Source organism: Ipomoea nil, unplaced genomic scaffold (assembly GCF_001879475.1).
Source record: "Ipomoea nil cultivar Tokyo-kokei standard unplaced genomic scaffold, Asagao_1.1 scaffold2144, whole genome shotgun sequence".
NCBI classification, from domain to species: domain Eukaryota; kingdom Viridiplantae; phylum Streptophyta; class Magnoliopsida; order Solanales; family Convolvulaceae; genus Ipomoea; species Ipomoea nil.
Window position 1 is genome coordinate 4,662,934 of NW_017618572.1, and position 72,089 is coordinate 4,735,022.

General features: G+C 40.6%; 2 protein-coding genes and 1 long non-coding RNA gene across 6 annotated transcripts; 1 reads left to right on the forward strand and 2 right to left on the reverse strand.

The window, feature by feature from the left end:
• Positions 1-15,442: 15,442 nt before the first annotated feature.
• Positions 15,443-34,603, reverse strand: LOC109148843. The gene is made up of 3 exons (XR_002048894.1): positions 34,453-34,603; positions 22,206-22,208; positions 15,443-15,454 (listed from the first exon to the last, which is right to left on the reverse strand). It is a non-coding gene; the product is annotated as an uncharacterized LOC109148843 (long non-coding RNA).
• LOC109148841 (probable serine/threonine-protein kinase At1g09600) lies at positions 30,088-35,580 on the forward strand. 4 transcript variants are annotated; one of them, XM_019296588.1, is made up of 9 exons: positions 30,273-30,310; positions 31,167-31,704; positions 31,831-32,115; positions 32,573-32,890; positions 33,001-33,228; positions 33,557-33,657; positions 33,839-33,938; positions 34,022-34,279; positions 35,006-35,580. In XM_019296588.1, exons 2-9 carry the CDS (start codon positions 31,288-31,290, stop codon positions 35,141-35,143), a joined length of 1,845 nt encoding a protein of 614 aa, XP_019152133.1. In that variant the 5' UTR covers positions 30,273-30,310; positions 31,167-31,287; the 3' UTR covers positions 35,144-35,580. The 4 variants fall into 4 exon arrangements, with proteins under 4 accessions (XP_019152136.1, XP_019152133.1, XP_019152132.1 ...); XM_019296591.1 differs by lacking the exon at positions 31,167-31,704 and having other exon boundaries at positions 30,088-30,310; positions 35,006-35,579; XM_019296587.1 differs by lacking the exon at positions 30,273-30,310 and having other exon boundaries at positions 30,567-31,704.
• A 494-nt stretch (positions 35,581-36,074) lies between these two features.
• LOC109148842 lies at positions 36,075-41,600 on the reverse strand. Its single transcript, XM_019296592.1, has 3 exons — positions 41,133-41,600; positions 38,712-38,845; positions 36,075-37,032 (listed from the first exon to the last, which is right to left on the reverse strand). Exons 1-3 carry the CDS (start codon positions 41,407-41,409, stop codon positions 36,355-36,357), a joined length of 1,089 nt encoding a protein of 362 aa, XP_019152137.1. The 5' UTR covers positions 41,410-41,600; the 3' UTR covers positions 36,075-36,354.
• Positions 41,601-72,089: the final 30,489 nt, after the last annotated feature.

The window sequence follows — 72,089 nt, forward strand, 5'->3', positions numbered from 1 at the left end:
TCTTGTTTATTTAAATTCTCTTTTATTTTATCTTTATTCTCGATATATTCCAAACCCCCCTACCTTTAATTTGAGCACAAAAGTTAAACTAGTTACTCCTCGTGGGATCGATCCTTACTCCCGCTACTACGTTTGTAAGGTTTTAATTTGGGAGCCTACGACAGCTCACCAAATTTTGGCGCCGTTGCCGGGGAGATTTTCTAGCTTATTTTGTGTTTGTTTATTTATTTAATTATTTATTTTGTTATTTGTTTATTTGTTTTTAATTTGTCCCAAAAAAATCATCAAAAATATAATTTTCTTTTCTTTCGTTACTTTTACATAATTGCTACACTATCTTTAACGGGTTATGCCTATAACTCGATCTGCTAACAAAGAAGTCTTGCCATACAATCCAGAAATTGAAAGAACTGTACGCAGGTGGAGGAAACAAGCTTTGAGGAAATTAGAGTTTAGTGATCTGGTTACCGATTCTGCCAACTCTGATTTAGAAGGGGAACCCATGGCTCAAAATCGGACCTTAAAAGAGCTTGGAGCTCCAAATTTAGATCAACAACCATTATGCATCACTTTCCCTGCTCTGGATGCTAATGTCCAATTTGAATTAAAATCTGGATTAATTCATCTTCTGCCTTCTTTTCATGGACTTGCAGGTGAAGACCCTCACAAACACTTGAAGGAATTCCATGTGGTGTGTTCAAGTATGAAACCCACAGGGGTTACTGAAGAACAAATCAAGTTGAGAGCCTTCCCATTTTCTTTGAAAGATTCAGCGAAGGATTGGCTATACTATCTACCTTCTGGGAGCATCACCACATGGAACAACTTGAAGACAATGTTTCTTGAAAAATATTTCCCAGCTTCAAGGGCGGCCAACATTAGAAAGGAAATTTGTGGTATAAGGCAAAACAATGGAGAGTCATTGTATGAATATTGGGAACGTTTCAAGAAACTATGTGCAAGCTGCCCACACCATCAAATTAGTGATCAATTACTCATTCAGTACTTTTATGAAGGACTTTTTCCAATGGATAGAAGCATGATTGATGCCGCAAGCGGCGGTGCTTTAGTCGACAAGACACCGGACGCTACGAGAACTCTAATTGCAAACATGGCTGCAAATTCTCAACAGTTTGGCAATAGACTTGTCCAACCGTCTAAGCAAGTGAATGAGGTAAATATTTCTGCTCTTGAGCAACAAATTACTGGTTTAACTACTCTTGTTCGTCAATTAGCTGTAGGCAATATGCAAACTGTAAAAGCATGTGGAATTTGTTCGGTAGTTGGGCACCCAACTGATGCCTGCCCAACTCTTCAAGAAGTTGAACAAGTCAACATGGCTGGAGGTTTTCCTGGACAACCTCAAGGTAAGTATGATCCATTTTCTAATAAATATAATCCTGGATGGAGGGATCACCCGAACCTTAGCTATGGGAACTCACAAGGGAACCAGTTTGTTCAGAATCGTTCCAACTTTCAACAGTATAGACAACAATTTCCTTCCAGCCAACAACCAGCCCAAAGCTCTAGCTCAGGTATGAATCTAGAAGATATTGTTAAAACTCTTGCTACTAACACTTTGCAGTTTCAACAAAAAACACAACTATTCCAACAAGAGACAAGAGCTAGTATTCAAGAAACAAAGGTTAGTATTCAAAACTTAGAAAGGCAAGTGGGCCAACTAGCAACTACGGTAAGTCGGTTGGAAGCACAGAGCTCTGGCAAATTACCCTCTCAAACGATCGTTAATCCTAAAGAGAATGTAAGTGCAATTACTGTGGGAAGTATGTCGCTGGAAAAGAATGTTGATTTAGACAAGGAAATAAGTGCAGGTAACATTGCCAATAAAGAGAAGTCCCAAGGTAACCTTTCTTCTTTTTCTGATTATGAACCAGTACCCCCTTTTCCTCAAGCTCTTTTGGAACCAATAAGAGGAAACTCAAATAATGATTTATATGAGACATTTCGTGAATGTGAGGCTAATAAACCATTTTTAGATTCTATGAAAAAGGTACCTCGCTATGCAAATTTTCTAAAAGAGGTATGCACATTGAAAAAGAAACAAAATAAAGGAGTTGATGAAGTGAAAGTGCACGAGAATGCCCCTATGGCTAGTCAAGGCAATCTTCCTGAAAAGTGTAAAGATCCAGGTATGTTTACGATTCCGTGCATGATAAGTGGTGTGAAACTTGAAAATGCTATGTTAGATTTAGGAGCTTCTATTAATGTGGTGCCATATTCTGTTTATAAATCGTTAAATCTTGGACCCCTGAGTAAATCTACTATAGTAATTCAATTGGCTGATGGATCTACTACATATCCTAGGGGTGTGATTGAGGATTTGCTTGTTGAAGTTAATAACTTGGTTTTTCCTGCTGATTTTTATGTACTGGATATGGAAAATGATAATAAAATTTCTCATATTTTGTTAGGAAGACCATTCTTAAAAACTGCAAAAACTAAAATCGATATTCATAATGGTATGCTTACAATGGAGTCTAATGGTAAACTTGTGACTTTTAATATATATGATACCATGAAATCTCCTAGTAATGATAATTTTGTAATTTTTGTTGATTCTTTAAAACTTGTTAAATTTAATGAAATTGCTTCTAATGAAAATACGGAAGAAAAAAAATAATAAATCATCTTTGAGTCCTAATCTGCATGAAGGGACTATTTCTTTGAATAATCGTAATCGTCGAAGGTACTCAAAAAGACGATGGAAATTTAAAGAAATATCAGAAGTCGAGCTAACGACGATAAACAAAGGCGCTGCTTGGGAGGCAACCTAAGGTGTGTTTGTTCCATTTTTATTTTATTTTATTTTATTTCCTTTTTCTGTGCATTTTTTATTCAACATTGGGGACAATGTTGGTAATAAGTGTGGGGGAGCGATTTAGTTTTATTATTAGTTTGCTTATGTAAAAAAAAAAATTATTATTATTTGTTTTCTTATTTCAAAATTTTCAAAAATATTTTACTAGTATTTTATGCAAAATAAGTATTATTTTGAAAAATTGCTATATTTTCCTTTCCTGAAAAGCATAACATGATTGAATAAATAGTTTGGCAAATTGTGATTAGTTTGTTAGCATTTCCTGTTTGATATGTAGTAGTTATATTAAGTAAGCAATAAACCTGTGAGTGTTTTTGAGCCATTGACTGACACTTCGGTCTTATTTTTCTTTCTATTGTGCGATTTCTTCCATAATCTTGTTTCTCTAGAACTTGCCTTGATTCTCTTTTAAAGCTAATTAGACCATGCATGATTCAAGTGTGATTAAAGCCATTATTTGACTTTGAGCTTCACTAGCCAAATAACCGGTTTGTCCTATGATTTATTTTCCTTTGTTAACCACTTTGAGCTTTATGGCCATTCCTTTATTTTGAACCACATTACAAGCCTTTTATATCTAAAATAATGCCTTCACCCAGCTGAATAACTAGTGGAGCAAATTTTGGATTATTTTTAATCTACGTGAGGTTGGGAAGGATTAGTGTGGGGGAGATCACTTACTTTTGTTAGTATGATTGAGAGTGAGGTGAGTTGTATCTTCGTTGCCAATATGTCGTTGGTCTTCTATGAAAAAAAAAAAAAACATGAAAAATTGAAAAATTGAAAAAAATGAAAATAGAAAAATGGAGAATATATGTTTGAAAAAGAAAAATATTGCTGGAAATTTATGAGAAAATGAGAAAGAATCAGCAATTGATTTTGAGTTGAAGTTACTTCTAAATAAACGAAGTAAAGGAGAAATTCTGGTAATACTGAGGAAGCATTCTATACTTTTGAGAATGATAGTCATATTGGAGCCTCAATAGGAAATGCTTTAAGTGAAAAATTGAGGGTGTTGAGCAAGTATCTTGGATTATTTGCTTATATTTGTTCCTCTAGTTTGAAGCTTTTGTTTAAGCTAATTTCCTAAAAATTCCCTACCTTAACCGTAGCCCCATTACAACCTGTGAAAAGTCCTTATGATTTGTGTCATGCATGGCTCTTGTAGTGGTGATTGAGAAGATATGCAAGCCTATGGTAGATCAATTTTATAGGAATGAACTTGAGTGAAATTTATACCCATCAAACACTTGAGTGATGAGTGATATTCCTGTGAGGGCTTACTTATTTAGTTTTCTCCATTTTCAAACAGGGTGCTAACTTATTAATTGCAGGGTGCTTCAGATTGTTGTTCATGATATGTTATGAGTTTTGGGAATTTCATTTCTATTTACTTCGCAAATAATATTTTTGCTTGGGGACAAGCAAACGTTTTAGTGTGGGGGAATTTGATGGGCACATTTTACGCTCATATTTTAGGTACATCTTTATAATAATTTTGCATTAATTATTTAATATTATCTAATAATTAGTTATTTTTATATATAATATATAATATATATAATAAATAATATATAGAATACTAATATATATATTTATTACGTACTAATATATATATATATATATATATATATATATATATATATATATATATATTTTACTTTAGTATGATTAGCTAATCCATTTCCTATCCTAATCCTATAACACTAACGCCCAACCCACCTAAATTGTTAGAAAAGACATAATAAATTAAACATTTAAAATTGCTTTTGTTTCTTTTCTTAGGTACAAAACGTGCAGCAAAGCTTCATCAAAAGGCTACGCAATTGTCGACGGAGAACGAAGATCGTGGAAGAATTCATAGCTTGACGAAATAATAGGAATTGCATGGTCGAAATTAGTCTGAAAATAATTTAGGAAGTGTATAAATAGTAGAACATTTTATTCATTCTTCGTTCATTCTTCTCCTCTCGAATATTCTTTAAGGTTGTTATCAATGCCCATTCGCGGCTAATTTCTTGTTTGGTTTAGTGAATTGAAGCCCCGGAGTTCATTACGCTGTAAGGTTATTTATTTATTTTTATTATATATTTTTTTATGCATTTGAGTATTAAATATTCTTCTAAGTTATTTGAAATAATTGTGTCAATTAATTGCTAGGGAGGCCTACTAGTTATTTATTTGATATAATTATTTGCTATATTAGATAATGTTGTGCTACAAATTATTCTAATATTCAGTAGCAACTGGGTTAATTATTGACGGCTTAGTGATAATTGGACTCGGGAAGAATATTTTTCTAAATTAAATGCAACCGCTTGTGCTTGTGTTATTTAGTTTGTCGGTTTTCCTAGTTCCTATTGCTGCTATTAAATTAAATCTATAGCGCTTGTCTTAGGTTATTTAGTAGTTAGGGGTAATTAAACCGCTTGTGCTTTATTTACCTACAACTAAGGGAAAACAGAAATGAAATAATTTCACGACAAATATTCAATTGCATATTAATTACTTTATTAATCAATGATCAGTGTTGAATTCCGGTGGTGGATCTTTACTAACCAAGGTTCCTTATTATAAGTATTTTCGATATATCATTTTCATTGCTTTATTCGTTCAATTAAATTTCTTGTTTATTTAAATTCTCTTTTATTTTATCTTTATTCTCGATATATTCCAAACCCCCTACCTTTAATTTGAGCACAAAAGTTAAACTAGTTACTCCTCGTGGGATCGATCCTTACTCCCGCTACTACGTTTGTAAGGTTTTAATTTGGGAGCCTACGACAGCTCACCAGTACACGAGGTACCGTACACACACATGGCAACACATGCCCTGGATAACACATGTTATCCCAGTAATAAACACGTGAACCTTACACAAAGGCCACAGCTCCATAATCACGTCACGGCCACCACGAGGACCGCTGCAATACCTTGGTGACTAGTGTCCCATACCACTAATCGTGCAATCCAGGTAAAGCCACACACGCATCACACCTCAACAATAATCAATCAACGGATCACAACAAAGGTATGAAACATACTCAATCAAGGAATGGGTCACAGCCCAACAACAACAACGATGAATAACACAAGTTATCATCAACCAATCGGAAGGTACAAACAACACACACGCTAGCATTTAAACACGAAACTAGAATGCTTATCAAACGGGTAAACCAAAGGTAGTTCCGAGGAACACACAAGACTCACCACGGTTCAACGAAACACAATGTTGAACACATAGCACAATTCAAGACACCAAAGTCCTACATGGATACCTACCATATAGTTCTAGATATACGAAACATCAAGAAGACACTCAAATAGTTCCACAAGAACATCGGGAAGTCAAAAGACCAAATACCGAGTCAAAAGAATCACGGGGAACAAATCCCCACCATCACCATATCATGTACCCGCGGGTAGGCCACGGGTAGGCCCGCCCAAGAAGTGTACCCCGCGGGTGGGCGGCCGCCCGCGGGTACAACCTGTACCACATCAACACACTTCGCGAATTTTATCTCCAAACTCAAATTAAAGTCCAAAACATGTCAAATCTCACCCAATAAAACAAAATGACTTGAATCATAGGAAATGCCAAGCAATGACACAAATGAACCCTAAACACAAGCTCTAGATATGCATTTTCACAAGACAAATGCATAAACACTCACATTTCATAGCAAAACACATGTAGAATCCAAGAAATCACATATAGGTAAGCAAAATAGATATTGTAGAGCATGGGTTACCTCTTGTAGACTAAAGACTTCACTTTACACCTTAACAAGCTCTTTTCAAGGCTCACCTTCCAAACCCACTTCAAAAACAAACCAAGAGATCATAAAGATCCTACCTTTAAGAAAAAGACACCTAAGATGAAACCAAAAACACAAGATGAACTTAGATCTTACCCTCTTAGATGCCCAAATATAAGAAAGGTTGAATCTTGGAAGCAACTCTTGAAGTCTTGGCAAGGCCTCAACTTGGCTTGGAAGAAACGTTACTCACCTTTTTAGAGAGAAGGTAGAGCTAAATTTTTAGAAAGTGTAAGGGATAGAATGAAGATGTCTACTAGGTTAGGTTACAACACTAACACTAGGTGAAAGGTCAAGAATGCCCTTACTAACATTAGGAAATGTAAGGAACAAGGGAACTCCCTTCAAAGCTCAAGGTACAACTTTGACTTTGGGGTTGACTAGTCAAATACTAGTCCCCAAGTATTGAATTTCAGGATTTTAGGAATTAATTCACCAATTGAAATAGGATTAATTACTCAATTAATCCACTAATTGAATTTGGATTTTGGGGTGTCACACGGGGTGTCACATTCTCCCCCCCTTCAAAGAAGCTTCGTCCCCGAAGCTTGGGTACGACGAATTAGAACAAACGGTAAAAAGGAACATCAATGTGACAGGAGTGTCAAGAACAAATTCTTTTGGTCAAAACCCCCAAAAGATTCCTCAAAATTTCAAGGCAAGAAAGAATTCAAAACAAGGATTGACAAGAATTAAACAAACGGATATATTGAGCATAATGAGCTCTAGTCCCAACACAAACACCAACTTCTAGTCAACAACTAAGAACTAGACAACCAACTCAAAACACCAACTACAAAACTAACTATCCAACCAAAACAACAAGCATAAAAGCAAACAACAACTAAACGGTAACAGCGACTAAGAAGATAACAATAACTAAAGAAGAGCAAACAAGACGACCACAACTCCACTCTAGAAGGACTCGCTCTCCGACTCCTCGATGCTCTCCTCGGATCCTTCATCATCCTCTCCTCTGCGGCTTGAACTTGCCTCGATCTGATCTAGCCTTTGGTGCACGGCGACAAACTGCGTCTTCAAAAAGTGAAGCAACTAAACCAACTACTCAAACTACAAACTAACAACCACGACAAACAAGAGAGAACGACTAAACGCACAACTGAGCAAACAACTACCAACGAACCTACTAACAAAACAAGCAAAGGATGCAACAAGGTTCCACAACGAAAATGGTCGGCTTGCGAAACGGATGACAAAGCTTAAGAGATGGGTTGCAAACGAGGTTTTAAGCAACAAGGGTATTCGCCGCCAACTAAAGTTAGAGAAACCAAGGGTTTAAAGTAAGGTAGTAAGATGGATAGGCTTGGTCACAACGAAATTCAACACCAAAACCGTCGGTTAATAAAACGAGAGACAAGACTTAGAGATAGGTTGACGGTTCACAAAGGTAAGACAAGAAAGAAAGATAAGGTGATAAACAGAAGATTTACCGGGAAGGAAAGCTAACTTCATACCGAGCCAAACTCCTGCTCAAAACTAGCCAACGATCCACTCAAAACAGACGGCTCAGCTAAGGAACAAGCCACAAACATAAACTGACACCACAAGAACTCTAAACTAGATCACTCGGGATCACGGAACCAGGGTTGCATCTTCAACTGATCTCTGCTGACTTCTTCAACCAAAGAAAACAAGGTACCCCCACTACTTAACTTGAGCTCGGCATTTGCGTGAACTTGATCCGTCACTTCTGACAAAAGCTTCAACTGCTAGATCCAAAACACGAGTTGGATGTCCTTCTCTCCGGCTCTTGGGCTAACTTGATGAAGGCTACCGACTTGACATTTGCATTAGCACACCACTTCCAACTCTCTACAAAGCAACGCTTGAAACTTCAAAACTCCGGTTCGGATGCAAGGTTCAAAACAGGAACGGTAACAAAGAAGAAAAGTAACCTAGGGGAAAGAAGACTCACAAGAAGAGATGTGGTTCAACGGTAAGGATTAGAGTGAAGGGTTTTAAGGTTCAGAAACTCAAGGACCACGTTACATAGGAGTAGGATCAAAGTCATCAAAGTTGCAACTTAGGAAATAAGGTTGCCACCTTGCACAAAATCGTTAGAAGCGGGGTATACAAGAATGAGGTTCGATCCAAAGGGACGATCAAGGTAAGAGTTTAGGTTCAATAATTCGAGGACCATGTTGATTAAAAAGAAGAGGATTGTAAACAAGGTTACAACTTAGGGAGTAAGGAATCAAAACGGGGCTTAAAGGAGTTGAAAAGAATTTCCCTACGGAGGGTATCCGGTTTGAGCTCAAGGATAGCAATAATTAGGAAGGGAATCAAGATTTTCAAAGTCACAACTTAGGAAAGATGAGGTCGTAACCTTGAACAGAGTCAAATCAAGAGAGGAACAAGAACGAGGTTTGAAAGAATTGAAAGGATTTCCTAATGAAGGTTACTAGATTTAGGCTCAAGAATAATGTAGGTTAAGAAGGAAATCAAGATTTTCAAGATTACAACTTAGGAAAACGAGGTTGCCATCTTGTATAGAATCAAATTAAGAAGGAAACGAGAACGACGCTCGAAGAGATAGGGAAGATTTCTCGAAAAGAGACAATTGGTTTGACAAGAAGATGATAGAAAGATGGCTTAAAAAGGGTTAAGGATTCTCGACTTCAGCCTACTTCTTCGACTTGACGCTTCGATCGCTGCACTATTGACGAACTGAAGGCTCTCTACTTCGACTCGGACGTGGTTTAACTCTTAGACCTTGCCGGATTCCTTCATAAGTTGATGTCACCGCCGCCATGGTTTGGAAAAAACATAAGAACAAGGTTCGGAAGAAAGGATCACTTGGCAAAAAGGGTGATTGGGTTTGCCTAAAGGAAGGAAGAGGTCTACGAGGGTCAAGGCAACACTCAAACAAGCTAATGCCTGAAGCTAACACGCAGAAAAGGCACAAAGACGAAGGAAGGTGCAACTAAAAGGGTACAAGAGCTCACTTCAACGGTTCCCACTTGCATCTGCCTCACGACTGTTGGTCTTGCTTTGCCGAGGTCCCGACTTCGTACACAGTCCTGGTTGTTACTTCCACTTAGCCCATCGTTGCTTCCACTTCGATGCAAACTTCCCGACCGGGGTCTCACACTACCAGCTGGTTTTGAGTCCGCTGAAGTCTTCCTCTTAAACTTGCACTCGAAGGACCGGTGACCTTTCTTGCCACAAGCAAAGCACTCTATCGGCTTACCATGACAGTCGACGTCGGGGTGGTCACTTCCACACTTCTTGCAAACAGAGCGCCTTCTCTTAGCCTTGATCTTCCGGATTGGCTGGGGAGCCTTACCTCTCTTAGAGTCATCTCTTAGCAGGCTTCTCGTTGATCCAACACTAGTAGCCGTCAAACTCTTAACCACAGGTGAAACGAACTAATTGAATTTGGATTTTGGGGTGTCACACGGGGTGTCACACACACAATTCGTCAAGTTCAATGTTTTAGACGATGCATTAAGCTAACAAGGTTTAAGCATAACGGAAAATAACTTAAGGGATTTTAAACTTTTCTTTGCACGAATGGTTTCTTATGAAGGTTAGTTTTGCATGTAGTGAGATAATATGAATGAATGCAAAGCAATAAGTAAAGTATGTGTGTGAGAGAGAGAGAGAGAGAGAGAGAGAGAGAGAGAGAGAGAGAGGTTCGACTGTTAACTAAGCCTACTCCACTCTTCTTCACAACTCGTGAAGGTTTTCACTGTCCCCTTTAGTACAAATCCACTCCAAGATTGTTCCTTGAACACAAAGCTGGACACAATCCCGAGTTTTTAGGTTTTTTTACTACACTTAGTCTACTCTGCTTCTATCTACTCTTCACGTAGAGAAAAAGGTTGGTGATGAATTTCTCCAACTGTAAAGCTTGCCGAGAGTTGGATGATGATACTTCTTCTCAAGCTTTTCTGGATAGAGACTATAACTTTTTCTTTCGAACTGGATTTCTTATCACTTAGAACTTGATACTTTCAGACTTATATTGCTTGTAATCTCTCTGCTTTTCATCTCTGGAAGTGCTTCAATTTATAGGGATGAACTTTGTTTCTATTGCAGAAGAAAACAAAATTCGATTCACCCTATTGTTTAGTGGATAGTAATTGTGGGATAAAGAGTGCATGTGACTTGTCAGTCCAAAATAGTCGTTGGTCCATAGTGTGCTGATCTGTTTTGTCACTTATCACTGCATCATAGGACAAGGCATTAATTGATATGTTGACCTCGGGATTTGTTCTTAGGACATCGTTATCCTAGACAAACCATATCTTATACGAGATAAAGAACTATTCATCACAAAGGATGATAAGACTTAGTTCTTTATGCCGTGATGATTCGTGTGCACTCTTTGACTAGTTGACTTTACTAGTCACCCATTTATCGAATGAATCTTTCTTAATCATTCGACCTTGATTCAAAACGTGGACCCTTCCATGATTCGGTCTACTTGCAACCTTTGGATCGTCAATATCTTCTTGTCTTCAAGTCTTCAGATCTTCTTTTCTTCGAATCTTCAATTCATCAAATCCTTGATTCGTCTAGAATGTATGACTTTTTCATTCTTTTTCTTACCACGAGTCGATGGGTGTGACTCGTTTACAGAGGCCAAAAGGTGAACATACTTAAGACAAGTTCGGGGTCTAAAATTCTAATTTGGTATCATCAAAATCTAAATACAAATGTTCCTAACACCAAACATTTTTAAGCATAACCAACTAGCTTAACAGCTCTTCAGTTTTCAGCTTCTAGCGTATATCTTTTAAGCTTTCAGCTACCTTTTCAGCTACCTTTTCAGCTACATAGTCTAAAACTAAACCTTTTTGAGAAAAAAAATTATTTTTATTTTCACACTTAGTGAAAACGATGTAATTTTGATAGACTTATAGGACATCAAAATATTGTTGTGAACGAGATTAGCATACATGAATTCATTTATTGTGTTTACATTTACTACAACAAAGTATGCTTGCAAGTTTCAAAAAACACATGTTTTGAATTGCAAATGACTTTTACAATCTCCAAGGCTAACATTAATTGATTGGAGATTAATTTAAAATTCAAAATCAAAATTAGATAAACATCTACACCTACTTCAACACAATAAATAAGTCATCATACCACAACCATTACTACAATTATGTTTTCGTCGTGATTGGAATTGGGAGGATGGTTATGGCTGGAATAGGGAGAAGATTAACCATTCCTTTCCAAATAATCTTATATCTCTTATGGAGCTTTATGCCGTGCAATCTGGGGAATATGAATATTTTTGGGATCTAGAAAACTCAGGTAAGTTTTTGTTTCCTCGACCTTTACTTTCTTGCTACTTCTGACGATTGGGTGCAGGACGCAGGCTGGCTCAATATTTGGAAATTAAAAGCAAGTGTCGCATAAGAACCTTAGAAAGTGAGTGACACACACACACACATACACATATAGAGTCGCGTTCTGGTGTGAATGGCGTGCCCAGGAGCGAAATGCGAACCAACCAGCGCGCGCCACGTGTCCAGATCTAGGTACACATATAGTTATAACTAGATGCACCTAGGTGAAAGTAGGTGCACGTGTAGGTGAAAGTAGGTGCACTTATAGGTGATCAATGAATGTTAACAAGGCAAAATCACATACACTGGTAGATGAAAGTAGGTGCACTTGTAGGTGAAAGTAGATGCACCCGATCACTTTTTACTTGCATAGGTGCACCAACTACTTGTACATATAACACATCTACATGCACCAAATTACACGTGGCGCGCGTTGGTTGGTTCACATTTCGCACCTGGGTGGCCATTTGCACGAGATCGTGTGTGGGGGAGGGGGAGGGGGAGTGGTTCTGGTGCGAAGGATTTGTCAGGCGAAAGATGGGGTTAGATCTAAACCGTTGATCAAATCTAGATTAGTGGCTCAAATCAATGAAAATTAAAAATTTAAAAAAAAGGCGTTATCTCTTCTAGTTCCAGGGTCATCGGGAGCTTGATCGTTATCGCTTCTCTTCTGTGTTACTTTGGCAATGTCCATTAACTGATTGCTAAAACATGATTGGAAAAGGATAGTGGTTGTGTTTTGTGACTGCAAAAAAAAAATGGTGCACTTTAAGAAGGAAAACAACACACCTTAAGTAGGAAAACAAAACACCTTAAGAAGGAAAACAAAACACCTTAAGAAGGAAAACAACGCAACTAAAGGTTTAGGCCGACGCACCTTAAGTTTCAACAACTAACGCACCTTAAACACACAGCACACACACCTTAACAAAGAAAACCACACACCAAAACCTTTAGACCGATGCACCTTAAGTTTAAACAACTGACGCACCTTAATCACACAACACAGAAACCATGCACCTTAAGCACAAAAACCACGCACCTTAAGAAGAAAAACCACACACCTTAATTTTGACCTAACGAAAAAAAACAAAATTACCACTGCATTTCTTTAATCCTTGTTAATCTTGGACGTTGATATTGGCAAGATCAATAACTCTCATCTCACTCCACGTTCGCACATGAACACACCATCCACATTTGATTATGTAATTTTGCATTTCCTCTTTTTAAACAGATTAACTGGATTAATCAACTGACGAAATGGACTGACTGATTCAGCGGTGAAGTCAGTCAGTAAAACAAATCATAGCAAAGATTAAAGAGAAGATAACAGCACAAAACCAAAGACACAGAATGTTTACCCAGTTCGATACAGTGTGTATCTACGTCTAGGGGACGATCACATAAGCGTCCAATCCACTAAATCATAATCCAATGTACAAAGGTAGATATACAGTAATCTTACCCAAGTGCCCCACACAAGGTACATACCCAGTCTATATAGGTTTAGTGGATTGTTGAAGGTGGAGAGCCATGCATACAGAAGTCCAATGAAATCACTTCACTTGGAGAGCCCACTCTGATGCAGTCCACTTCAATGACGCTCTTTACAGTTGTTCCCACTACAGTGTGATCACAGTGTCCTTTCGTTTAAGCAGCAGTGATTCTTCTCAAGTTCATCATCTTAATCACCATGAACATGTTGTATTGAGAAGATGCATGATAATCAAAGAACTAATCTCATAAAGCATACGTGGAGTGTTTCTTCTTACTGAAGGCGTAACCCTAATTCTCTTAGAATGATGGTACTTATAGATCCGTCGGTAGAACACTCCTTCCATAGTTGTCTTTGATTGTAGATGGTAGGACAATATTTGAAGAATGTAATCTTAAAGATTCGGTCCATACCTTTCCAAAGCAGATACGCTGATCTTCCTTCCAAATCTGTCTTCTGAAAACCGCGTACAGTTTTTAAGTAAATATTTTCTTAAATCAGATCTTCAGTGTCAGTCCTTCTGTTGTTGCTTCTGATTGATCAGTCGTCTGTAGAGCTGGACGGACACAAGCTAAACCTATCTTAGTATGCCATAATAATATTGCCAATTATAAGATGGGGTTTTTTGAACAATTAAAAACACTAACAGATTCATATTATATATACATACATTACACACTCACTGACATTTAAGTACAAAACTCACGAACATTAACATTACACACTCACTGACATTAAGTACAAATCTCAGGCACAATAAGCATGCGACTCACGCACATTAATCTACCGCACGGGAAACCACAAATGCACCTGATCCTTTCCATATATATATATATATATATATATATATATATATATATATATATATATATATATATATATATGTGTGTGTGTGTGTGTGTGTGTGTGTGTGTGTGTGTGTGTGTGTGTAACACCCTGAAATTTTTAAACTTTTGAAACTTATATAACAAAGGTAAGTTCTCATTAAATCCCAAAGCATAATATAAATAGTACAGGGTGCTATGCCACACATGAGTTAGAGAACTCAGGTGCACACGCTAAGTAACTAATATCCTCAACAAAGTAAAAGCATGAGCATGGCACGCAGGCCGAAAGGGGAAACTGTCTACTTCTACGTTCCACAATTCTAGCGCGCTCCAGTGTCTACTCTTCTATGCCTGAAAGCCAAATATATCTGTTCAGCGAGAGATGCTGGTAACCCACTCCAACGCGTTGAAATACAATACATATAGATATATACATAGATATACGAAAAACCATTTCGAAGCATGAAGATATATCCTAAGAGACTCTAGCTTTCAAAACGGGGATTAGACTCGACAGATAGGGATAAGCACAACCAACAGTCATAATCAAGCATGCACAATTCACAGGCAGTTAGAGATAAGTACATCCAATAGTCATAAACAAGCATATACAGTTACTAGCATATATCCTAGGGTCACGCTTCCATAACAACCCAATCATCCATATCTCATCACATAGCACACTTTGTTGGCGCCACTGGACCAATCGCATGCCCATACATGAGGGTCAGCGCATATAGCTCTGACACGACCCCATAGCACCCTGCCCCGTATCGCAACACGGAGGGGTCGATCGCAACCGACCGATGAACCGCAGCTCATCATAGTGTTTGATCGCAACCAAACAGTGGACCGCAGCCCAAGAGTATGTCATCTGACCGCAGCCAGGAAATATGAACCGCAACTCATGTAGAAACGTTTGATCGCAACCAAACGGTGGACCGCAGCCCAAGAGTGTAAATCTGACCGCAGCCAGCTTCTGAACCGCAGCTCAGGAATAACCAATCCGATCGCAACCGGATTGGTGTATCATGCACACATAACACATAGCAAGCACATGCAACCCACATTAATCACACTGGGAATGGGGAGAAAACGTATAACAAAACTTATGCGTGATCCTTCACATACTAAGAATAATCCTAAGGGGTACATACTTCTTTTACCTAGGTCAACGGGATACCCATTCAACTAGCATGCAATATATAAGACTAATACCACCTACGAACGGTACCCGAAATACCAAACTAGACATAGGCACGATAGACGGAGTCCGTTGGGACACCACGGGGGTCGGGGGAACATCAAACGGGGAAGCCAAAATCTCAAGGTGGGGTAAAATCCAGCGGGTAGCCGGTGGGTGAGGGGTCACCCGCCGGCTGCCCGCCGGCGGCAGCGTTCCGGGCAGCGGGTGCCCGGCGGGCAGCTGCCCGCTGCCGGCGTTACCATCATAGGCCGCGGGTAGGTGGCGGGTCCCCTACCCCCCACTGACTCTTTTATCACAGAAAAACGCCCCGGGAACCATTGTGGAACCCGAGACCATGCTTAGACACTTTCAAACGCAATTGACAACAACACGTAGATAGTTAACGGATTCAAAAGCAAGAACATACGGCACATAACCTATCATGCTTTTCTAAACATAATCAACACCCAAACATGCGAATTCCCACCCAATATACCAAGAATAATACCATACGAATTCCACGATATAACCTAGGGTTCTAATTATTTTTAAATCAACAAGAACACAATTCATCTTCTAATATCAAGATTCGGTAGGAATATCATATAAACATCAAGAACATCATATAATCATCAAGAACATCATATTGATAAGCCTAACATATGTGCATATTATATATATTATTCCATTGTGATTTTAAGTTCATTATTATTAAATTGGATTAATTTTGAGTTAAATCTTATTAATTGTGCACTCTTTGACATATAGGGACTTAATTGAGGAGAATCATGAGTTTTGGGGTTAAATTGTGAGAAAGCTTATTTGGTGATATGAAGACATGTTCAATTGGAAGAAGATTACAAAGTTCAGGGGTGAATGTGTGAATCTTAAAAAGCTTTTGGTTAGTTCTGGAGGGCTCAAAACTTAGTAAAGGAAATTGGGAATTAAATTATGGGTAGTTTTGTTTCTTCACGGCAGTAGAGTAAAGAAGGGAAAAATAACCCTTCTTAAATTGTTTCATCTTTGGGGTACGGAAAAAAACAGAAAGATAAGGAGGAAAAAAGACGGAAGAAGAGAGCAAGGTCTGGGCGACGGAGCGACATACGTAGGCAACGGAGCTTCAGCTATCATCTTCTTAGGCTTGAATTATTTTCCTTCATTCCTATTTTATTTCTTGTTTGAATTTCCAGAATGTTATTCCTTGAACTTCCTTTACATTTAATTATGATGATTAGCTAGAACTTTAATTAGGGATTTGGATTAGCCTAAATTAGATTAATGGACTATTTTTCATGTGTTAATTCTTCCAATTTCAATTTAATAATTGAATTTGATTATATTTATTTTATGTATTTTAATTGTGATTTGTGTGATTGGCCACTGCATAATTCTAATATTAGGGTTCATAAGAAGAACTGACAGGTGAATTCTGAACCTAGAACTCATAAGATAAACACAATTGACCTAAACTAGACATAGCTTTAGGTATTTGTGGTGATATTTGATTGTTGCTTAATGGGTTTAATTAATGTTGGTGAGATATCGACGGATGATCACAATTAATTGGATACAACCTAGTAGCTCCACGGAGTATTAGGATATCTTTGAAACAATCATCACTATAGTCATAAGAATTAATACTTAGGAGAGTTAGTTAATTATCTAATAGGTGAACCCCAAATCCCTAGTCTTCTCTCAACTGGAATTTTCCTTAGCTTTAAATTCATAAATATTCTTTTTAGTCACATTAATTCTACTTATTTGAGATTTTCCTTATCAACAAATTGATTATTTAAGATAACAGTTAATAGTGTTCTTCGTGGGATCGACCCTGGAATACTCCAGGAATTTATACTGTGATTGACTCTGTGCGCTTGCAGATTATACCAATCAAGTTTTTCATTTTCTCATACTTGCTTTTATATTTAACATTGAGGACAATGTTGAGTTTGAGTGTGGGGAAGGGACAGTAAGATTCGGGGATGTTTTATGCAAAATAGGCAATATCAAAAAAAATTCTGCATTTTTCTTGCAATTTTCTGCAACATTTTCCGCATTTTTCTATTTTTCTGCATTAATTTTCTGCATTTTTTCTGGAATTTTCTGCATGCATTTTTCTATTTTTCTGCACTAATTTTCTGCATTTTTATGGAATTTTCTGCATCTTTTCCTTCATTTTTCTGCAATTTCTTAGCAAATTAAGTTTAAAAACTACCATCTAATGACTATGTTGGTTGGGAGATAATTTCTAGTGTTTTGGGAGTGCATAATATCAATGAATGTGTTTGGCTATATGTATGCTTGCATAGAGTTAGTAGTCAAATTCTGTCACACCGTGAGCTTTTGAGCCTAAAGGTTGCCCACTGCAACTTATTTTCATTTTGAGTGTTTATTTGCCCTCTTTGATTGTGTTACTTCTAGAACTTGCTTCATACCATTTCAGAGCTACATGTTATATGTTGACACGAGAATGATTTAGGCATTAGGATTTAACCTTATAGCCTTAAAAATGACCACATCCTTATACATTTTAATTTTCCCCTAGTGAACCATTTTTGAGCTTTAAAATATATAAGACATTTTTCTTCATTAGCCAATTCCAAAGAACCTTAGCTCATAAAAAGAAGCCTTTTAACCCGTCCTTGAGTCAGTAGAAGTCATTATTTCATTTATCTGTGCAAGATGACCAAAAGTGATGAAGTATGGGTGAGATTGGAGTTGAAAGGTGATTGTACAATTGGTTTTCTTTGAGTGAAGAATTGTTTGTGATCAAAGGATGTGAAAATGAAAAAAAGAACAAAATGATATGTTCTAAATTATAGGTTGAAAATCTTGATAGTCCAAATTTTGGTGCTCATTTTATTCTTAAAATGATTTTGTGAGCAATGAAGGCATGATAGAAATTTGGTGATTATGGGAAGAGTACCATTGAGGGTTGTGTGAAAATGAGGAGCAATCTATTCGGTTTTACCAGAGAAAAACAAGAGGAAAAAAGAGAAAAAAAAAAGAGAAAAAAAATGAAAAAAAAAAAAGGAAAAAAAGATGAAAAAGAGATGGAGGTTTTGAAAGTTGTTTATTAGTGAAAAGGATGAGGGGGAATGAAACAGTGATAGCTTGTTTTAATAGAGTTCATTGTATGGGTAGAATATGAGTTCGTGCTCTTGATATGGTGAAATTATGATTCTACTGATCCCTTGGACTTTATTTGTATTTCCTTATATCCTTTCTTTCTTAAACCACATACCCTTGGCCCCATTACAACCCAGAAATAAAGACCTTTTGACTCGTGTTTTTCATATAATTTGGGTAGTGGAGTTTTGGTGGACAAGCAAGCCTATGGCAAGTGCACTCTCAATAGGGGATGGTGTGTACCTTTATTATACATGTTTATATGAGAGATTTAGTGAACAACCGTGAGGACTACTATTCTCTATTGTCTTGTGTGCATATGACTTTGAACTCTCATGAAGTATTATGTGTTTACCAATTCCCTTGGAATTGAATGCCTAGTTGACATGGTTATGGTTGGTAGTTTTATTTCATTGCATAAGTTTGCTTGGGGACAAGCAAAACCTTGAGTGTGGGGAAGTTTGATAAGCTTAATTTCTAGACATTATTTAGAGTAATTTTAGTTAGTGAGTTGCATAAATAAATTAAATTTTAGGGTCGATTTTATTATAAATATTATATTATTTATATGTTACTAGTTTATATTGGTTTTAATAAATATTAGGCTAATGTTGCATTTTTATTAATATAAATAGGAGTTTTATTTTAGCTATAGTATTAAATTTATTTAGTAGTTTTATATCTTAAATTTTAATTAAGTTTAATTAAGTTATGTTATTAGGTTATAATTGTCTTTACTTTATCTTTATTTTATGTTATATTATTTTATTATTTTCCTTTGAGGTTTTGCGTAGCAGGAAGAGAAAAAAGAAAGGGATTAAGGCTTAGGTTATATATTGGGTGCGTACGGCAGTAGAGGAAAATGGAACAGGGGGAAAGAGGCGAGAGGAATTGCAGTGGCTAGGCATGCAGCGGCGGCAACGAAGCAATTGAGACTACAATCTTCTTAGGCTTGGATTGCTTCTCTTGTCTCAACTTTTATTCTCGTTTCTATCTCTAGAATAATATTTCTTGAATTGTTTATGCATTTAATTATGATTATCGGATAGAATTTTAATTAGGGATTTGGATTAGCTTTGATTAGATTAATTGACTATTTTCCATGTGTTAATTCTTCCAATTTCAATTTAATAATTGAACTTGATTATATTTATTTTATGTATTTTAATTGTTGATTGTGTGACTGGCCACTGCATAATTCTAACATTAGGGTTCATAAGAAGAACTGACAGGTGAATTATGAACCTAGAACTCGTAAGATAAACACAATTGACCTAAACTAGACATAGCTTTAGGTATTTGTGGTGATATTTGATTGTTGCTTAATGGGTTTAATTAATGTTGGTGAGATATCGACGGATGATCACAGTTAATTGGATACAACCTAGTAGCTCGACGGAGTATTAGGATATATTTGAAGCAATCATCACTATATTCGTAAGAATTAATACTTAGGAGAGTTAGTTAATTATCTAATAGGTGAACCCCAAATCCCTAGTCTTCTCTCAACTGGAATTTTCCTTAGCTTTAAATTCATAAATATTCTTTTTAGTCACATTAATTCTACTTATTTGAGATTTTCCTAATCAACAAATTGATTATTTAAGATAACAGTTAATAGTGTTCTTCGTGGGATCGACCCTGGAATACTCCAGGAATTTATACTCTGATTGACTCTGTGCGCTTGCAGATTATAGCAATCACATATAATCATCAAGAACATCAAGAACACCATATAATCATCAAGAACCTCTTATCATCAAGATCACCCATGGAATCATAACACCAATTATCAAGATCGTTATAACGAATCATCAACACACAAGAATATGGGGGAAATCCTAAGAGGGGAATCATAGCTATGAAAATAGGTTTTGTTGAGACATGTGTTACCTTTTAGCCTTAATTAATTCCTTGGCTATGAAGGGTCTTTCTTGAAGCTTTCTTCTTTCTTGATTTCTCCTAGGGGAATTCTTGGAACTTCTTGTGTGGTGAGGGATTATTGTGGTGGGGGTTCTAGATGCCTCTTAAGTCCCCTATTTATATACCTAGGAGTCCTAATTAGGAACTAATATTATAGGCTTGCTAATTCTATTCCTTTTAGGGCTAGGGGTTGGGTTTTAGGGGTGAGGGCCCACGGACTATGGTGGGCCTTTTCTAAATTAATTATTGTAATTTAGTTCTTTCTTCGGATATTTGATTAAATGATTAATTGGTTTTAGGGGTCGTAACACGGGGTGTTACAGTGTGTGTGTGTGTGTGTGTGTGTGGAAGGGTTCAGGTGCGGTTGATGCTTCCCATGCGGTTGTGCGGTTGGACGCACCTTAAATAAACAAATCACCACGCACCTTAAGTCCACAAACAAAGCACCTTAAGAACACAAATCACGCACCTTAAGAACACAAATCACTCATCTTAAGTACAAAAACCACACACATTAAGCACAGAACAAAGCACATTGAGCATAAAATTCACACACTTAAGATTTTAAAATGTCTCACAATAAGCGCAAACTCACGCACATTAAGTACAAAATCTACGCACATTAAGCACAAACCTCACGCACATTAAGCATTAAACTGACGCACTTTAAGTATTAACTCACAAACCTTAATCACTAACCCCACGCACCTTACGCACAAGACTCACGCACATTAATCACAAAACCACTCACCTTAATTTTGACCTAGATGCAAAAATTATAAAATTGCCACCGCGTGTTTGTTTTTAATTTTGGTAATCTTGGACGTTGATTTAAACGAGATGAATGACTTAGATTAAACCGCACCTGATGCGTTCACCCGCACCAGAACCGATTTATATATATAATTTAACTGGGTAGAACTTTGTGTGTTTAAAAAAATAAAGACAAATACAGTTTCTACACTAACTTGATATAAATTATAGATTCAATGAAAAAACAAAATAAAGGGAGAAATATACTTGAATTTTTATAGATTTGTGTTTTTTTTTTTTTTTTTTTTTTGGTGTCGTTTAGTCATCCACAGTCATTACTCCTATGTTAAAGACCAAAGAGTCGAGATTTGGTGATAAAAAAACATATATATGCTATGTCATTCAAGTATTTTGTTTTTTTCACAACATAGTGCTCACAGTGATAAAGAAGTCGTCGGGGGTACCATATGTAAACATTTGAGGCATATAACGTATATGACTACTGATTAATATGTTAATCAGCTTTCAAAGATTGTTAGATCTGTGCTACATCATTCAAGTATTTTTCACGATATATTGTCAAATTTATAAATTAACAAGATAACCTGAAAATATTTCACTTGTGCAGAACTCAAAGATTGTCTAGTTTTTTGCAAACTGACCGTTGTGATATCCAACTACTCTTAATAACGGCTCCAGTTTTACATGTCTAGAGGCAATAAATTAATATAAAAGAACATTAATAAAAATACTAAGTTAAGTTATATTTTGCTGTCAAATTTGATATTAACCTAATATATATACATCAAAGGGCATACTCATCACAGTGACCAGGGCAATCTGATCTCTGGACAGTGTCCCCCTTGAAGAAGTCCAATACAACTAGCTTCATTCCCATGAACACACTCAAGCCCTTCCATGGCTTTTGCAACGCGGATACCTGCAATTGAGAGCCAACTGATGTCTTAAAGCATAAAGTAACACCACACCAAGTCTACATTATCAACAATATGAAAACCAAAGAAGATGGTCAGGAATCATGATAAGATGACTACATTATCAACCATATGAAAACCAAAGAAGATGGCCAGGAATCATGATAAGATGACTACATTATCAACCATTTGAAAGCCAAAGAGGATGACCAGCAATCATGATAAGATGGCTACATTATTAACCATCAACATTAAATATTACATTTTAATTTAAAAGTATTACATTTTTTAATAACAAATAATTTATTCCAAATTAACATTATATTTTTGAAGTATTACATTCTCATTTTGAACCATCCTATATATCTCACACTTATTATCATGAAAAATACTATTTCTAGCTACTTCCAAATTCCACTCCCAACTTTTACCCTTTCTTACAAAATTTTGATGTTGACATTTATTTTGGGACCTATAAGATGAAGATAATTTATCATTTTTTTTTCACATCATGGGGTAAAAGTGAAGGAGCAAAAATATGTAGTATATGTAGTAAAACTAACGTGATTGTGATGCATTCATTCACTATTACAAATAACACGTTTAATGTTGTTTTTTTGAGACTTTTGACGTCGATTTTCCGCCGACGTTGCAGACGTTGTAAAGAAAAGATACGACATCGGTTAAAAAACCGACGTAGTATATATTTTTAAAATTTTTAAAATTAACATACGACGTCGATTTTTAGCTAAAAATCGATGTCATAAGTATATATTAAATATAATATAGAGATGCCACGTAAGTTATTTAAAATAACCGACGTGGTATTGTATTAAAAAAAATTAAAAAAAAAAAACAAATGACATCGGTTAGTGTACTGTACGTAGATCAAAGTTCACCAGCAATATGCCAACACTGGACGAGATTTGAAAAATTATTTCAAAATAGAATCCCTGTTCAACAGCAATACACGAATAATATTTCAAAAATCAAAATACAAACCTGTGGACAAGATTAGAAAAATAAACGATATAATCCCTGTTCACCAACATATGTAATCAGTATTCCTCATGTGCACAAGTAGAAAACATCTTGTAAAATGGTGTATATAGAACCTATATCAACTGATCTTTACATTCACATGACACCATACAAATAAAAATAAAAATAAAAACTTTTTTCTAATATGAAAAATCAAACACAAACATGATGTAGACGAGATCCCTATGGTGTGCGATTTGTGGCGAGCGGTGGCTGTGGCGCGAGGAGCTGAAACTGGAGTGAAACTCGTGGAGCTGTGTGGCGAGTGGTGGCTATGTATGACAATACTAGAGCGAAACTCGTGCAGCTGTGCGACGAGGAAGCGGAATAAGAAGGCGACGAAGAATACTACGATAGCGACGGCGAGATAGGAGAGAAGAAAAGTAGACCGGCGAGATACGTCCCTCAAGCCCTGTTCGTCACCTCGTGACGCGTTCTCAAGCTTCCAGGCATGTAAGAAATTTGGTATCAGAGCCCGTTGTCATGGGCGAACCAACATTGGCAGGTGCCGTCCAAAACCTTCACATTGTTGTCGAAGCTATGAAAGCAGACCAAGACGAGCTCCGTCAGATGTTCTGGCAGCTCTTGGCTAGGAAAGAGACGACAGACGGACGAGAGGACCCATTCAGTTGAATCCACCATTGCGAGCATCTCTTTAGGGCGCAAAACACTCCTGCTTGCGACTACGTTAGCTTGGTGGCTTTCCACTTGACTGGGGTGGCGCAAATGTGGCATTTCTAGTTAGAGATAGAGGAACCCGAACTTACCTGACCTCAATTCAAGCAACGCTGCTACCTGCGTTTCGGCCCTAGCCTCCAGAGTAATGCGCTTGGGTGTCTCACAAAGCTTAATCAGGGGGGTCGATCCGTTGAAGAATACAATGATGATTTCCAATCAATGCTGCATCACCCTACAACAGTCTTCCATGACCAAATCGTCGACCTCTACACCGCGGGTTTAGACGATTGGCTCCGAATCAACGTCGAAAACCAGCGACCGTCGATTTTGGATGTTGCCATGAACCTCGCCAGATCGTTCTCTCGCTGGAAACTCTACATTCCAGAACATCGGTCACCGCATGCTGACTCGTCGTTTTCTCCCTTCGCATGTGGATCTTCACGGGCAGGGACACAGTCGCGCCCTGTTGCTCGACCTGGGCAAACGAATCCTATGCAACCTGGGTATACGGCTCTGGCGACTTCGACGGCGAGCTCCACTAAAAGTTTCTCTGTCGCGAACCTAGGACAGCTACGTCTCTGTTACTGTACGACAGCGGATCGCGTGGAGCAGCTGGAGCGGCGCCCTCTTCTTTTTCTCCCTGAACGGCGTCTCTCACGTTCAGAATATAAGCATCAATGCTCCAATGGTCTTTGTTTTCACTTTGACGAATGCTAGACTCTGGCTCATAATTGTAAATATCTCTTTTTATTGGTTATTGATGAACACGCATGCGATAATGACCACGAACAGTCCGAGCACGCGCAAATCGATTTCGAGAGAACCGGGTATTTCGCTTCATGTGATAACAGGCACTAGTAACAACAACACCATGCGAGTCAAGTTGTAGATTAACACCTCACCAATTACGGCCTTGATTGACTCTGGAAGTACGCACAATTTTGTGGATTCGAGCATGGCTAAACGCTTGGCTTTACTGATACGAGGGTGCCTGTATTTGCAAGTCGTTGTGGCAAATAGAGAGTGCATCACCGGACTAGGTGTTTGTGAAGACATACTAATTTGGAAGGATGACCATTTTTTCCTGTTAATTTATATGTCATTCCTTTAGTTGGTTTTGAAATTGTACTTGGTGTAAACTGGTGTACGTGCTAGTAATGCATTGAAGCACATTTTGACCGACTACTCTAACATTTTTCATGAACCTACGGTATTGCCACCTCAACGCTAGTGCGACCATCGCATTACTTTAATCACTAAGGTAGACCCGATGGCCGTTCAGTACAAAGACTACCTAAGTTATTTGTTAGGAAGGGAAGACGATTTCACTTCGGCCACAAGGCCAATTAAGAAGTTGTTAACCGCTGAACAAAAGCTGCTAGTCATGATTGTATCAGACAGCCTGTTGCCCACTAACAACAAGAGCAAAGATGTGGGAAGCCTTTAATGCACCTTTGCCTATTTCCTTAAGCACAAGGTCAAATTCAACTTACCCACCCTCATGTTAAAACACATGGAGTTTTGCAAGTCTAGCAATCGACTCAGCCTACCCTACGGAATGATCCTAAGTTGGATTATGGAAAGAGAAGGGATAGATGTGAGCCGAATCGAAGCTAGGCCCATAAGTGGGATGGTTTTCAACGCCCAGAACCTCCGCCGCAATGACATCTACCATATCGGAGAGGGAAAATACATCACCCTCGAGGAGGTATGCTTGAAACCCCCGACTGAACAAAGATTGCTAGTGGAGCAATTGGGCATTTCAAACAAAAAGATGAAGCAAGTCGCGCAAGAAGAAAAGGAACAAGAGGAACAAGAAGAAGATGAGCCAAACCACCCGGAACCGCAAGGGGAAGGGGAACCGCGGAGGACCAAGACGAGAGATCCACCAATTAACGTATCCTCGCGCAACTCGTGAGGTAAAACAGGGTCATGGAAGAAGGATTCTCGTCCTTGATTTTCACGACAAGCTCCTTGGACCGGAGAGTGTCGGTGATCGAGGCTATGCTTGGCGCACGCGGAGCTTCAAGCTCGGGAGCAGGAAACCAAGGTACACCTAAACCTCAAACCTTACTTGCCTTCTAACTTGATCAATCCTTACCTTATGCCCATTAGAAAACGAGCGTGTTCAGCAATTTCCTGATTTAATGGTGAAACTACATTATACCCGGGAACTAGGGGAGTAACCTGTGTCTAAGCTTCAGGGACGAAGCTTCTTGTAAGAGGGGAAGAGTGTAACACCCAGTGTTACGGCCTTTAAATCCGGATTAATTATGGAATTAATCCCATTAATAAATATTTTTTTAAAAAGGATTTAATTGGGCTAGAATTCCCTTAATTAATTAATGTGGTCCACAATGGACCATGGACCCTTATCCCTAACGAAGCCTTCAATCCTGTTAGGAATAGAGAAAGTGGGCCTTTATATTCAGATTCTAGTTAGGATTCCTGAATCTATATATAGGGGATTAGGAAGCACTTAGAAACCCTACCACGGTTAGCTCTATTACTCGAAATATTCACCCAGGAAACCTAGCAAAGGAATTCCCCACCACCGAGCCTAGGGAGATCAATTGGAAGAGAATCTTAGAGAAGAACCTTAGTAGCCAAGGGAAATTGATTAAGGCTAAGAGGTAACCATGTCTTACAAAACCTATTTTCCTTGCTATTGTGTATTGATTGGCTCCGTTGGTTGATTGAATGTGTGATTTTGTTTATATATCTTGTTAGAGCTTGTCTTTAGATTTATATGGTGAATTCTTGATATTCTTGATGGCCCTGCGTGGTTATTAGTATGATCTTGTATTTAATTATGTCTAGAGCTTGTCCCTAGGGTTTATATTGTGAATCTTGTTGTTGTAACGTTCTTGGTGTTCTTGGGTGGGTTTATGCATGCTCGAGTGTTGATTCTAGTTTATGACTTGTCTTTAGGGTTTTGCATATAGATTTCTTGATGTTCTTGAGGTTCCGGATGCTCCTGAATTGTTATGTGGTCGATGTCGAGTCTGGGCATGTTTAGGTATTGTGTTAGGACATAATTGTGGTGCTTCTTGGTTTAATTCGTGTTGATCGAATCTGTGTTGTTGTTGATATATATTGGGATGTGTTTGGACATGGTTTCGGGTTTAATTGTGGAATTCCCGGGTCGGGAAAAGTGCCGGAATCCCTTCGTACCAGTGGGGGGTCGGTGGGGAGACGAGTCCCCATTGACCGCCCGCCGGTTCCTTGTCGCCGTATTAGCGGACGGACGACCGCCCGCTGGTACACGGCCGCCCACCCGCTGGTACGGGGCGGCGTGGCGGGTCGTTTTCCCCCGTTTGTTATTTCCCCGTGCCCCGTTGTACCCCGTTCGATGTTTATGGGTCTCGTGCGATGTTTTTAGTACCGTTTTAGGCATTTGTGTGTAGTGTGTATTGTTGTTATTGAGCTTTGATTGTTGTTATTGATTTCTGTTGACTTATTGAATGGTGATGGGTGTTATTATCATTGCGCAATGATGGTTGTGATTGATGAGAAAGAAGATGTGATTGGTGGAAATGAATTATTGACGGTTAGCACAACGAGTGCTCGGTCATTGTGCTATAGGAATTGACCACCCTTGATTTGCTTGCTAAAGGCATGGATCAAGTTATAAGCACCGCTGTGCCATGTCAAGCGCTATATGCATTGACCCCTTGATTATAGTGCTATAGGCACGGGTCATGCGAATGGCACTGCGGAGCTACCATATAGGTGGATTTGTTGGTGGTGTTAGTGGGGGGCATGTGTGCTCCAGAGGAATAAGGGAGACGATATAAGGGTGCCTTAAGGTACATGTTGGAACTGATATAAGGGTGGAGAGGTGTAAAGGTTGGAACTTGGTATAAGGTTGGATGATGGATGTGTTCTCTGTTGACTATTTGTTGTTATTAATTGTCGTTGAACTCCATCGTTGTCATTATTTGTTATTGTTGAGCTTTGTTGATTTACCGTGTAAGCGTAGGATGCATGCTAGTATCTTTGTGGTATTTGTAATGTCGTCTTGTTGTGTCCTGAGTATTGATCTTGATTTTAAAGCTAGCGTTGCCTAAGATTATATATGTATTCCGGTTTCAAAATGATTTTGTATATTTATACGTATTGTACTCAACGCGTGGGAGTGTGTTACTCAGCATTATTCGCTGACGGTAGTTATACCATATGTTTTACAGGTGCTGATCATTAGCTATGGAGCGCGCTAGTTGGACCCGTGGACTTAGCTTATAGTCCTACCGTTAATAGATGGGATGCGTGCTGTGGATTGTATTTGAATATTGATTTATGGATTACACATGTTTGGGTAGTCTTAGCCTGTGCATTAGGTTCTCAAACCTAGGTGTGGCATAACACCCCGACTCTTGCGGATAGTTTATGCTCTATTTGGATGATTATTGTCAGATTGCCTTTATTATATAAGTTTTAAATGTTTTAAAAATTAGGGGTGTTACAGGATTAGTAAGCTCTTGGGTTACGACTTTGAAGTCGAGTTTCGTGCGGGCAGACTTACTACAATGGCAGATGCGTTATCCCGAAGGAACGAGGAAACTTCTTCTCTCATGGTGCTTTCAGCCCCAGTGTCTCCCATTTTGCATTCTATTCATCATGAACTTGCTGCTTTGGATACAGTTCAAACTCTAATTGGAAAAATCAAGATCGGAACTGAGGGACCTAACTGGTCATTGGATGGTGAGCTTATCCGTTACAAAGGTAAGCTCTTTCTTCTTTCGAACTCTCCACTAATTCCGATTATTATTGCATGTTTTCACGACATTTCGCACGAAGGGGCCATAAAGACTATTTTCGCATCTCCCGGGAATTCTTTTGGACTGGGATGAGGGGTGTTGTTCACGATTTCATACGGAAATGCAACCTGTCAACGTTGCAAATGGGAGAAACTCCACCCAGCGGGCCTCCTCCAACCATTGGTCCATTGCCCATTCTGTCGCTTATCTGGAGTGACATTTCGCTAGACCTCATTGAAGGCTTATCGAAAGTTCACATCAAATCAGTCATTCTGTCCGTCATCGACCGCCTGTCCAAGTACGTGCATTTCATTCCCCTCGTTCACCCCTATACAAAGGCCACAGTTGCAAGTATCTTTTTTTGCACATGTTGTCCAGCTTCACGGCATTCCGAAGTCCATCGTCAGTGCTCAAGATGTGGCATTTACTAGTGCCTTTTGGAAGGAGCTATTTCGGTTCAACGGGACTACTCTATCCTTTTCATCCTATTATCACTCGTAGAAGGATGGCCAGACTGAGGTTACTAACCGCACCATTGCCATACCTATGTTGCCTAGTAGGTTACTGCCCGAGAAAGTGGATTAACTACCTTCCTTGGGCCAAATACTGCTACAACACATCATTTTCACTCGGCTTTACAGATTACACCGTTCCGTGTTATTTACGGCTGCGACCCTCCACGTCTCTTGTCCTACGAACCGGGGGTGTCCAACCTTAACGCAGTGGATGTGGTGCTTCGGGACCGCGATGCATTTTTAGTCTTGGTTCGGGACCACCTTAACACTGCTCAGGTACATATGGAAAAGTTATACAATCGCACGAACCGCGATGTTGAATATGATGTGGGACAATGGGTTTGACTCTGTCTACACCTCTACCGACAGCTCTCGGTCAATCGCCGGGTGTTCTACAAGCTCTAGCCGAAGTTTTTTGGTCCTTTCTGCGTACTTAAGCGCGTGGCTAACGTCGCCTACCAGCTCTCCCTTCCTTCTTCCAGACAGATTCATGATGTCTTCCATGTGTCCTTGCTAAAGCCCCTGAACTGCCCCCACAACACGATGGTAGAGTCTTGCTCCAACCTCACCTTGTGTCCAAATCTCGGTTGAATCGAAGATTCAAGGAAGTTTTAGTCCATTGAGTTGGCGCAGCTCCTGAATATGCTTCCGGGGAGCCCTTGAACCATTTTCGGTTGCTTTTACCGAATTTCTAGTCAAATGATAAAACACAAGTGAGAAGTGTGTTTTACACATTTTTGTCAAAAAAAAAAAAAAGGGAAAGCACATTTTGGGAAATGCATACCCTTCCTACACATTTTTGTCATTTGCCCTAAATAAGGGTGACTCAATCCTCGAGAAATCTAACTTACTTGTTCAGGGATGAGGGGGCTGACTCCCTGACCCCACAACCAAGAACTTAAAAGGGTCCCACCAAGATCATGTCTCTTACTGCATGGCACGTTCCTGCAAGCTAGTTAAGCGCTTCATTCAGATTTCAATGGTGACACCACTACTGTGCTCAGTTTTCGCTTCTGCATGAGCAAGTATGTACCTACAGTATCAATACGCAGGGAAAGAAATATCCCATGGAGCAAAGGTAAGAAAACGTTAGATTCTTTTTCTTTTCCAACAAAATATGTTTCGCAAAATCTTAGAATGAAATCTGAAAATCTGCCAAAAGCCAAAAGGCCTTGACAACATACGGCTTGGCAGTTGGCACAATTTCAGGGACCGAAATTCTCTCTATTTTCTCTCTCTTACCTCGTTGGATTAATGATGATCAGTAATCTTGAATAAATGTAGCCCTCTAGCTCCATTTACAATTTTTTTTTTTTTTTTTTTTTTTTTTGGGTTTATCTGAAATTGTATATTGTTTATAGAAACTATTTTTTATTAAACAGTTTAATTTTCAAGAAAAATAAAATCATATTTTGTCCCCAGATTCGGAACCCTCACCTCCTTGACCAGAATCCTGCATCAATCCAGAAAACAAGTATAGGAATTATATGCCCATTTACACATATACGATATACAATTTTCTGTGATTCAATTCTGATGCTGAGTTTCTGGTCTGGGTTTTTCGAGTTTTAATCTTTTGGGGGTCTACATACATTCTTTAGGATTCTTGATGATTTCTCTGTTCCCAAATCTTGTTGAGTAGGTCATTTAACATGCATAGATTATAGACACACATATTCATGCACTTTTGCCCATTTCATTCATTTAGTGAACATTATTGGTGTTGGTTTTGATTGGTAGAATCTGGGTTCTTGAGGTTCTGAGGGTAACCATCTATTGGAATTAATTTGCTTGTGCCCTTTAGGATTTTGGGTTCTTCAGAAAGAATTGATATTTGGGACTTTGGGTGGTATTTGAGACAAGTTCTGGCCTTATTTTACTGTTCAAGTGGATACTGAGTTTTGGCTGATTTGTGTTTTTTAATGGTGGGTTAGAATTGGGACAATAATTGCCAAAATTTGAGTATAAAGATACATTGGAAATCGAATGGCTGGTGAAAGTTGATTATGCGAATTTGGAGCTCATCTGTTTGGCAGAACAAGTTGTTCCCAAGAGATGGGCGGCTTTTGTTCTAAGGAATCAGAAGTAAGTGATTATGGCACTGATGATGAGGCAAGTAAAGAAAAGGAGTCGAGTAAGTCTTCAGTACCGATTAAACTAGATTTAACTAATCCTGTCACAGAAGGATCTGAGCATTCTAAGCATAAGCCGGGACTTGAAAGAAACGGGTCATCTGTTACTGCTTCAAAAGTTGAGGATGATGGGAAAACAAGAACCTTTGAGAGGCCTAGAGGTGGACACCGGAGGGGATCAACTGTGGATCTTGGAATGAGTAGGGTCGTGAGTATGCCTGACAGCGTAAGGGGAGAACAATCGGCTGCCGGATGGCCAACCTGGCTAAGTGCAGTTGCTGCCGAGGCCATTCATGGGTGGCTTCCTCGAAGTGCAGATTCGTTTGAAAAATTAAACAAAGTTAGTTCTAAAGCTTCTTCAAACAAAATTTTTTAGTCACTTGAATACGTCTAGGAGAAATTGTAATCAAAATGAGTATGAAAATTTGAAAACCCATCTTTTTAACAGTATATACTGATATTGCAGATTGGTCAAGGGACATATAGTAGTGTTTACAAGGCCCGAGACCTTACAAATAATAAAATTGTTGCCATGAAGAAGGTAAGGTTTGTGAATATGGATGCAGAAAGTGTTCGCTTCATGTCAAGGGAAATATGTATCTTGCGAAGATTGGACCACCCAAATGTTATGAAACTTGAGGCTGTTGTCACGTCAACAATGTCAGGGAGCTTATATCTTGTGTTTGAATACATGGAGCACGACCTTTCTGGGCTTGCGATAGCTCATGGGTCCAAGTTTACTGAATCACAGGTATGGCTTTCACCTTTTCAGCTTCTGCTAATCTATTAGGTACCGTCATAGATCATGATAGCCACTTCGTCATATCTTCCAAATATCTTCTGTGGCACAATATGGTAGCCAAGTAATATAGTGAAGGTAGAATAAGAAAAGGATACAGATAACAATGTGAATAGTTGATGAATTTCTATTCTCATGGGAGGAACCGAAGAAGTGGGGAAGATTAGGTCAGACGTGTTAAGAGTCCCACATTGAAAATATAAGAGAAAATACGGGTTTATAAGGCTAGGAGTTAGACTAGCTAATTGATTGGATTCAGTCTTTTAGTTTGGTTTGGTCCATGTGCATTATAGCACAGCCCAATCTTTAGATTATAACATGGTATTAGAGCCTGTTCGGTCCACAGATGGATTAGACTAGCTAATTGATTGGGTCCACTTTGTCTTGTATATATTCTTATATATGGCAGATTAAGTGCTATATGCAACAACTGCTTTCTGGATTGGATCACTGTCACAGTCGTGGTGTACTTCACCGAGACATCAAGGGTTCAAATCTTCTCCTCAATGATAATGGTATTATGAAGATTGGAGACCTTGGTCTGGCTACAATTTTCTATCCCGACCAAAAGCAGCCATTAACAAGTCGAGTTGTAACTCTGTGGTATAGAGCTCCCGAGCTTTTGCTCGGTGAAACTAACTATGGAGTGGCCATTGATATGTGGAGTGCTGGTTGCATCCTTGCAGAATTATTTGCCGGGAAGCCTATAATGCCGGGAAGAACAGAGGTACACTCCTTGGAAATCCCTTTTCTTCTTGTACTCTCCAGTCATTTCTTTGTTATTTCCTATACGATACACTTTTCATGTTTGACAGAGACAATTAAAAAATTATCCAGGTAGAGCAAGTGCATAAAATCTTCAAGCTTTGTGGGTCGCCTTCTGAGGAATATTGGCAGAAAACGAGGTTGCCTCTCGCCACTAGTTTTAAACCACAGCAGCCATACACACGCTGCGTCACCGACACCTTCAAGGACTTTCCTCCTTCAGCTTTAACTCTTCTTGACACCCTACTTTCAATAGAACCCGAGGAGCGTGGGACTGCTGCTTCTGCACTAAGTAGTGCGGTACGCAATAACTTTTTCATTGATTTTTGCTTTCTGAAATTCTTATATCCTAACTCCTAATTCCTAAACAACTGTGTATCTTTTTGTATGGAGATTCATGAATTTCACTAGTTAGAATAGGCCCCTTAAATGGCCATTGATTATTATTTTTATTATTACTCCGTATTATTTTTCTAATTCTGAATCTACAAGAATAAGATGAAAATTGTATAATTTTAACTGAAATGACTATTCATGCTATCAGTTGGGTTAATAATTTGATAGTTTTTAATGGTCGCTAAGCACTCTTGCCTCAGAAACTGGTTCATAATGAATCTTTCGTCTCCAGTTCTTCACAACAAAACCGCCACCCTGTGATCCATCATGTTTACCCAAATACCCTCCAAGTAAGGAACTTGACGCAAGGATTCGAGATGAGAAGGAAAGAAGGTATTTTGTTCGTTTGCTAGGAAATAATATTTAATTGATTATTTCCAGATTCAACCTTTATATGTAGTGTTAGCCTAAATACTTGCAGTAAATTCATAAAAACCATTGAAGTTATAATACATGACAATTTTTATGGAATAATACATGAACTTCACGTACATGTTATTCATGCTATTTCCAGGAAAAAAGCTGAGAGTGTGAAAGGGCGTCGAGGTGAAAATAGGAAGAAGAATTCAAGAGAATCTAACGGACCACCTGCAGAATTCAATGCTCAGAGACAGGTCTATTTTCTTGGATTCTTATTGAAAATTTTGGTTGCCATTTAAAATTTTCTTAGTGTTACTGTTTAACATGAATGGCATAGAATTTGCAGGGGCAGTCAAATAACACCCCAAGTAGAGCAGGCTTCCATAATGAGCCACCACCGGAAAATTATAAGAATGGGATCACTCATTCCAATTCGGTGATTCATCCGAATGCATGTAGTCGCAAAGAAAAGGATGTAGGAGGTCAAACAGTCCACAGACTGACCCATCATGGTGGAGAGATGCTAAGTCATGGTTTTCAAAAGACTCGACATGTTAAAGAGTTGTCGAGTACTTTGAGAGACCAGGATACCGGAGTAAGTCCTTAAAATAGTTTTTCCCTTAAACAAGCTTGAACTTTTGCTTCGGTATCCAAATTCACAATTGATATACCATGAGTCCCCTAAACAAGTAAGTCTTATACGAGGGGTAACTCCAGCTTGGCTGGCTAAGGATGCAAACTTGTAACCACAGTAAGTAAGTCCTATACGAGGGGTAACTCTAGCCAAGCTGGCTAAGGATACAAACCTGTAACCACAATGTCACGAGTTCAAATTCTAGTCTTCTTGGTTTGAGTGGTTAGCTATGGGCAACCTAGGCTGGTTTACCTCCTTGTGGTCCTTTGCCAGCTAGGGTCACAAGGCGGGGGTGTAGACCTCTCATTCATAAATTAAGTCCTGTACGAGGGGGTAACTGCAGCCAAGCTGGCTAAGGATACAAACCTGTAACTACAATGTCACGAGTTCGAATTCTAGTCTTCTTAGTTTGAGTTGGTTAGCTATGGGCAACTTAGGCTGGTTTACCTCCTTGTGGTCCTTTGCCAGCTAGGGTCACAAGGCAGGGGTGTAGACCCCTCGTTCATAAATTAAGTCCTATACGAGTCCCTTACATATTGCATGAGGTCTTCTGCACATGATTTCACTATCCTAATTAACCAATGGAAAATGTCATCTATTGTTGCAATAAAATTACCTTCTGGCAAGTGTAGTTTCCCTCCACTTTCAAGCTTCTTGACTTGAGTTATACTTTACCTGTATTTTCAGGTTTATGTTCCGAAGAGAAATAGGATTCATTGCTCTGGGCCATTGATGCCTCCCGGGGGAAACATGGAAGACATGCTGAGGGAACATGAGAGACAAATTCTAGAGGCAGTTCGCAAAGCCAAGACCAAAAATAAGTGATAAGATTAAGTCGATCAGTTTCAGTAGAAATGATGACGAGGGAGAGAGCGCTTGGAATCACGAGCACAATAGTGGTCTGGTTCAGGAGCCAACATAATTTGGATTTGGTACAAAGGTGAGAAACTTAAGATAATTTATACAGAAAGAAGAAGAGAATTCTGCCTATAAGTTGGTTGAACAGTATGGAGATGTTTGCTTTGCTCAACCATATGGTTTATACACAATACATGTATACAATGTAAATCCTTCTCTTATTTTAATAGTCAACATGGTCTGCAAATTTGAAGTTCACTAGGTGGCCTCTGTAACCTGTCCAAAAGTTCAATTTTGTTAGTTAGAGAGATTAGTCCTACCCTACTCTCCTTTTCTTTCAATGAGAAGTGCAGTATATATGTGCCTTTTCACTAGAAAAGTGAAAGTGATTTTCCTGTTTCATTTAAAAATATTGTCCAATATACAACTCAAATTTTTAAGAAACATTTAAAATGGTTCATAGACAGTATTTGAGAAAAGAGATCAAGGTTCGAAACTCAACAGTGGCAGTGTGAAAATTATGCCCAAAGTGGACAAATTCCTTGTGTGCACTGACAGTTGGCTATATCTACTGAGCCACTGAGTTACCGTAATTTACATCCTCTCACATGCTCTGTCGGCCTGGGGTGAGTCGGGGAAGAAGAAACTTTTTTTTTTTTGTCGACCATGAGGTGTCCTGAGCAGGAGACACATTTTAAGTCCGTACCATACTCAGACTAATCCCCATTCAGACCGGACCGATCAAATTAGGAGGCAAAGTGTTGGTCAGATTGATTTTTCCATACGAGGGGAGGTTCAAACTCCCGACCTCTTTTAAGGGACAAGAGTGCACAACCACTTACGCCAACCAAGCTAGTTAGAAGAAACATTTAAAATGAAAATTATTCACCCTGGATGGTAATAGTAGCAATTAGTAACCTTTCATTGAAGCAAATCTTGTTCTATTTACTTCTACATTACATACAGACAGATCTGGTTCAAACCAGCACTAGTGATGCCAAGTACTTAACAAACAAAAACATTAAAGACAATCATACTCTGGAAACCAAAAACATGGAGCCACTATTACTATAAGGCTATTATTATTTAGAAATATATGTGAACCTTATGTACATTGGACTGCAAACAAACTTCTTCATGATTAAACACTAACAGCTCTAAACCATGGGCGCGGGGAATCAAATGTCTTGCTTGGGCTTGCGACTTACTTCTGAGTAACGGCCGCCCATTAGCTGCAAAATCTCTTTCCACAAGTTCTCCGGTGGAGCTATCTGTGATGCCCCAAGAATCAAATTTGCACTACACGCCGCGACATACCAATAATCAGATTCAATCTCTTCCATCAATTGGTCTAGCTGCCACCCTGCATACCCAAAAAAGAATTTAAAATCTTGAGGTTTCAGTACCCCTTTCTTTACTAACGCTGATGCCTCTTCCAAAGTGTTACGAGCACCAAAGGACACGCCTGGAATCACCTCTTCGAACCTGTGAGTGTCAAACTTTCCTTCTGCTCTTAACAAGAACATACTTGCCTCAAGGGGTCCACCAAAATGCAAGGGACACTCGGCGAAGGTTGTCGCCAAGTCAAGATTGCTGGGTTTCATGTGTTTCATCTTTTTCCCCAGTGGGCGGTTTATGACAACTCCAAAAGGCCCCTCTTGAGGATGACTGGTTCCAGATTTGAGGAGAAGAACCACAGTTCTCTCAAAGGTGCGAACTCCATCGAGCTTTTCAGTGGCAACAAGGAGACAACCATTCTCAGGGGCTGCGATTGGGTGAGCCCACTTTGGAGGAAGAGGTTTAAAGCCAAAGGCTGTGCCATCATGCTTGTGAGGGTCAGAGACGGCGATTGCAGCCTGGAATTAGAAATTTTTGGAAGAATTAAGTGAAATGAGCTGTAATTTGAGCATCATAAACTTAACTTACAAATTTCATATTCTTCCACTGTAAAATTTGAGATATGTTCACTTTTGGTCCCCAATTATATCAGTTTTTTGTTTGTTTGTTTTGTTTTTGTTTTTGTTTTTGAGAAGTAAAATAACAAGATAAAGTTATTAGTTTACAGAACAGTTTTTAGAGTTATTAGACTTGACCCCAAAATCTAAATGGAACAATGGAATCTGATACTGCCACAAAATCAGAGGTATGCAATCAGTAAATTTTAAATACTAATTTTGAGATTGACATTATGGTAGGGGGATCAGAAGTGAATTTTTCTTGTAAAAATCAGATGAACACTTAAAACAGAAAAACACATTGCACAGAATTATTCAATTGACATTCTTAGATTCTTGATAGTAACGAGGGGAGTTATCACACTATATGTGAGCATCATACTTCATCATACTTCTCAGTAAATACTCCATAAAGTTACAAACTGGCCTATCTGTCAATAATCAAGTCTATCACAAGCCAATGCTCAACTAAAACTTAATCCTAATATAGTTGGATTTGGCTATACAAATTCTATTTCTCCATTCAACTCTACTAATACTCAAGCCACTTTCCTTGAAAATTCTAAACAAGTGCATCTTAGCAACAACCAGTTCAAAGAATAAAAGAAATATATATATAGATACTGGTTCAAATGCGGACAGTGCTTCCCGTGCGGCCAGTGCAGATTCATCATTAGGTATGCAAAAATGCACTACACAGTGTTCGAACATGCACCACAATGAAATGCACCAATGCACCACACTGCACCTAATGGTGCATTTCCGAACACTTAGTAGTGCATTTTATGCGTACCTAATGGTGAATAACCGCATAGCCGCACGGGAAGCACTGTCCAAAGGAACCTGGCCCTATATATATATATATATATATATATATATATATATATATATATATATATATATATATATATATATATATATGTATATATATGTATCTATATGTATGTATATGTATATATATGTACATATGTATGTATATGTATATATATATATACATATGTATGTATATGTATATATATATATATACATATGTATGTATATGTATATATATATATATATATATATATATATATATATATATATATATAACACTATATATTTCATTAACTGTTGAGGATAATCATTCCCTAATGTCAAAAATAGAGATTGTTTATCACAACTTATTGCTTTCTGAAAAAAGAGGCTTTTTAAAAGAAGCTTCAAGTTGGAGCTTCTTGAAAAAGAGGCCTTTATTTACTTATTTATTTTATTTTGTAATTTACCCCTAAAAGCCCTTTCTATTTTTGTTTGCCCTAACTTCTGCTTTTAGTAGCAGATAAGCTCCAAAATAAGTAGCGCCAAATATGCAATAAGTCAAAAAGGCCAAGAGATGATGTTCATGAATTATCATCGCACACTAACACATTGACAAGGAGATAAACCTTGAGTATGATATATAATTTTAGCATGTGAATGGAGCAGGGATACTTATTAAATCTAATAAAAAGTGACACCTAAAACTCTCTTTTATTGAAGGCTTAGTTTGGTGAAGTGACAATTCATAAACATTCAAGTAAACATCATAAGAAAGGAGATAATACCTGCTCCCGAATATAAAGAGAAGCTCTGAACTCTCTCCAGTCCAAAGGTTTATGATGGGATTCCTGGCCACCATTATTTTCAATGTTTCCTTCAGAAATAGGATTACTTTCTTCAAACGAGTTATCACCTTTCCCTTCATTTTAAGAGCATTGTACTTCGTGAGAGGCTAGTTTAAACGATGGAAATCTGTAACACATTACTTTTTAGAGAGCACAAACACTGAGGAATACGAGAATAGAATTTGACGGGTATATAGCACAACATAGAGCGGAGTAGTGGATTCTTAAAACTATAAAATACATTTTTTATAACTGTAGTAAGTATTAGGAACAATATTGATGCTCTGGACTCTAAACTTGAGTAGCTTCAAATAGAGTCCCATATAGTCTGTATCAACAATGCACCTAAAGAGTGAGTCTCCAGTGAGACCGCGCAAATTATGTTGTGGAAACGTGTTCACTATGCGCATGGTGAACACAGGGGTAAATCCATAATTTCTATGCTGTAGATTCATAATTTTGTTTTTCATTTGTTGTTAACGACGTTTCTCTCTTCGCAATCGCATTATTTCGTCTTCGCAGTTCAGATATTATGAATCTACAGTACAGAAATTATGAATCTACAGTATAAAAATTATGAATTTACAGTATAGAAATTATGAATCTACAGTATAGATGTTATGAATCTACAATATAGAAATTATGAATCTACAGCTTAGAAATTATGGATCTATCCCATGTTCACCATGCGCATGGTGAACACAGTTCCATAGCATAACTATTGGTGCGACCATACTTTTAAATCAAAATGTAATATTTAGGGTTGAATAGTTACTTATGAGAAAAAAATGCCTTTTGTGCTTAATTAGATTCTCAACTTTGATGGTTTTACCCAATTGGGTAGAACGCCGTCAAAATGGGCCCAACCCACTTTCCACCCTATCCCAAATTTATTTAAATATATTTTATGTATTTGAAGTTTGATTTAATGTTTAAAATTAATGTTTACTACAAGAATCAAACTCCAAACCTTTTAATTACTTTAACAATATAGAAACCAACTATACTAATGACATTTTGTGAATATATTTGTATTATTATGTATATATAACTTAGACATATTATGTTTATTACAAGTATTAATTAATATGATTAATTGTAACTTTATATAAATATTAATATATTTATATAGTAAATATAAAGTTTATTTATTACGTTAACTATATAAATTTATAAAAAAACATTTAAACTTTATAACTTAATAATATTATAATTATAAAATAAAAATATTACATATAAATTATATTAGTGTTAAATGTAAATTAAATAAATTATAATTACATTATAAATTAAAATCTAATTATATAAACATAAATTAAAATTTAATTATCTAAACATATATTATATATAAGCACACATCACATTTGTTCAATAAGTTCATTATGTTTAGTTGGTAAAGACTCAAAATTTTCACTAATAGGTTTAGGGTTCGAGTCTTAGTATATATGATTAATTAAAAATTTTAAAAGTAATATATAAATAATTATTTATTTAATTAATACAAAACGAGCTAGCGGGCTGGCCCGTTTAGCCCGCCAACTCGTGCTTGACCGGGTTGGGCCAAAAATCCCAACCCGGATTTGACAATTATTATAATAATAATATTATTATTATAAAGTTATAAAATTTTTATAAATTACTTTTTAGGTGCAGCATATTCTCCTATGAGACTGTCTCACGGATCATTGGTCAGACGGGTCGGATTTTTAATAAGTATTATAATTTTTATCATAATCTTCACTCTTCTAACTCTTAATATTATATTTTGATTTAAAAGTATCACATTTTTCGTCATAAGTACTACACTTTCTCTTATAAGTAACAATTAAACAATTTATCCATAATTAATAGTACATTTTTTGAATTAATACCTAATTTAGTCAAAGACTATAGTAGTTTTTCTCGATTTAATCATAAATTACTTTTTGTAAGTAATCAAGCTTCCTCCACTTATTAGGTGCTAAAGTTTTGACAACAGTGTAAGTAGCAGTTCATGACCAGAAGACAATGAGAAATTTTTGCTCATCCAAGACAAAATACAAGCTCATTATCACATTCAATAACACTATTTATAACTTTGCAAGGTTATATGTTCCTGGAGTTACACAATGGACTGTTTCGCAAATGCAAAATGAGATGATTTTCCCCAAGAATACATGATAACTTATCCATAAAAAAAAAAAAAAAAAAAAAAAAAGTTAAATCATTCAATTGAAGTTCCTAAAACATAGAATAAGTTTCAAACTAAATTATACGGAGAACTAATTTCCCAGGCAAAAAAGAAGTTCACAATTTCACAAGAACTCTCCAAAGAATTTATAAAAAAAATCCAAAAGATAGGCAAGAAGAATCAAGCATTACCTTGTGAAGAGGAGTTTGAGTTAGAATTCCCTGAATTTTTCTTCCCCGCAGCTCTGACCACAAACGATTTCGAGAACCCAGACGAAGAAAAGGCACCACCTTTCGGCAAATTGATATCAAAACCTCCCAAATGGTCGACCCGGAATGATGAACAAGGAGCCAAGGTTGTGCTCTTGATGTTACCAGAAAGAATGGGCTTCTCAAGAATCGAGCTTCTCAACAGCATAAATCTTATGTTTCCGGTACAATTGGAGTGCAGAGCTCCAAGAAGATCCATTGTTGAAGCAAGTCAAAACTTCGTGGAAAAATCCGGAGGCAAATGTGATAACAGATCGGGGGAAACAGATTTGGGGAAACAGATTGGGGAGTGGAGAAAAGGAATATGCCAAACACCCAAAGTATTTTAACGGATTTGGATGGGAGAGTGAAGCTCACTTTGGACTTTGGACTTTGGAGAGACGATCGATGGATGAAAGTGGGCCCCTTGAACTGATATTTTGTTACTCCTTGCTACATATATAGTGGGGTAGAATTCGAAATGAACAAATATCAATTTTGGTCCGAGTATAAGTAAAATAATGATTTTGGTTCACATCATGTTTAACTCCTATAAATTTTCATTCACAGTTATTATTTTAGTACCAATTTTTATCCACTACTATTATTTTAGTATAAAAATTCATCACGTCGGTCACCCTTTCATTTAAAACATGTCGAAATCTAAAAATTTTAAAGAGGCGTTTGGTTCAGTTCATTTTAGATTACCTAGGTCATTTGAGTCTGGTAATGTTATATTACCTTGTTTGGTTCAAGTTATGAGATTACCAAGTAATGTTATATTACTTGAAAGCTGATGTGGCGGTAATGTGATTACCCTCATTTTTTTTAGATAATCTTAGATTACCTTGAATTATTTCAACTTTGCCCTTGTTAACTAATTCTTATATAATAATAATAATAATAATAATAATAATAATAATAATAATAATAATAATAATAATAATAACAATAATAACAATAATAACAATAATAACAATAATAATAACAATAACAACAATAATAACAATAATAATAACAATAACAATAACAATAATTGGGGATGTCTCATCGCCCGTTTGGCACCCCACAAGTGAACACCACAGCGATCCTCCGGACCACATCGACGACGAGGGGGATATTGTTATGGATCTGGAAGCCGATCTGGGACAGGATGGCGCGTGCGAGGGTGGGGAGACGCATGAGTGTTCCTTCGTTTTGTTTTGTTTTTGTTGTGTTGGCTTCTCTTGCGTTTGGTTTCCGCTGTTTTCTTCTGTTCTGTTTTTATGAATTGTGTCTTCTAGAACTGCCAAGGGGCGGGAGGCAAGCAGTTCCTCCGTACCCTCAAAACCTTCATCAAGATTCACAAGCCTTGCATTTTGACCCTTTTTGAACCAAAAGTGTCAGGTGTGAAGGCCGACCCCGTTTGCAAACAGTTGGGGTAGTCGGACTGGGTTCGAGTGGAGGCTGTAGGCTTTAGCGGGGGAATCTGGGTCTTTTGGAAGGACCCGGTGCAACTTGCGATTCTCTTTACTCACCCCCAGTTCATTTTAATGCAGGTAAGGGACCGTGATCATCCACCATGGACCCTTGCATCAGTGTACGGGAGCCCGGTCCACAACCTGCGCCGCAGGCTTTGGCGGGATCTGAAACAGTTAGTCCGAAACATTTCGGGGCCCTGGCTTGTGGCCGGAGATTTTAATTCTGTGCTCCATGGCGATGAAACTCGTAACTATACCTCCTCCTGCTCTTTTCGTAATTCTGATTCTGATTTTGTTAATTGGGTGCAGGAAGAGGGACTCATCGATTTGGGTTTTTCGGGGCCCAGCTTGACTTGGGTTAAGGATGGGGCAAGTGTGACCGCCAAGGGTGCCCGATTGGATCGGGCTCTCGGCAACACGAAGTGGTGCACCAGATTTCAAGAAGCTCGTGTTGCCCACCTGGCCCGCGTAGGGTCAGATCATGCGCCTCTGTTGGTCCAGACTGAGGGCAACTGGCATACGCAACAGGCAACCCCTTTTATTTTCCAGGCGGCTTGGCTAACTCACGAAAGCTTTCGGGAGGTGGTGCAGCGTGCTTGGAACCCGGCTTCGGGAATCACAGAGAATACTCAAATTTTGGCTGCCAAGCTTGGGGACTGGAACAAATCGGATTTTGGTAACATTTTCAAACGCAAGAAGGTCTTGTTGTCCAGAATAAATGGCATTCAACGAGCCCTATCTTCAAAGCATCACAAGGGGCTTGTTAAGCTCGAAACAAAGCTAAGAGAGGACTTGGAGTCCGTTATGCATCAGGAGGAAATATTCTGGTACCAGCGGCCTAGGGAGGATTGGATACGATCCGGGGACAGGAACACCGCTTTTTATCATGCGGCTGCGGCGGTGTGCAAGTCCCGAAGCGCCATCACAACTCTTCGAGATGACAATGGGGTCTGGTTGACTAACGAGAATGGTCTTCGTAACCATATACATTCTTTTTATGTTCAACTTTTCAGGAAGGAAGTCAGCGCGCCCAACACCGACACCCTTGGCACATCCTTCCCCGCTCTCCGGGATATTGATTGGCTTTGTTTCAACAGACCGATCTCAGAAGAAGAAGTCCACATGGCTCTAAAAGACATGAAGCCATTCAAAGCACCAGGGCCTAATGGGTTCCAAGCTGGTTTCTATCAGAACACGTGGGATGTTACTGGAACCAGTTTATATACCATGATAAAGGAAGCGGTTATATCGGGGAACCTTCCGGAAGGCATCAACGAAACACTTATCGCCCTCATTCCGAAAGTTAGGGCTCCTGAGACTATTAAACAATTCCGGCCGATTAGCCTGTGCAACGTTAGCTACAAGCTGATCACCAAGACCATTACCAACAGGCTGAAGTTGATCTTCCCTAAGATCGTGGGACCCTATCAGAGTTCTTTCGTCCCGGGACGACAAATTACTGACAACGTGTTAATTTTTCAGGAAGTCATCCACTCCATGCGACAGAAGAGAGGATCACGGGGCTACATGGCTATCAAACTTGACCTGGAAAAAGCCTATGATCGGCTCTCCTGGGATTTCATCCAGGAAACCCTTGACTTTGTTGGCTTCGGTACGCAGTGGAAGTCTCTTATCATGACTTGCATCCGCACGCCCACGCTTTCTATAATTTGGAACGGAGAAAGGCTTGAGCCGTTTTGCCCAGAGAGGGGTATTAGGCAAGGCGATGCCATGTCCCCGGCCATTTTTGTTCTCTGTATGGAGAGACTTAGCCAGCTCATCGAATCTGCAGTGGGAAACAACAGGTGGAAAGGCATTAAATTAGCGCCAACTGGCCCAGTACTAACTCATCTCTGTTTTGCAGATGACATGGTGCTTTTCACGGAAGCTTCCATGGACCAGGTAGCGGTGATCCAGGAGTGCCTGGACAGATTTTGCAAAGCATCCGGTCAAAAGATTAGCCTTAGCAAGTCGCAGGTCCTGTTCTCCAAAAACACGGAGCAGAGCCTGGCAGAGGGCATAGCGGGTCGTCTCAACATTGGTCTTACTAACGACCTCGGAAAGTACCTGGGGGTACCGGCTATCCATGGGCGAATAACTCATAATACTTATGCGGACCTACTTTCCAGGATATCAGGGCGGCTAGAAGGGTGGAAGTCGAAAACACTTTCCATGGCGGGGAGGGTCGTCTTAGCCAGATCAGTTTTGAACGCCATGCCAGCGTATACTATGCAAACGGTCGCCTTACCAAAGAGTGTTTGCGCGGAGATCGAGAAGCGAACGTGAAGATTTATATGGGGGGTAGCGGTACGACAAATAAGATGAGCTTAGCACGCTGGGACCTCGTGACCTCGCCGAAGGATCAGCGGGGACTGGGAGTCAAGCGCATGCATGAAATGAACCAAGCTTACTTTGCCAAACTGGGGTGGCGGATGAGGAAAGAACCGGCTAGGCTTTGGGCTCGAACTTTGACTACAAAGTACTTCAAAGGGGGAGCGATCCAAACTGGAACATCAAGTAGACGAGCGATATCGAACGCATGGCGAGGGATTCTAGACGCTCAGACTTATGTAGACAGAGGGATTAAGCGGAATGTTCACGATGGGAATTCTACCAGGTTTTGGATGGACAAATGGATGGCCCCGGAGCCGCTATATGAATGCATGCGAGCACCTCTCGGTCTCCCTGACCTTTACGCAAACGTGAGGGACTATTGGGATACAAGTCGCAGATGGAAGTGGGAAGCTTTAGACAATGTTTTACCAATGGAAATGAAGGAGAGACTAGCAAGCTTTGTCCTAGCTGAGGACGGGATAGAGGATGGCACAGGCTGGGCTTTGGAAGCCAACGGAAGCTTTTCTATAAAGTCGGTGTACGCCATGATCCTGAAACACAACCAAAGCAGCCTACCTTTTGACTGGGATACTATCTGGAAGCTCCGCGTTTCGACGAGAATCGGCTTGTTTGTCTGGCTGGTTAAACATGGAAAAATACTTACAAATGCCAAGAGAACCAGGAGGAAACTAACAACTAATGCTATGTGTTTTTGCTGTGCAGGTAATGTGGAAAATCTGGAGCATTTGTTTCGACGGTGCCCGGCGGCAAGGGATGTGTGGGAAAACTCCATGCACGGGAGTATAAAAGCTGGGCTCAGAAACCTGACGTGGGAGGACTGGTTTGACGAAAACCTTAGGGGCGATGCCAAACATGGCTATGATGATGATTGGCCGGAACGTTTCGCAGTGAGGCTATGGTGGCTCTGGCGATGCCGAAATGACGAGGTGTTCAACGCAAAAGGACTGTCACCGGGGCAGAAGCGGGATTGGTTGACGCGCTATGATGAGGAGGTTAAGCTTGCGTTCGCCAAGCAGTGGTCACCGGCTAAAGTGGGAACAACGACAGAGGCAGTTCGGGTAGGATGGCTGCGCCCGGCTTGTGGATGGCTCAAGTTAAATGTGGATGGGAGTAGCAAAGGAGGCTCCTTAGCAGGTTGTGGAGGCGTCCTAAGAGATTCGCGAGGGGTGTGGTAGGGGGGTTTTACACATAAGATCGGCCGTTGCTCAGCAGAAGAGGCGGAGGCTTGGGGGCTTTTGTAAGGCTTACATATGGCGAAGGAACACGGCGCCAGGCATGTAGAAGTGGAATGTGAATCCAAAAGGATTATTGAGCATATGGGTAGAGCGATGGATGGTCATAGCCCATGCCACAACATCCTTCGCCGTTGCGCGCAGGAAGCAACACGTATTCTGGAGGTCAGATTTGCTCACGTTCACAGAGAGCAAAACAAGGTGGCAGATGCTTTGGCTAACTTGGCGACCTCTCACGAACTGGGGCTAAAAATCATCACGGTGCCACCAGTGGAAATTGAAGACTTAGTGAGACAGGATCAACTTGGAGGAACCTTCTTGCGACAGGCATGCCAGAATGCCATGCGATGAATTTAGTTTTCTGAGTGTTCTTTGGGTATCCCCCTCCTTCTGATAAAAAAATAACAACAACAACAACAACAACAACAACAACAACAACAATAACAACAACAACAACAACAACAAAAAAATAATAATAATAATAATAATAATGACTCTCCATTGTTTTGCCGTATACCACATATTTCCTTTCTAATGTTGGCCGCCCTTGAAGCTGGGAAATATTTTTCAAGGAACATTGTCTTCAAGTTGTTCCATGTGGTGATGCTCCCAGAAGGTAGATAGTATAGCCAATCCTTCGCTGAATCTTTCAAAGAAAAGGGAAAGGCTCTTAACTTGATTTGTTCTTCAGTAACCACAGTGGGTTTCATACTTGAACACACCACATGGAATTCCTTTAAGTGCTTGTGAGGATCTTCACCTGCAAGTCCATGAAAAGAAGGCAAAAGATGAATTAATCCAGATTTCAGTTCGAATTGTACATTGGCATCTAGAGCGGGAAAAGTGATGCATAAAGGTTGCTGATCCAAATTTGGAGCTCCAAGCTCTTTTAAAGTCGGATTTTGAGCCATGGGTTCCCCTTCTGAATCAGAATTGTTGGAGGGTTGAGGGTCGGTAGCCAGATCACTAAACTCCAATTTCCTCAAAGCTTGTTTCTTCCACCTGCGTACAGTTCTTTCAATTTCTGGATCGTACGGCAAGATTTTTTGATTAGCAGATCGAGTTATAGGCATAAACAAAAAGAAAATATATTGCAGCAATTATGTAAAGGTAACGAAAGAAAATGTTTTTTTTTTTAAATTTTTATGGGACAAATTAACGAGAAAAACAGATGAACAAATAAATAATTAAATAAACACAAAATAAGCTAGAAAAGCTCCCCGGCAATGGCGCCAAAATTTGGTGAGCTGTCGTAGGCTTCCAAATTAAAACCTTACAAACGTAGTAGCGGGAGTAAGGATCGATCCCACGAGGAGTAACTAGTTTAACTTTTGTGCTCAAATTAAAGGTAGGGGGGTTTGGAATATATCGAGAATAAAGATAAAATAAAAGAGAATTTAAATAAACAAGAAATTTAATTGAACGAATAAAGCAATGAAAATAATATATTGAAAACACTTATAATAGGAGACCTTGGTTAGTAAAGATCCACCACCGGCATTCAACACTGATCATTGATTAATAAAGTAATTAATATGCAATTGAATATTTGTCGTGAAATTATTTCATTTCTGTTTTCCCTTAGTTGTAGGTAAATAAAGCACAAGCGGTTTAATTACCCCTAACTACTAAATAATCTAAGACAAGCGCTATAGATTTAATTTAGTAGCAGCAATAGGAACTAGGAAAACCGACAAACTAAATAACACAAGCACAAGCGGTTGCATTTAATTTAGGAAAATATTCTACCCGAGACCAATTATCACTAAGCCGTCAATAATTAACCTCAGTTGCTACTGAATATTAGAATAATTTATAGCACAACATTATCTAATATAGCAAATAATTATATCAAATAAATAACTAGTAGGCCTCCCTAGCAATTAAATGATACAACTATTCAAATAATTTAGAAGAATATTTAATACTCAAAATGCATAAAAACATATATATAATAAAGTTAAATAAATAACCTTACAGCGTTATGAACTCCGGGGCTTCAATTCACTAAACCAACTAGAAATTAGCCACAAATGGACATTGATAAAAACTTCAATGAATACTATAGAGGAGGGAAGAATGAACGATTTACAATAGAAAAACTTCTACTATTTATACTATTCTTAAAATAAACTCAAATGAATCTCTACCACTCATTTTCCATTCTTTTAGTCGCATGATAAATTCCTCCTCAATTCTTGTACATAGTGCCGTCGAAATAGGACGTTGCTATGACTGCATGCACCTGTATGTAGGAATTAGAAAACACAATATAATGTTTTATTTATAGATTTATATTATATTTATATATTTATAGTACGTAATATATAGCAGTAAGTATTCTATATATTCTTTATATATTATATATTATTATTATTATTATTATTAGTAGTAGTAGTAGTAGTAGTAGTAGCAGCAGTAGCAGTAGCAGTAGTAGCAGTAGTAGCAGTAGTAGCAGTAGTAGTATTATATATTATTATTATTATTATTATTATTAGCAGTAGTAGCAGTAGTAGCAGCAGTAGTAGCAGTAGTAGCAGTAGCAGCAGTAGTAGGAGTAGTAGCAGTAGTAGCAGTAGCAGTAGCAGTAGCAGTAGCAGTAGCAGTAGCAATAGTAATAGTAGTAGTAGTAGTAGTAGTAGTAGTAGTATATACATATATATTATAATATATTATATATTTATTTAGTATTATATTTAGCTCATAAATTGTTAAACTCTAAAAATAACTAATTGTTAAATAATATGAAATAATTAATACGAAAATATTATAAAATGTACCTAAAATATATATTATAATATATTATATATTTATTTAGTATTATATTTAGCTCATAAATTGTTAAACTCTAAAAATAACTAATTGTTAAATAATATGAAATAATTAATACGAAAATATTATAAAATGTACCTAAAATATGAGTGTAAAATGCTCATATCAATATATATATATATATATATATATATATATATATATATATATATATATATATATAGGGTCCAGATCAGGTGAGGACCTAATCTTAGGTGAGGACGTGAGGACTAATCTAGACCATTAAATCAGAATGATGTATGACTGAGATTAAAAGGAACAAATCACACGGATTAAGAAAACAAATCCCTTTAAAATATTAAAATATATAAATTTAGGATAAATCAGTCTTATTAAAAGATGTGCATTCCTATACAAAATGTTGTGCATTCCTATACTGAGTGTCGTGCATCGATAACTTTATTGTTGTGCATTCAAACCCCGCCAAAAAATCATACAGTGGACACCCCAATGTCCAACGATGCACTGAACTATGCGCTATAATGCAAAACTCTCTAGCCTATAGTGCACAACTTACAACACTAGGTTGCACAATCAGCACACACGAATGCACAATCGTACTACCCATGCATTTATACATATACACGACAATCCAAATATAGACAATATTATACTCAAAAGAACGAACGAAAAAAATAAAAATATACTGATTAGTTTGCATGGGCGAACACTCAATCAATGATGAAAAAATCGCGGCTCCAAATTGCAACGATAATGATCCAAGAAAATAGGAAACCAATTTGGCCAAGAATTACACATGCGTTCACACTTAAAAAAAAATAGAAAAAGACACTACTACCCCACTTTAACAAAAAAGATCAATCCATGTCATCTCAAAAACTCAAATCTGGGCCATCCAAATAAAAAAACAAACGCACAAGATTAGTCCTCACGTCCTCACCTAAGATTAGGTCCTCACCTGATCCGGATCCTATATATATATATATATATATATATATATATATATATATATATATATATATATATATATATATATATATATATATATATATATATATATATATATATTATTGAGGGCATTATTGTAAATTGGTCCATATAATCTAAAATATAACCCTAAACAAAACAAGGTAATATTATATTACACCATCCAAATCAAACACACAAGGTAATCTTACATTTCCAAAATCTCAAATTAACTTCCAGGAGGTAATCCTATTACCTGGGGTAATCCAAGATTCCGTGAACCAAACGCCCCCAGGGCATTTTTGTTCTTTTCAACTTAAGATTTCAATTTGAGCATAAATAAAAGGATTTAAATCCTAAGATCTATCCCAATTCACAGTTCTCATCATCATGGCAAATTATATCATGCACCACGGTGCATGATCAATCATGCACCACGCTTCTTTTTTTTTAAATGAAAATAAACAGTGTTTGTTTTCCACCGTTTCGCACCCTTTTGCAAAAAGTAACCCTGTTCTTCAGTGTCATTTTGTATACACTGCAGTGTCAGTTCAACACAACTACAGTTTAATTTCGATATACCTATAGTTTCATTCGATGTTTATAGATTCAAATATGTGAAAATGTTATTTAATTTTATTTTATATACACTATAGTTTCATTAAAACACAATTACATGATCATTTTGATATAATTACAGCTTCATTGTACAATATACACTCAAATATGTGAAATACTATTCAGTTTCATTTTATATACACTGCAGTTTCATTTCACTATAACTACAATATCATTTTGATATAACTGCAGTGTCGGTTTAGATATACTGTAGTGTCAGTTGGTGTTTTATACACCAAACAAGCGGACTCCGTTAACTATAACGGCGGGCCGTTTCTTTACTTAAAGAAACGGCTCCGTTTTTTACCGCGGTGCACATGCACCGCAGTCTATGATATAACGACTGCATCATCATTCTACCTTAATTTGAAGAGGATAAATGCGAATTTAGATAGATCTTAGGGCTTAAATCCTTTTATTCATGCTCAAATTCAGATCTTAATTTGAAAATGATGAAAATACCCTTAATAATTTCATATTTCGGCACATTTTGATGTAGTTAATTCCTTCAATATCCTTTTTTTTTTTTTTTTTTTTTTTCGTATAGAGCGTGTAGGAAAATGTATAGGAAGTGTATGAAATTACAAATTAAGCATAGATAGGGAAGATGGCCAGAAAAATCTCCTCCCATCAGCCTTCTTATTCATTCTTATTATTGAACTAGTATTTTCTATGCGCGATGCGCAAAAAGTAGTTGCTCAATATTAGTACTTTATATTTAAAATTATTGTAAATAATAATAATAATAATTGTTGGTTTTAGGGTTTTTGGGCCCAGGGAGGTCCAACACAACCTTAGTTGGTGGATACACCTTTCAACAAAGCTGCTAAAAATAGAATGAAAAGGAGTAGTTGTCGGAACGTGTTTCTTTATTTGCTTGGCCTGGACTCGCCCCGGTTACAAGGATGGAAGGGCCTTTATATAGCAGGCTTCTTCCTCCTCCAGGTTAATGTACATTGAAGACTGCTTTTAAGTCTAATTATTCCTTGGGGCCGTTGGATGCCCGTTACTGGGTCGGCCACCGGCTCCTCGGGCTTCTCTAACGGTTCGCCTGCCGAGCCCCTTGAATGCCATCATGAATGTTGCCCAACGGCTCTTAAGCCAAATATCTTTCTTAGCCGGGGCGTGGGCCGACTCCTGGACTCGGCCCAGGCCTACATCGGGCCTTACCATTGACCCATACCCTCACTTTCTAGGCTGCTATCTACCCATTCTGGGCCTTCTTTCGTCCTGAGCCTCTTTTCTTGGGCCAACCTTCTTGGGCCGGGGTCTTCACCCCATCAACTAGTCCCTCACTTTCTCATACCCGGTGCTCTAACTCGGGTGTGGGAAAGTAGTAACTTCCATCCCTCTTATTCAGCAAATCTTCTCTCTTTAATTGCGCGAATAATGTCCTGATTTTCTGCTATCTTACCTGATTCACCGGAAGCGTTTAGATTCTTCCTTCCCCTGGGGAATCCTATAAGTACCCACTTAGCTTCTTTATTCTCTCATCCTCCCCTTGACTAATCATGGGTCGCTCATGTAAGACCCTGAAATTTTTAAACTTTTGAAGCTTATATAATAGAGGTAAGTCCTCATTAAATCCCAAAACATAATATAAATAGTACATGGTGCTATGCCACACCTGAGCTAGAGAACTCAGGTGCACAGGCTAACTAACTAATATCCTCAACAATGTGAATGCATAAACATGGCACGCAGGCCGAAAGGGAGACTATCTACTTCTACGCTCCAAGATTCTAGCGCGCTCCAGTGTCTACTCCTCTGTGCCTGAAAGCCAAATATATCTGTTCAGCGAGAGATGCTGGTAACCCACTCCAACGCGTTGAAATATAATACATATAGATATATACATAGATATATGAAAAACCATTTCGAAGCATGAAGATATATCCTGAGAGACTCTAGCTTTCAAAACAGGGAATAGACTCGACAGATAGGGATAAACACAACCAACAGTCATAATCAAGCATGCACAATTCACAAGCGTAGGGAACAGATTCGACAGATAGAGATAAGCACGGCCAATAGTCATAATCAAGCTTATACAGTTTACTAGCATGTATCCTATGGTCACGCATTCATAACAATCATAACCTCAAACCATCCATATCTCATCACATAGCACACTTTGTTGGCGCCATAGGACCAATCGCATGCCCATACATGAGGGTCAGCGCATATAACTCTGACACGGCCCCGCAGCACCCTGCCCCGTATCGCAACACGGAGGGGTCGATCGCAACCGACCGATGAACCGCAGCTCATCATAATGTTTGATCGCAACCAAACAGTGGACCGCAGCCCAAGAGTAGTCATCTGACCGCAGCCAGGAATATGAACCGCAGCTCATGTAAAACGTTTGATCGCAACCAAACGGTGGACCGCAGCCCGAGAGTGTAAATCTGACCGCAGCCAGCTTCTGAACCGCAGCTCAGGAATAACCAATTTGATCGCAACCAAATTGGAGTATCATGCACACATAACACATAGCAAACACATGCAACCCACATTGTAACACCCCGTGTTACGGCCTGCAATCCCGGATTAATTATTTAATTAATCCCGTTAATAATAATTAAATATGATTTAATTCGGTTAGGTTTCCCTTTAATTAATTAATAAGGGTCCACCATGAACCGTGGACCCTTACCTAAACTAGAGTCTTAAGCCTATTAGGAATAAAGAAAGTAAACCTTTTACTATTCAGATTATGATTAGGATTCTCTTTAAATTAATATGGTCCACTATGGACCATGGACCCTTATCCCTAAAACAAGCCCTCAGTCCTATAAGGAATAGAATTAGTAAACCCATACCATTCAGGCCCTAATTAGGAGTCTTAAATATATAAATAGGGATATAGGAGACACCTAGATCTTTCACCACAATAATCTCTCACCACACAAGAAGTTCCAAGAATCCCCTTAGGAGGAATCAAGAAAGAAGAAAGCTTAAAGAAAGACCCTTCATAGCCAAGGAATTAATTAAGGCTAAGAGGTAACCCATGTCTCAACAAAACCTATTTTCATAGCTATGATTCCCCTCTTAGGATTTCCCCCATATTCTTGTGTGTTGATGATTCGTTATAATGATCTTGATAATTGGTGTTATGATTCCATGGGTGATCTTGATGATAAGAAGTTCTTGATGATTATATGGTGCTCTTGGTGTTCTTGATGATTATATGATGTTCTTGATGTTTATATGATATTCCTACCGAATCTTGATATTAGAAGATGAATTGTGTTCTTGTTGATTTAAAAATAATTAGAACCCTAGGTTATATCGTGTAATTCGTATGGTATTATTCTTGGTAGATTGGGTGGGAATTTGTATGCTTGGGTGTTGATTATGTTTAGAAAAGCATGATAGGTTATGTGCCGTATGTTTCTTGATTTTGATCCGTTAATTGTCTACGTGTGTTATCAATTGCGTTTGAAAGTGTCTAAGCATGGTTCCGGGTTCCACGGTGGTTCCCGGGGCGTTTATTTGTGAAGAAGAGTCAGTGGGGGTAGGGGACCCGCCACCTACCCGCGGCTAAAAGTGGCATCGTCGGCAGCGGGCAGCTGCCCGCCGGGCACCCGCTGCCCGGAATAGTTGCCGCCGGCGGGTGAGCCCTCACCCACCGGCTACCCGCTGGTTTGCACCCCAATTCGGGATTTTGGCTTCCCCGTTTGATGTTCCCCCGACCCCCGTGGTGTCCCAACGGACCCCGTTTGTCGTGCCTGAGTCTAGTTTGGAATTTCGGGTACTATTTGTAGGTTAAACGAGTCTTAGGAATTGCATGCTAGTTGAATTGGTAACCCGTGGACCTAGGTGGAAGTTATATGAGCCCTTAGGAACTATTCTTAGTGTGTGAATGATCACATGTAAGCTTAATTATATGTTCCCCCTTCCCTATGTGAATAATGTGTCATTATGTGCTATTGTGTGTTACGTGATGCATGACCCCAACTTGGTTAAGACCAATTGGGCTATACAGGCAGTTGAATGGGCTGAGAACCATCCCAACTGTTAACCAGGCCGGTTAAGATCGGTCAGGGATATTGATGTGATATAGGACTGAGGTCCACTATACGGCCAGTTGAATGGGTTGAGAACCATCCCAACTGTTAACCAGGCTGGTAGAGACCGGTCAGGTATATAAAGATTATGTATAGGACTGAAGGTCCACATGGGCCTCGGTGATATGACCCACCGACCGGGATGCGCCAGGCGGTATGGGGCCAATAAGCCGAGGAAGGTTGTAGTCCACCGACCTGAGTAATCAGGCGGTGTGTAGGGCTACGACTGGCTGCGACCCACCGAGTGGTGGGACATCGGTATGTAGGACCGTAGTCTCCGAGGATCTTTGCCCACCGACTGAGTTTAGCTCAGCGGTGTATCGGGCTTGATCCGCTACGGCCCGCCGATTGTGCGCACCAACGGTGTGTAGGGTCGTAAGTCCCCCCTTGTAAAGGGGATCACGGTCCACCGGCTAGGCGCGTCAGCGGTGTGTCGGATCGTGGTCCGACGTTGAGTTCGTCAGCGGTTCTCCAAGGGTTGGTTGCGATCAACTCCCCTCGTACTGCGGTACTGAGGTAGGGTGCTGCGGGGCCGTGTTAATGCCATAGGCATTAACCCTCATGTTCGGGGCATGCGATTGGTCCCGTGGCGCCATCAACGATTATGTGATATGAATGATGATTGAATGATGATGTGTTTGAATTGAAAAGTGAACTGAGACCTTAGATGCGTATTCCTTATGATGTTATTTCTACTTAACTGTTATCATTGATTATTGTGCCTGCCCCTATTTGCTGAGTCTATTCCCGGTTTTAAAGCTAGAGTCTCTTAAGTATATATCTTCCTACCTCAAAATGGTTTTCATATATCTATATATATCTATCTATATTGTATTTCAACGCGTTGGAGTGGGTTACCAGCATCTCTCGCTGAACAGATATATTTGGCTTTCAGGCACAAACGTGTAGATCCCAGAGCGCGCTAGAAGATCGTGGATTAGATAGATAGTCTTTCCTTTCGGCCTGCGTGCCATGATGATGTATTGAGGATATTTAGTTAGTTTAGCCTGTGCATCTGAGTTCTCCAGCTCAGATGTGGCATAGCACCCCGTACACTTATAATTAGTAATGCTCTGTTTGGGATTTTATGAGAAATTACCTTTATCATTTTAGTTTTAAAAGTTTCAAAATTTCGGGGTGTTACACACATTGACACATTGGGAAGGGGGAGAAAGCGTATAACGAAACCTATGCGTGATCATCCAAATACTAGGAATAATCCTAAGGGGTTCATACTTCTTACACCTAGGTTAACGGGATACCAATTCAACTAGCATGTAATATATAAGACTCATTCACCCTACGAATGGTACCCGAACATCAAACTAGACATAGGCACGATAGACGGAGTCCGTTGGGACACCACGGGGGTCGGGGGAACATCAAACGGGGAAGCCGGGATCCCGAAGTGGGAGAATTTCCAGTGGGTAGCCGGTGGGTGAAGGGTCACCCGCCGGCGACGTGATTCCGGGCAGCGGGTGCCCGGCGGGCAGTCGCCTGCCCGCTGCCGGCGATGTCCGAACTTGGCCGCGGGTAGGTGGCGGGTCCCCTACCCCCACCTACCCCCCACTGACTCTTTTTCACAAATAACGCCCCGGGAACCTTTGTGGAACCCGAAACCATGCTTAGACACCTTTAAACGTTATTGACGATAACACGTAGACAGTTAACGGATCAAAAGCAAGAAACATATGGCACATATCCTATCATGCTTTCTAAACATAATTAACACCCAAACATATGAATTCCCACCCAATATATCAAGAATAACACCATACGAGTTTCACGGTACATCCTAGGGCTCTAATTATATTTAAACCATCAAGAACGTAATTCATCTTTTAACACTAAGAAACAATACGATTTATCAAGAATATCACACAATCATTAGGAATCTAGGTTTATCAAGAATATCACCCAATCATCAAGAATCTCTTTCCATCATCAAGATTATCAAGATTACCCAAGAAAACATAACATCAATTATCAAGATCACACCATCAATATCATAAACGAATCATCAATACACAAGAATGTAGAGGGATGCCTAGAGGGGGATCATAGCTAAGAAAATAGGTTTTGTTGAGACATGGGTTACCTCTTAGCCTTAATTAATTCCTTGGCTATGAAGGGTCTTTCTTTAAGCTTTCTTCTTTCTTGATTTCTCCTAAGGGGATTCTTGGAACTTCTTGTGTGGTGAGAGATTATTGTGGTGGGGGTTCTAGGTGCCTCTTATGTCCCCTATTTATATACCTAGGAGTCCTAATTAGGATCTAAATACTATAGGCTTGCTAATTCTATTCCTTTTAGGCTAGGGGTTGGGTTTTAGAGGTGAGGGCCCACGGACTATGGTGGGCCATTTCCAAATTAATTATTGTAATTTAATTCTTTCTTTGGATAATTGGTTAAATGATTAATTGGTTTTAGGGGTCGTAACACGGGGTGTTACAGCTCACCCCTGAAGGGAAAACGGATAGACTTCGGGTCGCCTCGACGCCCTCTACCCTCTAAGCGGTCAAGGCCTGAGAGGGAGGGTAAGAAGAAGGAACCTCGACCTACCTCCCGAAGACCTTCCACGGGTGCCACTTCTTCGACTCCGCGGCCGGTGGAACCGGTGGTGGACGACTCTGGCCCAGAGGAGGAGGAGGTGTGGGAGGTTCCTCCTCTCTTTGGTGTGGCCATGTCTCCTAGTGCCCTAGAGAGGCCTCTGCAGATGATTGACGATGGGAAGCCTGCCGTCTATGTGGATGATGTGCAGGAGCCGGAGCCGACTCCTCCACCGTTCCATCCTCAGTTTTTCCTGGAAGGTCCACCCTCTGTCCGCCCGCGGAGGAGGAGACCAAGCCATAATTTGTTCCTTCCCTTGAACTTTCTTAGCCGGGATGTAGGCCTTTGTCGCTTTCTAATCAATAAACTGCCGTTTTTATCGTTTTACTATGCGTATTGTTTATTATCTTCTGCATCTCGCCGACCGACTCCTTGCCCTTTTATCCTATCTCTCCTTTCCTGGGGTCGACGCAGACCTGTCCATCCGACTCCTAGACCCGGTTTTTTTCGCCGGGAGGTGTTTGTGCTGACTAAGGGGCTTGGCCCGTTGATTCCTTCGAGATACCTTCGATCCGTGCTCAGAGGGCCCAGAGGCCGTGGCCTACACTGGGCCTTCTGCCAGCAAGCCGGGTCGTTGGTGTCCGCCTCTAGCCTAGGGTAGACGCGCCGTTTGCAGGCTAACCCTAGGTCTGAACAATCACTCTGCCTTTCGAGGCCATTAATTATAAGCGTTTATTCACATCTTGTCAACACTTACTCTTCTCCAATGGATGTGTGACACGTGGCTGTGCCTTGGGATTCCTCCCCATTTAAATACCTCCTTCTTCCTTCTTCTCCTCACTTTCTCCATACTTCCCAAAAAAAGTTCTCAAGACTCTTCCAGATTTCCCCTGCACTTCTCTCTCCGTCGGATTCTCAGGTTGGTACCATGTCGTCTTCCCCTTCTTCTTCTCCTTCTCATCGCTCGGCGGGATCTCCCGCCTCAACTTCTTCGTCTGCTTCCTCTTCATCTTATTCTTCTTCCTCTTCTTCTAGCCCTCCTCGCCGTATGGAGACTCCGTCCGGTCTCCCATCGGCGTCATCTTCTCAACCGACCCCTTCTTCTTCGGGGGCGGTTACTCCTTTGAGTCCAGCCCCTCTTACGACGGTGGCGGCTCTTTCCGATGGTGCCGAACGGCCGCGGGGTAAATTTGACTCCATCGTCCGGCCGTCGGGGCTTCCGTCGCAAATCTCTGCGGCGGACCTGGATATGGCCCGTTTGCTCTTAGGGCCGGCAGCCACCGTTTTCCCTTCGGAAAATCGGCCAATCTATGACCCGCCGGAGGGTTGCGTGGGCATTCACCTGCACTTGGTGGCCTTTGGCTTTCGAGTGCCCCCTTCTCCGTTTCTCTCTCTCTCTCTTTTACCGTCATTACAACCTGGTTCCAGGTCAGTTGGTCCCTAACTCGCACCGCCTTCTCGCCTGCTTTATTAACCTGTGTCACTGGTGGCTCTGCGAGCCGGTCTTAGACCTTTTTCGGTATCTATTCACCGTGAACATGGTCGGCTCGCACTCCCCGGGCTTTGTTCAGGTCGCCGCCCGTCCTGGGCGTCAACTATTTGAGGGCCTTCCAGATTCTATAAAGGACTGGAAGCCCTTTTTCTTCTTCGTCCGTCCTTCTTTCACTTCCTTTACCTTTCCCACGCTGTGGCCAGCTGCTCTTTTCGAACCGTGCTCCCGGCGCGCTGTCTTCACCCAAGACGCGATCCAAGGTGCCAAGTTCTTGAAGAGCTGGGGACCTTACTTTGTCAAGTATTGGTCTCGAGTACGGGCTATGGCGAAATGGGGCCTTCTGCCAGCCGGTGCGGCCACCGTAGGTAGACCTTTCGATCTCTTCTTTCTCTATCTTTCTTGCTTGATCCGACTGCTAACACTTGCTTTCTTTTTTGTAGGTCCCTACGACTCCGACTCCACCAGCTCAGACGAAGCCGAGGCCCCGACACCTGAGATGGCTGATCGCGCAGAGAAAATGAGGCGCCGATTGTCTCAGTGCACGTCAGGCGCCGCCGCAGCTTCTTCATCTCTTCCCTCTCCAGCTTCGAGGTCGACTTCACCAGCACCGAGGAACGTGGTGGATCTGACGCCATCTCCGGCTGCTTCGCCTTCCAAGCAACCTCCTCCGCCCCCATCTGAGAGCCCTCGTTCCAAACGCCCTTTAGAGCAGTCCGACACACCTCCGCCCAAGAAGATCCGTTTGGGCTTGGAGCTGGAGGAGACCGCCCAGATTTGGGGGGGCGACTACTCAGTCCAGAACTGGGCCGAACATGTTCTCCTTCCCAAGGATCTGGAGGCGGCGAACAAGATGCAGGATGAGTACATCCTGGAGGCCTCCCTTCGCCAGTCCTACCGGGTAAGTTTTCTGGCCGACCTCTTTATTGCTTCTACTTCTTCAGCTTTTTTTTTTTTTTTTTTTCTGATGCTGCCTCTTTCACTGTTTTGCAGAACCTCACCTTCCAGCTGGAGCTGAGGAAACGGATGCGCGCACTCAAGACCACCCTGCACTCCATCGCCCTTCGTCTACGCCAGTCGGAGGAGCTTCGCCTGGAAGAGCAGTCGATCTACTCCAAGGCGAAGGAGGTCCACACCGCTGAGCTGCTGAGAGTTACTCGCCAGTGGGAAACAGAGCGAGACAAGGCTGTCGCTGTGGCTGAGTACAAGGACTCGGCTACCTTCTAGGCGGACGTGAAAGCGGCGGTGGAGGGCCGTCGAGAGGAGCTGGCGAAGGAGTGGCTGGCGACCCCGGAGGGCGACGACTACCTGCTGGATCTTGGCGAGCGTGATTTTCGCCTGGGCTATCGTGAAGCTCAGACGGAAATTTACGCTCTTCTCTTGGCCCGCGACCCGTCCTTCATCCCGGAGAGCAGGGGCCTCAAGCCGGTGCTCGATCCTTTGCCGGTTGACGAGGAATCTGCGGCGACCGATGATCCGGCGGCTCTTGTTGTGGCGACTGCTGACCTGGCGACTCCGGCTGCGACGACTGCTGACCCGACGGCTCCAGTGGCTTTGACGGAACAACCTCCTCCAACAAAAGATCCTTCACCTGTTCCTCCAGCTGGACCATCGGCGGAAGAGCAGGTGGAGGAGATCAATGTTGATACCCCCTCCCCAGTAGTCTAGGGTTTTTCCTTTGATAGCCTTTTTTGTAAGGGTTGGCCTCCCTCTCCGGCCTTTTGATTTAATGAAATTCTCTTTTTATGTTTCTTTAAATGCTTTCATTTTTCTCCCTTTCTCCATAGTTTCAACACCAAAAATAGCTAAGGACTTGGACTCTTCTATCTCGCCGAGTCCTTCAGTCGAGGCCACCCCTTAGACTTCTTCGGTATTTAGAAATGGTTTAGGGTCGGTGCCCCTTCGTTTCCTTAATTTCTCGCCGAGTCCCTCAGTCGAGGCGACCCCTCTTAGCTTTTTCACGGAAACGACTAAGGGTCTGGGCCCTTGTTTCCTATCTTTTCTCGCCGAGTCCCTCAGTCGAGGCGACTCCTTAGGCTTTTTTCCTTTACTCAGAAACGGTTTAGGGTCAGTGCCCTGTTGTTTCTTAAATTTCTCGCCGAGTCCCTTAGTCGAGGCGACTCCTTTTGGCTTTTTCACGGAAACGACTAAGGGTCTGTGCCCTTGTTTCCTTTCTTTACTCGCCGAGTCCCTCAGTCGATGCGACTTCTTTTGGCTTTTTCTTTACTTAGAAACAATTTAGGGTCAGTGCCCCGTTGTTTCTTTAATTTCTCGCCGAGTCCCTCAGTCGAGGCGACTCCTTTTGGTTTTTTCTCGGAAACGACTAAGGGTCTGGGCCCTTGTTTCCTTTCTTTTCTCGCCGAGTCCCTCAGTCGAGGCAACTTCTTTTGGCTTTTTCTTAACTTAGAAACGATTTAGGGTCAGCGTCCCGTTGTTTCTTTAATTTCTCGCCGAGTCCCTCAGTCGAGGCGACTCCTTTTGGCTTTTTCACGGAAACGACTAAGGGTCTGGGCATTTGTTTCCTTTCTTTACTCGCCGAGTCCCTCAGTCAAGGCGACTCCTTAGGCTTTTTTCTTTACTTAGAAACGATTTAGGGTCAGTAATTGACGCCCTTTTATTCAAGATTGAAAACTCGGATGTCAGTACATTGCCGACCTTTTATTGGTAAAACTTCTTTAAGTGGAGACATTCCAGATCCGGTCGATGAGCTTCCCCTCCAGGGTCTCCAGCTTATAGGTGCCGGCTCGGACTACGGCTGCGATGCGGTAAGGTCCTTCCCACTTGATAGTGAATTTACCCCCTTCCGTAGGCTGGCTTGCCTGTCGATCCCATAGCACGAGATCGCCGACCTGAAAGGTTCGTGGGCGGATCCTCCGATCGCAATATCTTTTCACGGCTTGCTGATACTCCACCATTCGAGCGTGTGCAACCTCCCTTCTCTCCTCCAAGAAGTTCTTTTCAATTCTAAGGTTCTCTTCGTTTTCCTCGTCGGAATAGTCGCGAACTCGGTGGGTGGGTTCGACGACTTCTATCGGAACCTTGGCTTCGAAGCCGTATGCTAGGGAAAACGGGCTCTCTCCGGTCGCCCTTCTTTGTGTGGTTCGGTAGGCCCATAAGACCCGGTAAAGCTCGTCCGCCCAATTTCCTCCAATGTCTTCCAATTTCTTCCGGATTCCGTCCACTATAGTTCGGTTTGCATTTTCGACTTGCCCATTGGCCTGAGGGTATGCGACGGATACCTTGGTGTGTCGTATACTGTGTCATCGACAGAAGTCGGTGAAGGGCTGGCAGTCGAACTGTCGGCCGTTATCGCTGACTATATGCTCAGGCAGACCGAAGCGGTAAATCACCTTCTTCCATAGGAAGCGCCGACATTGGTACTCGGTGATGGTGGACAGCGGCTCGGCCTCAACCCATTTGGTGAAGTAATCGATGGCCACGACGCAGAATTTCAAGCGTCCGGGGGCGACGGGCAACGGACCCAACAAGTCAATTCCCCACTTGGCAAACGGGATGGCCGTAGTGACCGGTGTATAGAAAGTGGCTGGCCGAGTATCCTTCCAGGCGAATGCTTGACAAACTCCGCATTTGGCTATCCACTCAATGCAATCTCTCATCATGGTCGGCCAGTAATACCCTTGGACGACTAGCTTTCGGGCGAGAGTGTGGGCGCCTTGGTGGGCGTCACAGATTCCTCTATGGGCTTCGTCCATTATCTTCTCCGCTTCGGGCCTAAGTAAACATTTCAGGAGGGGGCCTCCAAACGATCGCTTGTACATCTGCCCGTCAATGACTTCGAACGATGGGGCCTTACGACGGACTCTTGCGGCGACCCCTTGGTCCTCTGGTAATTCCCCCTTTTCCTTATACCGCCGGATGTCCTCGATCCAGAACATCTCAGGATTCTTCTCTCGATCCCATTCTTCGACTGCTACCTGTTGGATTTCCAGTGTCGTTTCCTCTATGCTGGGTCGACTTAGCTCCTCCTTTTGGCAAATTCTGATGAGGTGATCCGGTACTCCTTCCAAGGCGATCTTTGATAATATGTCGGCTTAGGTGTTGTCCGCCCGTGATATGTATTCTATTTCGTACGTTCCGAATCCTTTCAGCATCTCTATCGCCTTCTCTTTATACTGGGCCATCCGTGCATTTTTGGCTTCGCAGGTGCCTGATATCTGCCCGACCACAAGCCGGGAGTCGGTTTTGATTCGCAGGCGCTCCACTCCTAGCGTTTTGGCGAGTCGTAAACCGCCTAGCACAGCTTCATACTCGGCATCGTTATTGGACGTTAGAAACAGGTAGCTTAGAGCATAGTACAACCGGAGTCCTTCCGGGGTGATTAGCATGACTCCGCCGCCACAGTGTTGTCGGCTTGCCGCTCCGTCCGCATGCATTTCCCACTATTCGCCTGGATTATCCTCCATGGTATCCCCCTTATCGCTTTCCCCAGCAGTGCACTCGACCAAGAAGTCGGCTAAGGCCTGCCCCTTAATGGATGGGTGTGGTGGATACTCAATCCCATACTGGGTCAGTTCCACGGCCCATTTTACAAGTCGACCCGACGACGTGGGGTTCCGCAATACACTCCCCAGAGGTTGGTCGGTCAGGACCCGAACGGTATGGGCTTGGAAATAAGGTGCCAATTTGCGCACAGTAATCACCAATGCATAGACGATCTTCTCCAGGGGCGTGTACCGCGCCTCGGCGGCTTTCAAGGAACGGCTCACATAATACACCGGGTGCTGGGCACGTTCCTCCTCCCAGACGAGTACTGAACTTACTACCCTGGGGGAGGCGGCCAGGTACAGAAACAAGGGCTCTCCTACCTGCGGGGTGGACAACACCGGCGGTGTGGAAAGATATCGTTTTAGTTCCTCAAACGACTATTGGCACTCGACTGTCCATGCAAAACCCTCTTTCTTCTTCATGGCTTCGAAAAAAGGTATGGTCTTGTCCGCCGCCTTACTTAGGAAGCGACTGAGGGCAGCCAGTCGACCAGTCAGTCGTTGCAAGTTTTTAACGGTGCTGGGAGGATGCATGTCTATGATGGCCCGAACTTTCTCGGGGTTGGGCTCAATGCCCCTCTTGGTCACCATATATCCCAAGAACTTCCCGCCTTGTACCGCGAAGGCGCACTTTTTTGGGTTCAGTCGGAGATTATACCTTAGCATCACCTGGAAGCAGTCGGCCAGATCTTCCGCGTGTTTGGTTTCTTCTCGGCTTTTGACCAGCATGTCGTTTACGTAGGCCGCCATGGATTTTCCTAGCAGGTCTTGGAACAGTCGGGCGACCATCCGAGTATAAGTAGCCCCCGCATTCTTTAGTCCGAAGGGCATGACTCGATAGCAGTACACTCCATCCGGCGTTAGAAACGCGGTCTTCTCCTCGTCAGCTTGGTGCATAAAGATCTGATGATACCCCCTAAAGGCATCCATAAAGCTTAGCAAAGCTGACCCAGCGGTCTCGTCGACCAACTGGTCAATCCGAGGTAATAGAAATGGATCCTTCGGACAGGCCTTGTTAAGGTCGGTATAATCCACGCACATTCGCCATGCCGGGGGCTTTGGTACGAGTACCACGTTTGCCAACCACTCTGGGTACTTGACTTCTCGGATATGGCCCGCAGCCAGCAACGTGTTTACCTCTTTTTTCACAAACTCCCTCCTGTCGTTGGCCAAATAACGCTTCTTTTGTATGACCGGCCGGTGGTCAGGGTCTACGGCGAGTCGGTGAGCGATGATGGACCGGTCGACTCCTGGCATATCTTCCGGACCCCAAGCGAAGACCAGTCGATGTTCTTGAAGTACCTTTACGACTTTCTCCCGTATTTCTTCCGGGAGACCGATCCCAATCCGGACCCTCCTGTCTGGTCGCTCGGGATCGATCTCGACTTCTTCTAATTCCACGGCTGGCTCCGGGTGGGGTATCATCTCTTTCTTCGGAGGCCTTTCAGTGATTTCATAGACTTGCATCTCACGCTTACCCATACCTCTGCAAGCCTGTAGATAGCAATCACGGGCGACTCTCCTGTCGCAGCGAACCGTGCCTATCCCACTCGGCGTGCGGAATTTCAGACAGAGATGTTCAATGGAGATCAGTGCTCCCAGATCTTCCAGGCCTGGTCGGTCGAGTATGGCGTTATGCGAGCAGGCCAGGTCCACCACGATGAATTTCATATCGAGCTTCTGCACGTCGGGATAGCTGTCAATTTCCACCGGCAGGGTAATGGATCCCTCTGCCTCTACCAAGTCGCCAGTGAAGCCGGCGAGCGGAGTTTTGACCGGATTCAGCTGTTCTCGGGTTAGTCCCATTTTGGTGAAAGTCTCAAGCACATTGACACTGCTCCCGGTATCCACCAGGATTCGTCGAACGACCACCCCATTTACATCCATTGCGATGACTAGGGCATCGTGATGCGGTGTCTCACCCGTGGGCAGATCTTTGTCAGTGAACGTGATAGGCTCCCGACACACTTTCTTTGATCCTTCTTCTCGCCCGTACACTGTCCCCACGTACAACTGTCGGGCCCAAGCCTTTCTAGTATTCGCCGAGTCACCTCCCTCTAGTCCGCCGATTATCATGTTGATAACCGGCTTTTGACGCCACTGGGCCTCGTCTTCCTCGGTCGCCGGCTGCTTGTTGCGACTACTTTCGGCTGCTACTGCGGGGTCGCTATCTTCCCGGGCCGCCGACCTTCTCCTCCATTGATTGGGAGGCAGGGTTCCTTGCTAGATGATCCCTTCTATGATTTTCTTCAAGTAATAGCACTCTTCCGTGCTGTGAGTGTAAGATTTGTGATAACGACAATATTTAGATATCTTACCTGTCTCTTCGTTTGCCATGCGATCCTCAGTCGACGGGGGTGGAAGTGGTGCGACTGCTTGTACCTCGTGTACCGGATGTTGCGGAGCCGGTCTATAGGGATGAACGATAGGCCTATCATATGGACGCCTTACTTTTGGCCTCCGAGCCATTTTCGGATGCCTTTCCTTGGTTTCTGCGCGGGTTCTCTTTCCGCCGGCGGATCCTCCGACCTCACGCTGTCGCTTGTGCTTCATAGCCTGTTCTGTGTTAGCCCGCCTATTAGCCATGTGTATAGCTTCCGCATAGGTTGTCGGATGATTATCCCGCAAATCCCGGTATAACTGCCCGGATCGCAAAGACTCGATGAAGAAGGTGATAGCGGTCTGGTCCTCAACCTCCTCAATAGATTGGATCTCCTTTTGCCAGCGAGCCACGGTAGGCCTTCAAGGACTCACCTTCCTCTTGGTGGATGTCTCCTAGATGGGTCATATCCCTCTGTGGCTTGATGTTGGCCGCATAATGACTCATGAAGCGATCGGCTAGCTCCTCAAAGTTGCGAATCGACCCCGAAGGCAGTGCCACCAACCACCTTTGTGCCGAGCCTTTTAGCGTGGGTAAGAAGGCGCGACACATTACCGGGTCTCGGACTCCTAAGATTTGCATTTTGGCCTGGTAGCTTAGTAGATGCTCTCGTGGATCGCCGGATCCATCGAAGGTGGCCTGCTCCGAGAACTTGAAGTTGCCGGGTATTTTGTAAGACATGATCTCGGAGGAGAAAGGCAAAGCGGTGAGCAACGTTCACCCGGGGGATTTGGTCCTTCCCTCCATTTGTTCCTTCAGATTTCGCACCTCTCGGGCCAATTGAGCCACATCCTCCTCATTTTGCGTGTGATTCCCAGTGGACTCTGTGCTTTTACCGGCCTCTGATTCAACCGGTTGGTCATTGTTACGTTTAGGTCGCTCGGACCGTCGCGCCCGAGTCCTTGTTCTTCTAATGCGAGCCCTTTCTCGGACAACCTCTCAGTTCGGCAATCCCACCGGTACACGACTGGGCTCTCTCTCTCCCAGTCGCTCTCTTACAGATCGGCGCGCGGTATCTGGACCGAGCCTCGAATGGACCGACCATACTGGCACACTCTCCACTCGTCGATCTCTTTGCCTACCTTCCCTGGATCTCTGGGGCGGCTGTTGGTCGCGGGGCGGCGGTCGCGAGATCGACTGTTCTCCCATTCCCCAATTTTCCGCGGCGATAGCCCGCCCTAGGGCCCTAGGATTTTTGGGCCCATGGAGGTCCAACACAACCTTAGTTGGTGGATACACCTTTTAACAAAGCTGTTAAAAATAGAATGAAAAGGAGTAGTTGTCGGAACGTGTTTCTTTATTTGCTTGGCCTGGACTCGCCCCGATTACAAGGATGGAAGGGCCTTTATATAGCAGGCTTCTTCCTCCTCCGGGTTAATGTACATTGAAGACTGCTTTTAAGTCTAATTATTTCTTGGGGCCGTTGGATGCCCGTTACTGGGTCGGCCACCGGTTCCTCGGGCTTCTCTAACGGTTCGCCTGCCGAGCCCCTTGAATGCCGTCATGAATGCTGCCCAACGGCTCTTAAGCCAAATATCTTTCTTAGCCGGGGCCTGGGCCGACTCCTGGACTCGGCCCAGGCCTACATCGGGCCTTACCATTGACTCATACCCTCACTTTTTGGGCTGCTATCTACCCATTCTGGGCCTTCTTTCGTCCTGAGCCTCTTTTCTTGGGCCAACCTTCTTGGGCCGAGGTCTTCACCCCATCAATAATAATAATAATAATAATAATAATAATAATAATAATAATAATAATAATAATAATAATAATAATGTAAAACATTTTTATAAATTTGATATTTATATTTTAAGAAATAACTAACATATAGTTACAATATATAATGTGTATATATTATTATTATTAAAGAAGATAAGAAAATATATAGTGGATGCATGTGCATGGTAACAATAGTGGAAAAGATAACGGAAGTTATAACGGTAAGGGTATATTTGACCAAAATATTATATAGTACAACTTTTATAGAATAATGTATTAGAAAAACGTAACGGAAAAACGGACATAAATGAAGGGTATAACCTTCATTCATACTTATTATATTTTTAGATTTTTAAATTACATAAAATCTAGAGATTTGGAAAGAAATGTGTAAGTGGAAATAGTCTAGAGAGAGGGTGTCCATCCAAAAAGACCCCTACAATGAAGGGCTAGTATCCTTTATATAGGCACATGACCCGTTGATTTTGACCATGACCCGAACCGTTTAACCCCGACCCGACTACAAAACAAAGAGTATGGACGTAGAGTGTAACACCCCCATCTTTCTTTTATATTTTTGAGCCTAGATTCTAACATCCAAATAAGGGTAAAAGAAAGGGAAAAAGAGCTAAAGTTAAAATATATTAAATCCAAAACATCCATAAGAGGGTGCTACTACCACAACTACCCAACCTCGAGTAGTTGCGCAGGCTAAAACATCGAACTATAAACTAGAGTCATAAGCTCTATACATAACCAAAAGAGGGGGTTGCGAGCTCCGGTGTCTAACACCGACAAAACAAGGTAGCATAACTACATCAATCCACTAATGATAGTCTCAAAACAAGGAGGAAGGGTTACTAAGACTAATTACCAAATAACCATCTAGAGCTACACGCTACAACATCGATAAGTGCGCTCTCATCATGCATCAAGTCAACATGAAAAGGGTTATAAGAAAACATAGGAAAATAACCCGTTAGCATAAAAATTCTAAGTATAAGACCACTCAACAGTGTGAAAATAGTATAGATATAGATTTGGAAAACGGTTTGACTTTCACACGTACATCACGTAAGATCAAAGATAGGCACAACAATCAATCATTATATATATCACATGTATAGATAGTTCTCATTCATATATATATATATATATATATATATATATATATATATATATATATATGTATATATATATATAAAAGCCTCTAAACTCACATATATCAATATATACATATATTCACAGTTCATGCTCATACTTATATAGATACACACACTCTAAAAAAATATAGCAATATAGCTTTAGTACTAGAGGACCTTAATCAATCTCATCATATCATAAATCTGGATCATGGGAGGCAGGCACTCCGTCGCGACAAAGCCCTAGTGAACGGTGCTTCCCACACAACCGCTGCATCCGTAACTACGGAACCTCAATCTCATCATATGGAGAGGTAAAACTTCACGATTCGTGAACAGACCTAACTAGCTAGCTCGGCGAATACCAGCCGGCCTAACCCAACTCGCCCACGAACTCATATCACTTTTCGAATCAGGTATCGTACTTTCAGTGTGCACCCCCCTGACCGGGATTCCAAGCCCAGCGGGTAGTATCCAACCTAGCAGCCCAGGATTTTTCAACCAAGCTACTTCAATAATAATTTCCAGGAGTGTTCCACCGGTTCTCATCATAACATAATTCCGAGAGTGTTCCACTGGTTCTCATCACAACATCTCATCATACAGCCAAAATGATGTAGTCCAAACGGGAGCCTCCAAAATATATCATTTCCTCACATCGCATAATAGTAGTAGTATAGCATATGAAAACTTTCCTTTTCTATAGCGGGAATCGTAATGACATGCATGCTTTTCAAAAGAGTATAGATATAGGTTTATATGTGTGTGTGTATGTGTGTGTGTATATATATATATATATATATATATATATATATATATATATATATATATATATATATATATATATATATATATATATATATATATATATATGATGTGTAGCAAAAATGAGTGATGGTGAGTGTACGGGTGTGAAATGTCGTCCTCAGTGGATTGTGAGTTATGGCACACAATATGCAATCACAATAAAATAGGCACTAGCATAAGAAAATCAACAAGAAGTTAAGCAAACTACAAGTTTAAGGAAATGGTAAGACTAACACATATACGCAAAGATAAACACAAAATAAAGGAATAGGACTCAAGCTATGGAGCATTATCTTCTAGATGCATAGCACAACCTAAGGATTAGGGGAAAATCACACAACCAAGGAATAGAGGGAATGCACGTAGGAATCCTAGTCTATTATAAATCACTCACGTGAGCAAATTAACAAGGATTAGAACAAGGAATTGTCACACTCTCGTGGTGAATCAACTCCAAGTTCTTCAAGAACACAAAGCATCTAAAAACCCCAATTTCTCCCATTTTCATAGAAAAAATCGGGTTTATGCAAGGAGTGGCTTGGAATCTTGACCCAACTCTCATTGAGGCCAAGAATCCTTCAAAACATGCCAATGAATGTTGTACACCAAACATTAACAATATACAAACACAAATCCTTCATAAACTCAAGAACCCTAGGTTAGAGTTCTTCCTCTTTTTGCAATAATCACAAATCAAGCATTAAGATAGAAAATACAACTCTAACTCAAGTCCATAAACTAACTACTCATGATTAAATAGCATAAAGATCATAACACAAAAATATAAATGTAAAGCATAAACATTGCAAGATAAAGAGATAAAAGGAAGGAAAACTTCTATATTGAAAATGGATGGTGGAATCTTGAAATGTTGGAATTCAAGCTTCAAATCCAAGATTACAAGCTTCAAAAGTGTTAAGAAACATAAATCTAAGCCTAATCTAACCTAAAAATATGAAGGGAAGTGAATGAGAGTGTCTAGGGTTCTAACAAGAGTCAAAACCAAGTTTAAAATGAAAAAATTCATGCATAAATAAAGCATAGTGCTGGTGACATGGCCAGGGACATGGCCGTGTCCAAAAAGACAGTGCACACTGGAATTAGCACAGAAATTACACGGCCACAGACATGGCCGTGCACTTGGCCGTGTCTTTTGGCCTTCCAAACGTCAGACTTTAGAACTATGGTCTTCATGAAAGTTGTATTCCTTCGAGTCTTCTTTTCAATGGCGCAAGAATCACTTCATTTGGACATTCCTAGGCCGAGATATGGTCAGATTACCAAACAGCGGTCAGTTTTGGATTGTAAGTTTGGAACTTCAACTTCAAGGACAATTTTGACCCCTGTGGCTTCCTTTTTAGGCTTTAATGTATGTATAAGAATTGTATCCCTTTGAGTCTTCTTTCCAATGGAACAAGAATAACTTAATTTGGATACTTCTAGACCAAGATATGACCCGAAAACAGAACAGTGGCCAATCTATGCGAGAATTTTAGCTTGTTGACACTTGTTCCGCTTTTGCCTTGGTTTAATTTGTCCATATGATCAACACCATTGAAAACATCAATATTTGGCTCCTTTGGAAGTGTTGCATCCATCTCCTTAGCTTCACCTTGGCTCCCCTTGACTCCTAATGCATCCAACATGATCTAAAATCTTTCATTTCTACTCAAAGATAATGAATTGTGCATAATGGATCAAATGAGCAAAATAAAGATCATTTTGAACAACATTGTGACACTTCATAAGCAAAACAAGGCTAAATATGGGGTAGACATGGGGTATAAATATGAACAATTATGCACTTATCAACTCCCCACACTTAAAAATTTGCTTGTCCTCAAACAAAAACAAGAAATAAATCACCATCCTAGCAATGAAATTGATCACACTCCCACTTTGCACAACCTATCAAACCACAATCCAACTTGTTACAACACAACTTGTTTCAAGAATCATTTTTGCATTTCACACAAGTTCCATTCTCAAGCCAATAACCAAGCACCAAAATTATTAAAGTACGTGAGGATCAAGTGTGCACAAATACTAAGTTGAGATTATGTAAAACTTGGCTTTGAATGAGATTCCATAGGCTTGCCCTTCATACTCCCACTAGTTCAACTCTAAGATTGCATGCGAAGATCAAATAGGTCTTTATTAGGCTTGTAATGGGACTAATGGTGAATGGCTAACAAAGAAGGGGTATAGGAATAAAATAAAGGAGAGAACTTCACATTTATTCACAATTGGAGCTAGAAGAGATATAACTTCTATGGACAAAGGAGCAATTTACAATTGGCACAAAGCAACACTCTAAAGAGGTAGGGCTTGAGTACAACTTTCAACACAAACTAGAATCAATCTTCAAACTTTTATTCTTCTTCCTTTTCTTTTCATTTTTCTCATTTCATCTCTTTTTCATGACTTTTTTTTCTCAATCTTCTCACCATTCTTTTTATTTTTTCTTTTCTATTTTCAAAACAATAAACAAACTTATTCCATGAACAAATACCCCCACACTTAGACAAAATTATAAAGAGGATTGCTAACAAAACAAGCTCCAATAAAGATCTCTTCAAAGAAAAAGAATAAATGCTCTATTATCTCAAGGGTGGAGGGGAACATTTTGGCTAGGGGTTAAGGGTTAAATGATGAGGGTTAACACAAGGAAAAGCAATCACAATGAATGGACAAGTGCTTAGCACTTATTAAACAAACACAAAAGACTCAACGAGGACAACTAGCGGTAAACACATGTGTAAATGGTAGGCTTGAAAGGCTCGGGCTAAACAAAAATGGCCTAAATCATTTCTAAAC

Bases quoted from the DNA above. Each gene is read 5' to 3' on its own strand.
- LOC109148841 (XM_019296588.1), top strand. From the start codon at position 31,288: ATGGGCGGCTTTTGTTCTAAGGAATCAGAAGTAAGTGATTATGGCACT. The intron at 33,229-33,556 runs GTACGCAATAAC...TTTCGTCTCCAG, and splicing joins CTTCTGCACTAAGTAGTGCG to TTCTTCACAACAAAACCGCC. The intron at 33,658-33,838 runs GTATTTTGTTCG...TGCTATTTCCAG, and splicing joins CGAGATGAGAAGGAAAGAAG to GAAAAAAGCTGAGAGTGTGA.
- LOC109148842 (XM_019296592.1), bottom strand. From the start codon at position 41,409: ATGGATCTTCTTGGAGCTCTGCACTCCAATTGTACCGGAAACATAAGA. The intron at 38,846-41,132 runs GTAATGCTTGAT...CTTAAAATGAAG, and splicing joins CTCAAACTCCTCTTCACAAG to GGAAAGGTGATAACTCGTTT. The intron at 37,033-38,711 runs GTATTATCTCCT...TTCTAATTCCAG, and splicing joins CTCTTTATATTCGGGAGCAG to GCTGCAATCGCCGTCTCTGA.